The sequence below is a fragment of the Tachysurus vachellii genome, chromosome 14 (assembly GCF_030014155.1).
Source record: "Tachysurus vachellii isolate PV-2020 chromosome 14, HZAU_Pvac_v1, whole genome shotgun sequence".
Taxonomy (NCBI): domain Eukaryota; kingdom Metazoa; phylum Chordata; class Actinopteri; order Siluriformes; family Bagridae; genus Tachysurus; species Tachysurus vachellii.
In genome coordinates this window covers 14,260,140-14,329,607 of record NC_083473.1, presented here as the reverse complement: position 1 = coordinate 14,329,607, position 69,468 = coordinate 14,260,140, and the positions used below count along the sequence as shown (strand labels likewise).

The following is a 69,468-nucleotide window of genomic DNA, read 5'->3' as shown; positions in this document are numbered from 1 at the left end:
AATAATGTAGACCTTGTAGGAGAAAATCCACCACACAATCGTATGTCCCTATCGTGTCTCCTGCTTCAAGGTGAAGGACTGCTGTCTCTGTTGCTTAAAGCTTTCACTGTTTTGGGAAAGTGAAGGCATGTTAAGATAAAGTAGAATATAAAACTCTATTACTAAGGTATATAATTGCAAAGCATGTCTGCCTCATGCCTCCACAGCTATAAAGCTTTTAACATGTTTCACATAAGGTCATAAGTTGTACTGAAATCAACAAACAGACAGTTTGGAATGTCACTGTCACTCTGACTGTCAGTGTTTAATTTCCTTCTAGTCCTACCTGACTAACTAATACAACTTGCAAAAACAACTGGAAGGTTGATTATGTAACTCCTAGAAGAGAGCTGGCACCTACAACAAATGAAATGCCTGACTGATGACTGTGAATTCAGGAAATTTAGTGTATATTAACCTCTGTGTTCTACTGGTTCTTTGAAATTCTTAGTAAAAGAAGACATCCAAGAAAGTGTTTAAACTTGTAAAAGAACACTGAATACAAAATGCCTGAATATCACAACAGCTTGCTTGAAGAATTTATTGACAACAGTTATATAACCAAATCACAGTCCAACTATTGCTCAATAAAAACCTGCAGTAATACTGTACATCAGCACTCACTGATGTCTCCCTCCACCGAGATCACATGCACAACGTTTATTTACCTTTTCTCTAAGAGAATTTAAAAATGCTAATCCCTTTGTTATTTCAGTCTCATATATCTTCTCCATAGCTGATATATTCCCTACAGAAAAGATCTGACTCCACTGAAAAAACATCTTGAGGATATTGGCTACAGAAGAAAGAACTTGTAAGGCTCTTGTCAAAACTGTTTAAGTAAAAAAGAACACAAACACTTTGAAAATGGGGTAAATGGTATTAAGTTTGTGGAATTTACATTCTTGTGAGCATAAGTTCATTTAAACGTATCTTTAATTTGACTTTGTCCTGTCCTAGGAGCTAAAATAACTCTGCAGGCATGGGTTTTACAGAGTGATGTTTTTATTACATTCAGTGTTGAGCCAAGGTCAGGTTTCCCATAATGCGTTTTTGATAGTGATGATGGTTCCAGTTCTGAATACATGAGTCTCATCAAAAGAGATGCTGTAGAAATGTCAGATCTGCTCACATCTCTGAAAGGTTTATTACCCCCATGCAATCTGCACAGACAAAACGACTCAAATCTAGCTCGTATAATTTATTGGATTCCAGAGTTATGAGTTTTAAAAGAAGCAGTATGTTTATACTAGGATATTTAACCAGCTGTATAAAGTGACAAATGTAGAACACTTTTTGCACTCATGGTTCACATCTTGCTCAGTGGATAACAAGAAAAGAGTTTCCATTTGGTTTGAAATTTTCTAAATAGACAAAGTTTTCCCCAGCCAACACAAATAATCAGAAAATTGTTTATGATGAACATAAACAATTATGAAACTGCTGGTGGTTCCTGGGGGCTGCCCTTATGAGTTACAAGAAGGTTAGATATCATGATCATTTGGTTTATGTGTGACATATTTCTCATTAAACAATATTTCAATAGTATGTCCATGATTGTGGTGGCATTTGGCCCTTTAAAAATAATTGGTATAGTGAATATAGTAAAACAGATGACCCATTCCAATGTGTTAACTCAACAGTGCTGTTACATTGCTGTTGAAAGAGAAACATTTTACAAAGTAAAAGGCTTGAGCTTTCAGCATAGAATGTGTAGAAGTAGATGCATGTTTTTTTTTTGACAGTATTATATTTTCTTCGGTCCTCAACACCTCATCAGTCTATATCAGAATATCAATGGAAATAAAGAACAAACATTAAAGAATACACTTCTCATTTTCCTACGATCTTCAGGAAATTCGGATGCTGCAACTTCCAGTTGAACATGTGACCTGTGGAATATTACAAAATATTTCACAGGGATGAATATTTTCACCTAAACGTGTTGAATGACAGGAATACAGTGTAACTTTAATGGATGACACTGAAAATGATATTAGTAAAAGATTTTATGTATCCGTGCAAAATAAATGTTTGCTAAAATTGTGGGATGGGAGAGGAAAATTCTGTTTTCAAAGTGTTGTATCGTACACACTTGTTTTTTGCCAAGGATTAATTTGGCTTTTACTTTTGTTTTACACACATAATTGTAGATGTAATATCAGACGGTGAGATTATGCATCTCATTCATAGAATAACCACATTATACAGCATTATTCTTGAAATAATAGTATATAAAACAACGGTCTATAGGTGAAACACAGAGAGCGCCCCTCTAATGAAACCGGTTTCGTCTAGTACAACACTTTAAAAATGAAGTGGCGTCACGTGGCATCTTCACAAACCAGGCTACAGCGGTTCCGCCTCCAACTCTTTTACATAACATTCCTAATCAGCCCTATGGCAGAAAGCCAGCCCAGCACACCCTCAGTTAACCTTTGTGTGCTGAGACATGAGCTCAGTGCTCTCTGTGTCTGAAGCGACAGCTCCACTTCTCTGTCCTATCCCTGCATTAAAAGCGAAATGAGACTCTCGCTGTCCTCTCTCCACTCCACCGGTTTTGTTTGGGCAAGCAGCCTGGCAGCGGAACTCGGATCTTGTCCAATATCTACAGTCTCTATGGCTGAATGAATCATGTAGACCCGTGATCATGTAAGCAAAAACATGTCGGTCTATAAACAACCATTCACTTATTTTTGTAGGGTGAAACAACACACCCACTACTCAGAACAGCACTATGGTTGCTAGATACTATTTCGAATGGAGCTGGTAATGCGATCACAGTATCCTTGAACAAGAATCAGGTTCATATCTGAGCATTACTGTGCATTGTAGTGTGGAGTGTTTCGGGGAAGAATAATGAGACTGATACAAACAGTGAATGCACCATGGCAGAGCAAATCCAAGTAAGGACATTCAGTTACATAAACAGGCCCACGTTATGAACAAAGTGAGCTAAGGCAGGCAGTCCTCTTAAATCACTGAAGTAATCTATGTGTATTAGCTTGAAAATTTAATCGTGATACCATTTAGTGTGTTCTGAGTAGAAGAAATGTAGTGTTTGGAACATTCTCTACATTTTGGATTAAATTAAAGAAGCTGATTCTGAACTGCATGCTAGAAGTGATGAAAAAAATGACATTTTTGTTTTAATAAAGTTTGAAATTAATGGTATTAAATACAGGTATTTAAAGAAGGAAAAAAGGGAAAAAATCACATCATTTTGAATAATGTTAATACCTGAGTAACAAAAATTTTAATAAAAACAAAAATTAAAAATAACAAGACATCTGAATATAATGAATCCCATTATTGAATCCCAAATTATAGAAGAAAAAAAAAATCAGATCATTGTGCCTTGATTCCTCAGAAAAAAACATCTAATTTTCTCATTATTCTTAGCTCTCAGGAAAAGATGAGGATTTTCTGCAGTGCCCTACTGATGTGCAGTTTTCCCCCAGGCTCAGTGTCAGGTATCATCCCTGCACTCCGATCAGCAACTAGCCGAACTGCAGGCCTCTTCTCTCTGCAAGTCTGCAGCCCTGTGTGTGTTACATTCCTGCAGAAATCCATCCTCACTTCCTCCAGACTGCCTCCATGGGTTACCACTGCTTGCAGCACAGCGTCCGTCACGCGGCAGCAGTTCTCTAGACACAGGTGCCGCAGTCGCCTGCAAGAGCGTAGCACGTTGATCACGTCTCCATCTGTGATATGTCCACAACCAGACAGGTTTAGAGACAGCAAGTTTGGACACCTTAAGAGTGAGACATAGAACAATCGTGTTAGAAATAAAGTGTGATTTTCAATCGTGTTAGAAAATGTGGATTGCTATAAAAAATGCTCTTGTGAGCATCACAATTCAATGCTGCCACCAACTGCTGCTATTATATAAGTGTATATGTTTAGAAGAACCCAGTTATTGTTTACAATCCTCCTTTTTGCAGAAATGCTTAATTACAGAATGTATACTGGTCAACACTATTTTACCTGTCGTGTTGTATTTTGTATTGTCTGTCTGCACTGTCATTTGTCTTGCACTCTTTGCACTAGGTTGCACACAATGCACTTTATGTGGCTAGAACAACTTACTTTAAGTCCTTAGCTCTATGTTTTTCTATGTAGTTCTGTGTTTTATGTAGCACCATTGTCCTGGAGAAATGTTGTTTCATGTCACAAAGTTCTGAATTATCTATATATGGTTGAAATGACGAACACTTCTTGACTTGGCTTTACTTGACTTGAGTGAGTGTATCACTTGTATAAGAACTGGTATATTGTGGTTGTAACACGTTTTGTACACTTATTGAATATTTTATTAGACACCCTGACATTATAAATTCAGCTTGCATGTGTACTGTGGTGCATTTATTCCATGTACAGTTTTAGGCATTTGTCTTTATGATTCATAAATAAGTCTACCCAGTCTACCTCTGGATGACTTTGCTTATGCACACTGTGCACATTATACATGCACATAGCATTGTTTCTTGCATTTGCACTAATTTTAATTTAGTGAATTTGCAATTTACATCTTATGCCTTTCTTTTCCTTTACTTATGTCCTTATAATTTATGTAATAGACTGCAGAGAGTAAGAAATTCTTTGTATAGTGTACACAGTGGTGTAACAAGATAATATTGGCATGTCACACCTTCAGGTTCTCTGGTTTAATCTGATCCTGGATTACTGTCTGTGCAACGTTTTGCATGTTTCCCATGTCCAATGGGTTTCTTCCAGGTTCTCTGATTCCTTCTCAGCTCACAACATACCTGTAGGTGGACTGGTTATGCTAAATAGACCCTAGGTGTGAATGTGTGTGCAAGGTGCCCTGCAAAGATCTGGGCCAGTGTTCCTGGGATAGCTTCCAGATTCATTGCAACCCTGTCCGGGATAGAACTATTATTGAAGATGAATGTACAAATGCATTTATTAATATTATGTAACAGAATATATAATGCACCTTATGGACCTGATGCATGTATAAAAAAGAACAGCATTTAGAGGAGCTTTGCCATAAACTCAGACTATTTGATAGTAGGTTTTATTTTCCTTTTGAATACCTTTTTGGTGTGAGACAGCATGTTTTTGATTGAATGCACACTGAAGCACTTAGTTTGTCAATGAAAGCATCAAAGTGCTGGATCTAAGCCTCACAACTTCAATAGGATGGTGGAGCACACTGTTAGCATCATATGAAATCCAATCCAATTTTTTCTGACGATAGACACTAACCTAAACGTAACCTCTATGATAACCTCAAATCCGACTGCAACAAAATGTCCAGTCGGTTTTCTGTGTATAAAATGATGGTTTTAATTATCTAAAGCAGGGGTGTCCAATCTTATCCAGAAAGGGCCGATGGAATCAGGTGTGGCTCCTGTTGATTGGGCAGAAAACATGCACCCACACCGGCGTTTTGGGATAAGACTGGACACCCCTGATCTAAGGCTTTGTAGCATACCACTTATAAGAACTGAGAACTGGGCTAAAAGTCTTAGAGTCCTCCTTCCATATGACTCCTCCTAGTGCATTCTCTTACTCCAGTGGGTATGGAAGTGCTGCAGCCTGCTGATGGAATTGCACAGCGTTTGTGAACACACACGCATGCACACACACACACACACACACACACACACACACACACACACACACACACACACACACACACACACACACAGCTGATGTCTGGCTACACTCACAGAGCTGGGATGTCATTCACGTGTACTGTTGTGGATTACATAAGGGCTTACATAATCTTACCACTTATCCACATGTGAGGCTGACACATTTCAGTAGCATCAGAGCATTATGGCCTCGTCCCAATAACCCTGGACATGGGGTGGAGCATTTGAATCATGTGCCATGTCCTTTTCTTTTTTACTATACTAAAGCAAGCTGAAAGTATATCCATAAGAGAGGAAGGAGGAATACAACTAAGGCAATCATTCGAGTTGGTTTCAGTCATTATTCTTCACCAGGGGATTAATGAGATTGCTGATTTCATATGCATGAGAAACAAAGAAACTATTTGTGTCTTGTTATTTCCCAGGTACATGCCCTCCTCCAGTGGCACTGCCTTCCTTTTGTTCAGAAAAAAGGCGCAGGCATTTTTATCATGAAGCAGCCTGAAAATCAGTTTCACACCTCCTTCTTTCCCTCAATCTCATTTGCTTGCTCCCTATGTATCTCTCTTTCTCCCTCTCTCGTTCTCACTCTCTCTCACTCACACACACACACACACACACAAACACACATCTGATTTTTTGCTGAATTGTGAAAGCGACTTCATTTGGGGGAACAGGCATGACTAATATTTTCCGAAGCGTAGATTCCTCTGTCCAAATGGGATTTTAAGCAAAAACATACAGTTGTTTTGACTGCATATATACTGTACACTGTTCCAGTTCTTCTGTAAACACAATGTTACAGTAATCAGGTAATGCTATAGTAATAGCATTATGGCATTTACTAGAGAACTGCCATATGTTGATCTCATATCATATCATCAGGGGTTTCACAGTCATTTCCGTGCACTCATTGGTAATGCATGGCTAATGTGCCACTAAACATGTTGCTTTGGGCTTTGGGATAGGAACATACACAAGACACTCACACGCTGTGTAGATCTAGGCCACCAGAATGAGCAGGTCAGACCAAGAGTATCACAACACAGAAATATGCAGCAGATGAATGCATTCAAGCACAAAACACTTTTTTGTGTGACAATAACATTCATATAATTCACTTCTTTAAATAATATCTGTGAATCAATAGGTCAAGCCACACTGATAAATATAGAGGACTCTCTGAGTGTAAATTGAGTTCTTACACTACAGTAAAGTTATACTGAGTTTCTCTGTTGTAAAAATTTGTTTAAGGGTTCATGGATAGTTCTTAGATATGGGTTGTCTGAGACATGTGACAAGTGATGCAGCAGTAAAAAAGAAGTGATCCTTATGAGGAATGAAAACAGATTAATGTCTGAACTTAAACGTGGTAAAGATAAAGAAATATATTCAATAATATAGAACCCTATTTTTGTTAGAATGTTGTGACACTGTCGGTTTGTGTGTCAGAGAGAGACAGAGTGAAACATGTGCATTAAACAACAGCAACAAAGAGGTCATTGTAAGCTCCACTTGTCAGTTTACATCTTGTGAGGAGAGCAGATGAGGCAAAACTAGACACTTCAGGTCTTCATTCTAATTATACTTGTCACCTCTTCCCTCAAAAGGGAATTTTGATTTTTGATTGGCCAGCTGTCAGATCTAGAAAGACCTCCTCATTTCTCTGAGAAAATGTGGTTTTGCCAGAATCTCAAATCAAAACTGCACAGTGGGAGGTTTTACAATTCTCTACTGCATCAACACAGATATAAAGCCTTATAGAATGGCAAACAGAGCTTTAGTATGTCTACATTCATTACAGTCTCACTAAAACTTCAGACAATAATTCATCTTAAAACGCTTGCTGCTTCTCAGACCTTGTCATTTGTAACAGTAAGAAACTTTGCATCCAGGCTCAAGTCAAAGCATTTCTACATTCCTTTCAGTCCATTCGAGATAAGGATGTTTCTGATTAGATTGTGGGAGTGGATCTTTTCTAAAGCATTTCTATGGTTTTATCCATTTTCTTTTTGAAGAAAATACTTCAAAAGGAACACTTTAGGAATGCAAACAGACAATTAAATGGCTTACACATGCTGTTCACATTCAGATGTTCACAGAAATGATTGTTCTCTGCAATTATTAAATATTTTTATCCATGCCTACAGCTACAGTTGGTTGTTTGCCTTTGAGCTTGTTCAAGCCAGTGGTGGTCATTTTCATCTGTAGCTCCAAACCCCTCCTGGGAAATAATAATTGCATTTCCAAGTAAGAACGTAATGGATATTTATTTTTTAGCTAGGGGTGCAATCCTCAATCCAATGCATTCTTACAAATTGAGGTATTATATATTCAAAAGGACAATTACTAGACAATGCACTTATATATTCTTTGTTGAAACTGAAAATGAAAAGATAAAAGCATAGGAAGCAACACTGATTATCAATGCATTTTTTGCCTCCTCCTCCTCATCTGCAAGATCAAAAACGTGACAGACAATACCAGGATGGTATTACGTTTTAACAACAAAAAAAGCACTCACATTTGGCAGACACGCTCCAGGAAATGGCTCACCAGGCTCGCATGCTTACTGCAAAGGTCCCTCTGGAATGTTGTCTTCTTATAGTCTTCAATGTTACACACTTTGACCCTGCTGGAATGCCAGCATATATTCAGGTGCCTCAAAAATGGTCCAAGGATGAAGTTATTCCTTGTAAGTTCGCTAGGGGAGAAAAAGTTGAGCAGAGACCAGAGCTGAGGGTCCAGAAAGGCTTCTCTGAGGCGCTTGCAGGCCAGAGACAGGTTCTGCCGACTGCCTTTATCCAAAAATGAAAAAAGATGAAGCAGGCACTCTTGATTAAGATCTGTGAGATGCATTGCTAGGAGAGCAAAGCATCAAGCAGGCCTTTGTATACTGAGCTGAGATCTAGTCTGTTGATACACACAGAGGATCAGCAGTTGCTGGGGAAGCAGTCTGTTCTGCAAGGCCTGAATTCATGATACCTTTGCAGCCAAGCTCTTCCTCACACACAGTAGCCATGAACATATAAGGTCAAAAGGAATGGGAGTTATTTTAAGACGACAACAGCAGGCTAAGACAAAAATGGAAATGTGTGAAGCATTCACACACACACACACACACACACAAAGAGGGTACTAGGCCATCTGTTGGGGCAGATGTTTTGACAGTGATTGTGAATGTTCCTCAGAAACCAAGGCAGGACTTTCACATTTACTCATTCAGGCTGTGATTGAAAGTGAGAAGTTGGTTTGAAAGATTTCCAGAGCTTGATACAAACCTTGGTTTCACTTCCTGATATATGCCTGTATGTATCTTTCATACATCTTCAACAACAGTCCAAATAGAACATGTGCTTGCAGCCAAACCTGAAGCCGAGGAACACTGTGTACCAATTTCGTATTTATTTCATGAGCACAGCATATGAAATACATCAGACAGTAAAGCATTTTTAAGAAAAATAAATAAATAAAACACAAGCAACTCGGTGACCTTTCAGGCGGGTATCTGATATTAACTATGCTGGTATGTGCCACTGATGACGAAGTGATGCAGAAGTGAAATTACAGCTTGTACCCTGTGAATCATTTGCAATGACTCATAACATGCAAGCAACAGAGCAGCAGTACAGGTCAATGTGAGCTTATCAGCAGCTGCGACCTGAGGCAAGGGTGGTGGTTTAAGAGGGAGATAGAGAGAGGTGGGTGTGTGTGTGTGTGTGTGAGAGAGAGAGAGAGAGAGAGAGAGAGAGAGAGAGAGAGAGAGAGAGAGAGAGAGAGAAAGAAAGCCTGTTATCACAGAAGGGTTGTTGAATGAGGCAGCTGCTCAATTTGTGTATTTAATGAGGATATTATTCCAGCCTTAGACTGGCACCTGCATGTGTGACAGAGGGTCAAACAAAACTCATTGAGCAGCTGTTCGTCCTCGGAACACAGGAGGCCCTGTTCCTTTGGCTTAGTAGAACCACTGCGTTGCCTGCCAGTAGTTAGAGACAGATCTGTATGTGCTCTACCTTCACACGTGCCCTCATACGTGGGTGAAACGCATTTGATATAGGGAGGCAAAAGGAAGAAGCACTTGCTAGCACAGTGGCTTTGAGTGGTTTACATCATCAAAGCTGGTCACCATTTACATTGATATTGAAATTAGTCTGATAAACAGGCAAGGTTCTGTGTGAAACACTTATGCAGGCACACTAAACAAGTGCTGCTGCCTCAGCCACATTTCAACCATGAAGGCTGTAATTACACATCTCTTTTGGTTGCACTTAAAGTGTGCAATTTATCTTCTCTCAGAACAGATCTTTCAAAGTTTACCTACAAAATCATAAGACCAACAGGACTGCTGTAAAGTGGAAATTGTTGGAAAGTATTTACTGATGCAGACATAATTTGAGGCAGTGTTACAGAAGAAACTACAGTGTAAAATTTTATAAATCACTTCCATGAATTCTTGAAGGAAAAAAAAATTAAATGGGGGCTTTTCATGAGTGAGAACATTACGTGGAGAAAACAAAGTAGTCCATTCTGTTACCTATTACAAGATTCATGACACTGAAGTTTCATAATTTCATTAAAGTTTAAAGTCCTCACTTTTTGATTTAAAGCCAAGACAATAGGTGTTCAATTTAAACTGATGATAGGAGGGACTTCAATTTCACTTCAAGATTATTGTTGTACTTCAGTGCACCATGTTAAAAACACAGACTACATTTTTTGTAAACTGATGTCTATTTACTGCTTCTATAAACAATCACATAAAATCAGCAGTGCTCATGTGCCATCGTAGAATCAATGGTTAAAGCAAAAAGTATGGCTGCACTTGTTATAAATCAGTATAAATAATTAAAATGTAACGGCCTCAACATTTTCCCTTTAATCAAAACTCTCACATATATGAGGTGAAGTCGACTGTAAAAGTAAACTGTCTGTGCAATACAAAGGTGAAAAGGGAACATCTTTACACAAATTTTGATTATTCAAGTTTTAAGAAGTATCAAGTTAGAAATGCCTTTATCCTGACAAACAACAGTAAATAAAAATACTCAAATTTAGTTCATTTACATAAAAACCTTTATGACGCCAAAGTGATCTAATGTTAAAAGAAGTGGCCAATATCTGAAAAACACATTAAACAATTTAATTTTTCTGATCCAGTTTCTACACCACTATCCACCAGTACACATGGACAAAAACAATGAAAGGCAACATTAGGAATGTTTTTTTTTTTTTTTGTTTGTTTTTTTTAAATGATAAACACAGCAGCGTTTAGTTTTTACTGAGGTGTGATGGAGGTGCTACAGGTGATATAACTGAAGCTCAGCGTGTAACTGCGTGCAGGAAATGTGGACAATCAGTCCGAAGGCTTCATGGTAAAGTAAGGCTGATTAAAGCTTCGGCTTGGTCACAGAGCCCGGGTTGTTCTGCTCTCTCCGCTCTGTGTAGAACAGAATATAAGCCTTGGCTTTGGCTACAGTCTCCTCGCTGACTACAGTCACAGTGCTGTCATTAAAGTGATACCAGCAGCCCTCATGTAGACCATATGCTGTGTAATGACCTGATCCCACCCTGGCAGAAACAAATCAACAGAAAAAGTCAGATTACCAACACATTGGGGAAGTATTTCTTATTTTGCATTTTAAAAAACAAAATAAACAGTAATGAAGACAGAGAAGCTTGTAGATCACTAATGGTTTGTGTGGTTTGTGGTTTTACCTTCAATGAGAAAGATCACAAAATTGCAACATCAATTTAAATATTAAATATATACAGAGTGAGTTTTTAATCCCATATGTTTGGATTTATTGCGAACTCATTTATGGTCCACAGGTTTGCTAAACAATTAGCAAACTGTGTTCATAGTTTTGATAGAAAGTGATGTCTATCACAGTGACAACCAAACTACTTTAAATGCTGTTCCATTTAATAGTGATTCTAAATTTCCCATTTAGGAAATGGTGAGAGTTTGAACCTGGAGTAATTTATATTTAGATTTCTGCCTAAAAGGGAAGGCATATCAAGCAGCAACAGATAATCTCACAAAGATAAATGTTTGGCTGCCAGGATTGTTAAGTTATCGGAATCACTTTAAGGGCAAATTTATTCATATAACAATGTAATAGCACATTCTCAAATATAATCCTATTTAAATATAGTTATTGTATAATTAGTCAGCATATGATAGTGTGGAAAGCCTTAAGGTGCAGTATCACCACCTACAGGTGAGATTAGGGATAATACTATGAAAAGTTTGTCTAATACAATAACTTGTGACACAGATGCAGTAACTAAAGGAAAACACAAGACAGACTGATTTGTATTTTGTTAAGGGATGAAAACGCAAACTTGGTCAGCAACATAGACATTCACTTACCCAGACCCATGATGCACCACTACTGCAGCAAGGTCATACAGGCAATTCTCATGGAGACTGTTTTCAGACTGAAAACACAAACACATTGAATCCAACATCAATAGTTATATACTTTATAATAGCTTATACTTTAATACTTAATGGCTAACTCCAGTGCTCACCTCCAGTAAGTAGCAAGTCAGGTCAAGGCCTCGCAGTGGAAACTCCACATAGGTATCAACTTTATTTCTTAGAAAAGCTGTCCAGTGAAACCTCTTTAGATGCAAACACAGGACCTACAACACAGACAGAATAGACCAGACCATCAAAGCAAAAGCACTGAAATACTTGTTGCACTAAAAATTGTTGGGGAAATACACCAAACCTTAGGCATTTTCTGAATCCAGAATTTCTTTGTGGATTTTTGTCGTTTTTTACATTTATGGCACATGTAGAGCTCCGTTTCATCAAGTTCCTCCAGGTCAGTGAAACTAAAAAGGCAGTCTAAAGAGAGAGGGGAAAAAAAAATACAAAGTGCACTTCACTTGCTTCACAGCATTCTTCTGATGTGTATTATACTTCAACTCTTAAAGGGAAGTACAGTGGTACAGTGCTGGAAGAAACATAGAAGGATGAACAGTGTGTGAAGGGAATACAATGTCAGACATTATGCAACAGTTAGTTCTAGCCTAAACATGATTGAGCTGCACTGTTGCATCTGATCATCAAGGTAATTTTATGGACCATGGGTTACTAAATAATACCATAGGTTCTGTTATATCAAGGTGTTTAACATATATTATTTTCAAAAATGTTAAACATTACAGTCATGATCATTTATTATAGTCACAGTGTTATTTTAAATTACATTAATACATTTTCTTTTGTAGAACATGTCTACAAAACATTAAAGGTATGAAATTAAAAGATAATATTTGACTTCACTTGATTTCTGAAATCAGGAAGTGAGACAATATCTCTGTAAAGGCTTGATGTTTTAGTATGTTGTTTGAGAGTAAGTACAGAGAGTCCCAATGGCTTTTGGTCTTCCTTCATCACTGATTGGTGGGGAAAATGTGTGCTTGGCCCCCTTAATTGCTGCTGGCTGGTATTTATTAATATTAATATTACTCTGTTGCCTAGCAACAGGCCACCTGTGGTGGAACTACTTTTCTGTTGCAGACAAAATGGTCAATATTAAACAGACATTTAAAACAAGGTTCATCACATCTAAACTATACTGTTTCTGTTTTCTAAAACAGGACAAAATTGTGTTATTGTAAATAGTATCACAGCAGTAATATTTCTTAATAGTTTCTTAATAAAAAATGGACATTTAATACCTGTCTATAATATAAAGTAAACTATGCTAAATAATTACCAACACTGTCCCAAAGTCTATAGTCAATTTATATTATTAGCTTTAATATTTCATAAGTCTGCTTAATGCCCCAATAATATTACATATGTATTGAATACCAAGTACCCCCCCATAAAAATAAATACAAAACAATAATAATAAATAAATAATAATAATGATTAAAAAAAACAATACACACAATGAGCAGAATATTTACTTACCTCTCAAAGTGCACATGGGCCCTGGTTCCTGGTCCTTTGTCCTTTTTACTCTAAACTGGCTGGGAATGTCCAAGGAGAGGTCTAAAGGAAAGAAATATTACTCAACAAGAGCACTTAAAACCTTCTGATGGGAAATGCTGGAGAAAAATCTTACCTAAAAATGGGTCAAATTTCTTCGACTCTGTGCCACAGATCAAGCAGTTTACTTCACTGTGCAGGACACCACCAAATACATCAGTGACCATAGTTGGAACACCGTTACTGAAATATAATGAAATTATACAAGAGATACAATCTTTGTAAGGCATGTCTATACCAAATTCATCTTCTTCTTGTGTGAAACTGGATTACACTGCCATATCGCTTTACACAAATCAATGACCACGCCATAACAAACTGCCCATTGGTGCTGCTGCTGAGCATGCTTCATTTGTTCAGTCTATCTAACACAGGACTGATAATGGCATCACAAAAGGGTGGCTCCACTTCCAGTCTTGGGATTTGTCAAAACAACTGTGTGTGTGTGTGTGTGTGTGTGTGTGTGTGTGTGTGTGATGGGGTGCCATCTGTACAGTATTAGCATTACTATTATTATGCAAGAACAAACTGATATGATCACAATTACTGCTAGAACATCAGCCTGTATTTTTTTAATATTTGATATATTTGCAAATATGAATAGCAAAATGGACACGAAATATATGGGTGCCTAGATGTGCTGGAAAGTCTGGGAGCAGGTCTTCAGCAGTGAAAACTAACTGCAAGTCAGCTAATCATCTGAGAGGCTATTTTTCCAAACACCATTTTATTTTTACAAACGCTTTAATAAAAACATGTCTAAGACAATAAATAATATAACTACTCGTCAGCCCATGACGGGTATCTGGCTCACGGACAACATATCAATATGCAGAATTTGCAGTAAATCATTTGTTTTTGTGACTACCCATGCCTATACATGTGATAAAGCACTTTGTCCAAGTATGTAACTACTTCCAAGTATGTAAAGATGAGTTTAAATGTTTAATATGAGCTCATTGTAGCTCAGCTAAAGTGTTTAATGTTTCAGGGCATACAGGTGGTTCTGTTACAAATAGTTATATTCATAGGAGTGAGTGTAGTCAGGGATAAAATATAACCAGAAACAGCACAGCTGGCTGGTTTACATTAAGTAAAATTCACCAAGTTAGTGGTGGTGCAGCTGGTGGTGGTGTGCAGCGTGTGTGTGTAGGTCTTACATGCTGCATTTGCTTCCTGAGTTAAGGTCTGGGAGCACGCTAGACCCAGGCAACCCGTTCTTACTGCCCTGTAGCTCTCTGTGGAGGTGATCCAGTAGGTACCGCAAGAACTCATGGGCATCCTGCTGCTGATAGCCCCTGCAGAATTAATGAAGCACAGCACACAGAGTATAGTCAAGACTGGTACTAGGCCTAGGAAACTGACATCCCTCCTATCTCAGTGAATCAAACTGCTAGCAATATAGACTTACTGAACACACAATTAGGAGCATGTGTACACCTGCTAATTCAGGCAATCATCTAATCCACCCATTAAGTGGCAGCAGTGCATTTCATGAAATCATGCAGCTATAGCAAGCATCTTCGGGTAATATATATTCTGAATTCTCTCAAAGGTAGTTAGAAAGTTTTGTTCTAGAATAACACTAACAACTAGCTATATTGCTCTAGGCTTCTTCACTCAGCTTTTCAAATATAAATCTGAGCTTCAGTTTGCTAGCAATTTCCTATTACGTTCCTCATGCAAATAACTGTCTACCAATGTTAAATTATTAAAGTAATGGAGTGAATGAACTGAAATGAGCCAGAAGCGAGCAATGGTTCCTCTTTTGTGCAAACATAAAAGCACATTTTTGTCAGATCTAACAGTTGGAAATATCTGAATACATTTACAACTAGGTAAGAAAAGGCATCTTTTATTTTTCAGTCCTCAGAAGTCAGAAGCAGCAGAGCTAAAAAGGAGTCTGAGAAATGCTATTGCACTATAGTGTAACTCCTACAGTCACAGAAAAAGACAAAGGAGCCTACAGTGGTACAGATCATGTACTTGAACAAGAGTCACATTACCTGAAACTTGGCATAATTTTCCAGATGACATAGAACAGAGCATCTGGGCTAAATGCAGTCTGACTTCCCTGCCAAAGGGAACAAAGGGTTTTCCTGAGCTCCTCTACCAGGGACCTAAAACACACACAAAAAAGTAAAAAAGAAAAAAGATTATTCAACAATTTATTTAAAAATTAAATATAAAAAGATAAACTCATGCAAAAGAACCTACAGTATAATTGCAGGTTGTCTCCTTAATGAAAAACTTACTAATATGTCCAAAACTAACAGTTAGCGTTCTAAAGTTTAATAAATACACAAAAGAGTATAAGGTCAGTGTGCCCTTTTAGAAGCATGACTTGCAAAAGAATTAAAATAATATTCACTGGCAAATTAATAATAGCAAATACTATCATAATTTCAAGACAAACACCAATTTAAAACAAAATCATTACTCTTCATAGTTTCTACAGATAATAGAAAACCCAAAACCAACCACCCCAACTGCCCATCTACTCAAGATGACCTTACACACTGCTGTCCCCTTGGCTTCGGGTGTGGTACATTCTCCTTCCTGCAGTCTTTCCGCTCCGCAGTGCTACTGCTGGCATGTCTTTAAAGTAGCAGCTAAACTCGGGAATGTTACTGTAAAGAAAAAAACTAATTTTACTTAAAGTTTAAAAGACAAAAAACATTCAGTGTTAAAGACTTTCACTTGTACAGCAAAATAAGGCACACACCATTATATAAAGATTTATATTGTTCATATTGCTGAATTACGTATTATTGTTAAATCTATTGTTTGGCTGAGTTGGGCTTATTCTCTTTGTTAGCAGATACCTAGTACATTTATCAGTTGTGTTGAAACAGTAGGGACTGGGTTGACAAATTAATGGTGGTTGTACTCCAAGGCCACTGGTCAGTGAGAACAAAATAAATCTTTGTAAGTTTACTCAAGAACTGAGTGTGTGTGGCTCTCTATCTACAACACTGTACCACTAGTAAGTGCAGAATATTTTGAAAAAGCTAAGCAGTCTTTATAAATCTGGGCAGATTTTAAATGCTGCTTATATAAAGCATATTACACGACATAAGTTTTAAACATTATATAGGTTTTGCAACAGTAGCCATCAACCCAGTCAACCAAAATGGATGAACAAAAAACAGCAGCAGTGATCAAGTCACAAATGTCTGTTATGGTGCTGTGACATTGACACCAGACACCTTGTACTAGTTGGGCCAATCACAGCCCAGAGGAGGGCTCAGAACTATAGATAAAGTGGTCAGGATTTCAGTTTGGTAACTAAAAAAACACCAGAGCATTTCAATTTAAACCACAGTCTCTACTTACTCAAAAAAATGTCTTTTTGTGCCAAACACTTACATTTGAAGTTAAAGCCTTTTCCATTAACTAGAAATAAAAATGACTACAATACGTTCTTACAGCACACTATACAAAAACACATTTTAAAACTCATGGTGACATCTTTCAGGTTGTGGCTGTTACTAAGTTTACTTGATCTTTATATCAGCTTAATGACTCATGCAGCTTATAGCACTGGTTGTGGTTTAACAGACAAGTCAGCTGGTGAGAGCAGTCAGCCGAGTGTTCTTGGCATCCATTAGCACCAGCTGACTGGACAGAGTCCCTGCTTTCTGCTTTCCTTCTACACAGCACCACAAAGGGTTGGGCTGCATTCCAGCTTCAGTGACAAACCATGCTAGCCCTGCATCCCCACAGATTCCAAAGAAATCCATACCCAAGAGACTGGAGGATGGCATTCATGAAGCAAGTGTTGCCCAGGTTGCGGAGGCCAGTGGCACTCCGAGCAGGGGGCCCTTCCTGAAATGAAATGGGTATAAAACATTTTATGGCTAGGTCTGTTTGCATAGTGTTTACACATCAGAGCAAAGCTACTAATGATTAACAAATCTGTTACAGACACACTAAAAAATCACATAAAACAAGTCCACATGTTGCTCAACATTAGAATTAGGCAACAATGCATTGTTTCTTGCAAAAAGGACACACACACACTTATTATCCACAACATGGATTCAGGGAAAATAATTAACCTGTACCTCAGCCAGTAAAGTTAGTTTAATTTCTACAGTGGGGGATTTTTTTTGTTGTTGCAGTTTACACTTACACCATCTGCAGGCATCCTGAGGTCAGGAGAGGAACTCCCCGACAGTTTTCTTTTCCTCTGTCTGTCAGAAGTCATCACAGAGCTGACAAAGAGGAAATACATGTGTGTACTGTACATTTACAAACAGCTCAATTTTTTCAGAAACAACTTCAATATACACTCCATTAATATCAATACACCACCTACAAGGTATACAGCTATCAGCTCTCATAGAAACTGTAATTACAAGTCACTACTGAATCATTCAGTGCTTTTTTTTTTCCTGTAAATTAACTCATAACTACTCATCCTTTGCTACTGATCTGCACAGTGAGTACACCCAATACTTACATTTCCAAACTCTGAAGATGCTCCCTCACCCTCTGCACCTGGCCCAGCTTGGTGTCATTCACCACAAAGTCATCACATCTGTAACTACATAAAGAGGACAAATATTATGTTTAAATCACAATCTGTTTTATATTTGCACATTGTTCAATTTGGTAACAAGACTTGATTATACATACCAGAATGTACTATAACTGCTGCAGTCCATGCACACAGAATGCTGTTGAAGCTTCTCTGTTTTCTTCTGCCCAGTTGGTGAACACTGAACCTCCTCAAAATGCTTCTTAGCATGGCCATTGACGTACCTTACGGTATATAACACACATAAATCAACATGCCATACCATGCCATCAACATGAATTGAACCATGATTATTTGCTAATTAGTGAATGAAAGAAAACGGTTACCTTCCACAATGTACATTCAAACAGGTGAGGCAAACCCAAGGACTTTTATTTGACCGGCAAACTAGCCAAGAAAAAGAGAAACACAATACACGTTTTTAAAAAAAAAAATTAAATCCGAATTTAAATCTGTGAAAATAATCGTGATTTGAACATAGTATAATCCAGATTATTATTTAAGCATTGTCATGCAGAGCAACACAGTATTTCTGCACACACAATATTGATTTGAACATACAGTATTTACACTGGTCAGAGCTGTTTTTGTTTATTGTCTTTTGTGAAATGTCTTGTATTTTTTGTTTGAACCGTCTTTTGACCTGCACTGTCTTTATGTCTTGTCCTGGACCAGGTTGCACAGATGCACTTTATGTATCTAGGACTACTTACTAAGTCCTTATAGCTCTGTCTATGTTTTATGTAACACCATGATCCTGGAGAAACGTTCTCTCATTTCACTGTGTACTGCAACAGCTATACTGTATATGGTTGAAATGACAATACAAGCTTCCTGACTTGACACGTTTTCCTTTTAGAAAGTCGTGTTTAAACGTTTCCCTGCTTGTTTTTTTTTTAAAGCTGTTGTATAACTTGGACGTCAACACGAAACCGCTATGTGTTCATATTGAGTGCAATTACAAAAAAACACGTCAAATGACTGGAGGCAGCCGAGAAACAGCATCACGGGTGGAAACTTCGAGAAAAGATCAACCAGTGTAAGCACGTGGAGCTTCTGTGAAGGACAGCACACTGTGATTTAAAACAAAAATCCACCATTGGGGAAACAACTAACTTTATATACTCATTTAAAAAATAAATAACAAGTATTATACTCGCTGTGTGAAAGTAAACACCCTGGTGAGATTATTAGCTAGCTTTAATACCTTAATAAAGAGTGAGACTTTAGTTGTTATTCAGCACTCACCACTGCAACACCATGAAGAAGGTGAGCCGTGAGGGAAGCGGTTGGGATCCACCGCCACACACACCGTGGCGCTGAGATGCGGACACTCCATCACAACAAGGGCGAAGATACAGAGCAGGAAAACCAGATCCGAGCTTTTCCGCTAGATATTTTCACCCTCAAACGTAGACAACACTGTATTGTTTAACCAAAAACAGACAATGAATCGACACAGCAGAAGAAATACCGTTAGCTGACTAGACGAGTTAGCGCGTTAGCTCACAGGCTAAAGATACAAACACTAGCTGAGCTCGAGCGCTGATAAATACATCAAATTACATTAAAACACTAGTGTGTTTTTATTTTTTATTTTTTTTAAGATAAACAGATTTAAATAAAGTAAAATCTAAGGACTGTCACTACCAGCCCATAATAAAAGATAAACTGACCCATAGAAAGCGGTATCGAGCCAACGGGGAAGAGGCGCCCTCTAATGACGTCACAGGTTCAGCAGGGTCGCAGAGTCCACAAGCGGGACAAATATGGTAGTGTAACGATACCGTTTAAAACCGACAAATGCTTTCCTATCGTTAATCTACACATAAACGGACTGTTGGCTAGTAAATGTATATTGAGTCTCACCAAACCAGTGCTGCTGAAAAAAAAGGTGGTAGTGCTTTTATTTGGTCAAACCAGTCACTTAATAAGCCTCTGAAGTGTTTGAAACTCCTCACTTTTGCGACACCTGCTGGTGATGTACTGTAAACGCTTTAGAGGGAAATCTACTGTAATGTTACTCGTACAGTACATTTTAATCCGAATCAGAATCAGGTTTATTGGCCAAGTAAGTGTGTTGACGCACACAAGGAATCTGGTTCAAGGTGTTTGTGACTCTCAAAAGTACAGACATAAATAACACAATACTCTACATTTAGCTTGGACTATACAAGGCAGGACAAAAACAGACTATCCAAGACAATGCAGATGATGTTATACAATATAGGCAGTACGAGTATTAAATAGGAATACAGAATATATGACTGATCAGTTATGTACATAAAGTGTGAGTTGTGCATGGTAGTGCAATTAACAGTATTGTGCAATATTATGCTTTTGTACACTATACAGCAGCAGTAATGTGTGAAACATACTGATGATGTGATGACTGACAGTTCTGATAATGTAGTACTTATAGATATGAAGCATTGAATATAATTATGGTGAGTTGTTAATCAGTTTGATTGCCTGATTGTTACTGTGTCTGGCAGTTTTGGAAAACAAATCTCTGTAGTGCCTGCTGAAAGGAGGAGCTGAAAGAGGATGTGTCCAGTGTGTGAAGGGTCAGTAGTGATTTTTCTGCCCGGTTTCTGGTTCTTGTATCGTAAAAGTCCTTGAGAATGGGCAGGGGGGCACCAATTATTTTTTCTGCTGTTTTTACTGTGCATTGCAGTCAGTTCCTGTCCTGTTTTGATGCTGCTCCAAACCAGATGGTGATGGATGTGCACAGGACAGATTCAATGACTGCAGTGTAGAACAGCATCAACAGTTACTGTGGCAGACCGTACTTCCTTAATCGATGTAGACAGTACATCCTCTGCTGGGCCTTTTTGATAATGGAGTTTATGTTGCACTCCCATTTCAGGTCTTGGGAAAAGGTAGCGCCCAGAAACTTGAAGGACTCCACAGATGACAAAGTGCTGTTGGATATTGTGAGGGGAGTAGTGAGTCCACTATCATCGCCACAGTTTTGACAGTGTTTAGCACTACACTGGACTAATTAATGTGGAGTTAAATAGTTAATAAAAACAGATCCATTTTTGCTATAAAAAGTGTACGTGAACCAGTCCAAACAAGTCCCCCTGGTTTCTTAAACATGCTTTTTCTCTTTTTCTAACACACTAATATTATATATATACACATACACACACATGTTAGTAAACGTAAATGTTAGTAATTCATAAAATGTAAGAGATTCCAATCAGCCTATGTCACATGTCATTGGCATTGATATTGGTGAAAATCAGAGAAGTCTCATAAAAAAACTAAAAAAAACATGGGATCAAAATATGGAATTGATTTTTTTTTTTATTAAAACATTTACCATCAGCACCCTTTACAAAACAAAGTTCAAGTCATTATGAACAGAGAAAATTTTTTCCATGTTTACTTTTGTAGTGTTAGTGCCAAAAATGAACAACTTAAAATCTACACACCATCAAAATGACAACATTAACAATTGTACTGTCTTAATTGTTCAGCATGTGTATATGCGAATATCCTAAAACTCACTTACATTATAAACACATTTCCAATCTGGCCAAATATTCAGCAGTGACTGCTTACACTCTTAAAAAAAGGCTACCTCAGAACCTGGTTCTAGGACCTGTCCATCTGGGGGAAAGTTTCTAAGTAGTCGTAATTCCACAATAGTTTGGAAACTACTTTAGTAAGTTAAGAAACTAACCAAAGACCCCTTGATGAAACCTTCTTGTAAAAAACCATTGTTCTGATGTCCAAGATTTAATATGAAGTTTTGAGAAGTATTAATGCTGACAATGGGTGTTCCTTTGTGGTCTATGCATTTTCAGTAATTTGAAGGGGTATCTCAGGTCCAGGAGAGTTTGGGTCTTCTTTCACTTTTGTTTCCTTTGCTTTGATTTTTTTGCTCTTGCTAGGCCTATAAAGAACAAATCCAAAATTACACATTTGAAAATTATATACATATGAAAAGAGAATATAATTAGGAATGAAAAGTATATAATATATATATTTATATACTAACTTCTTCTGCAATGTCAGAACAAGAACAACTATGAGAATGATGGCTCCAATAACACCTAAAACAGCTCCCAAAATAATGCCTGTGCACAGAAAAACATTTTAATGACACTGGAAATGAACAGCTCAATCAGAGGTTGTATATTTCATTATTTAAAAAAAAGGTGGGGTGGGGTGGGGTGTTCACCAATTGGTGTGTCTGATTCCATGTCACTGTTACCATCATTTTTGTTCTCATCATCTGTTCAAAGCAGACAAACAAATGCATTTAGGCATGACTTTCCCTGATTAAAAAACATACAAAAATAGAATAACTAATAAATAATCACCTAATATTCCAAAACATGTGGCATTGCAATGATTTAAATCCAAGAAACGGTTTCCATTGCCCACACAGCCAGTCCAGGCAAATGTTGTGCATTTTCCCTGAGCATCATCGTAGTAATATCGTAGATAATGACCATAACAGTCACCCGGAGCCTTTGGCAAATGGCAAGCTAGAGTTCCTGATGTGAAAAAGAAGTGCAATACATTTGACATTATATATTCTAATTAATGTCAGATCCTGACAAATTAATTTCTACCATGTTGCAGAAAGCCAAAAGAATAGCTGAGTAATTAAACGGCAGCTGCAGTATATAACAATGGATAATGCAAAAAGGAACTCACTGTCTGTTGGATACAGTTTGTCGGCATTGATGGAGCAGTTTCTCATGCAGTAAAACTCATAATTGAAGCGGTTTTGATTTCCACCCTCTCCCTTGTAACGGAATGGATAGCACTTATCTGCAGTCTTGTTGTAGTACAAGTAGACTTGGATGTCTTTGTCAGAGTCAATGCCTTCATCTTTTGGCAGGTCACAGAAATCTATATTTTGAAAAAGTTGAACTTTGATGAATTGTGTCATTATATTGTGTCAGCAAGTCACACTGAAAAAAAAGCATGTGCAGTCAGCCAACGCCTAGTTTTTATAGTGGCTATAAACTAACTAGGCTACAAGGAACATGAAACTCTGGTTTTGGTTATGGCAGCAGTAACAAAGATTGTGTTATAGTAGTGACTCACAAGAAACCAACACATATTGAGTCCATATTTATGTAAACCTTACTTATAGCTTTGGATAACATTTTCATTCTAATTGAGGATAGACAATTTCCTGAACATATATACATGTGAGAAATTTTAGCTGACTGTATTTTGTATCTTCTGGTAGGGAAAAAATGTTGAGTTTAGTATGAAAACCTTTTTTTAAGCCTATCTCCACACTAAAGATAACTTTTATTTGTGATTTCCTACACTGTCTATAAATTTTCTGTATAGACAAATTTAGTACATTGATATTTGTTTAAACCCATGTGAAAACCACTGTTCAATTGCTTGATATTAAACTTAATATTATAGTTGATCTTAAACCCTAATTTATACTTATGGCTTTAAATAATCTGGCCAACACACTGTAATGGATAGTCTATGTAGCAGAATCTTGTATCAGAATGAACAGCCACACTTTAGGTGGGAATGTGACATTGTAAATTGTTCATAATCTTCTAAGCTTCATTTTCCAAAATGGAATAGAAAAGTAAAAAAAAAAAAAATGTAACACACTAAACACACTCCAAAAATAAACACACTCACAGCAGAAAATGCAGTTTACGACTGGGTATTTTCTGGATAATGGGTAACAAATTTACCTGGTATTTGTTGCTGTCCCTTGATACAATAAAATACAGCACAAATTAGAAAAAATTTGCTGAAGTTCCTCATGGTGTTAAGTTCTCTGGTGATGAAGCTGAAGTAAATGAGGGCTCATAAACTGCATTTGAGTGGAGAACACACTGAACTTTGTACTTTTTCATGCTAATAAAGCAGTCACACAGTTGACAAAGAGAAAAATGGTTTATTCAGTTACGACATATTCATAAAAAATATAACTCTGAAACAGTGATGTCTAACTGTAATTTTTAATTCTTGTTTTAAAAATGGTTATAAAGTCTTATTCCTCTAGCATATGCTTTTAATTTTTTTATCATGATAGATTTCTATCTTGTAATGTATGCTATTGCTTGACATAGTGGGCTTGTTAATGATTATGGGACTCCTCCCTGTCCCTACACCTGTCCATCTGGATGTGGAGGTAGACAATGAAGTCTATCTCTTCAAAAACATGTTAATTTTCCATTTATTATTTCGCAAGCTATGAATTCCAGTTTCTTTAAGATATTTTATATCTCAGCGGTTCTCAAAGTGTGGTACATTGACCTCTAATTGTTCATGAAGTATAACCACGAGTCTTCAAAAGTTCAACTTCATATGTGGAAAGTTCTTCCAACAATATACTCTTAGAGACCAATAAATAGCCAGAATAGTATGAATATTATGAGAATGTTATGAGTTGCATTATGTTCATAAAATAAAGCCTTACTGATGGGGTCCACTGATTTGATAATACAGGGGTCTTTGGCTGTGATAGTGTTCATTAATATAGTCAATAATGGGAATAAAAATTGTTACTATGTTTTTAAAGAAAAACAAAGGAATAAAAAAACATCTTTAAAAGTGTAGCCTATATTTCCTGAATTCATTCATTCATTCATTCATTTTCTACTGCTTATCCGAACTACCTCGGGTCACGGGGAGCCTGTGCCTATCTCAGGCGTCATAGGGCATCAAGGCAGGATTCACCCTGGACGGAGTGCCAACCCATCGCAGGGCACACACACACTCATTCACTCACGCAATCACACACTAGGGACAATTTTCCAGAGATGCCAATCAACCTACCATGCATGTCTTTGGACCGGGGGAGGAAACTGGAGTACCCGGAGGAAACCCCCGAGGCACGGGGAGAACATGCAAACTCCACACACACAAGGCGGAGGCAGGAATCGAACCCCCAACCCTGGAGGTGTGAGGCGAACGTGCTAACCACTAAGCCACCGTGCCCCCCTTTCCTGAATTTGCAGTTATAATTATGTTGGATTTGTAGAAGCCAACATAATTCGGATATGTTGTAGACCCTGGTCTGAAGTTTGTTGCTATGACTTTTCTAAGCGATCCGAGTTCCGGTACTTCCAGTACCGGGTCTCAAATTGGCCTTTTTTCCCATAGACTCCCATTATAAACTTTGGAGGTTTATAACTCGGCAAGCTTTCGAACTATCTACACCAAACTTGGCCAGCTCCTTTAGGGTGATACTCTGAACAAAGTTTTAAATTGGTGTACCGACTGGCCTTTTGGTTGTGCTGCAGCCCCGCCCCCAAAATATGCAAAATCAAAAAACGTCATGTGATGTCAGGTGAAAATAAAAAATTAGCACAACATGGGCATGTGATATATCAAAACACTCAGCACAATGAAGGGAACTGCCTCACGAGTATTCTGATGACGTCACATGCTCGACTCCACTTGCCTCCAAATGTTTTCACACCCAAGCGCTCCACTAGATTTCACAAGTTTTATGTCCACTTGCCTCCAAAAAGCACCGGCCTTTGCGAATACTTGCCTCGTCAAAGCCAACATCAAATTTTGTCGCAACGAACTTTACAAATATAGTTTTAATTCTGTGGTTGCATCCTTACTGCTTCAGTGTCCCCAGTTTCATTCTATTTCTTTCCTTTCGTTAGGGCCCGAGCACCGAATGGTGCGAAGCCCTATTGTTTTTGCTCGGGTTTATTAGGGCCCGAGCACCGAATGGTGCGAAGCCCTATTGTTTTTGCTCGGGAGTATTATTTATTTATTTATTTATTTATTTTTCCCCCCACACATTGGCTAATTGGGGTCCCTTAACATGCTCGAAAGCTCTTGAAATTTGGCACACACGTCAGATTCTTTTTTTTGATATCTCGAACGGTGCTGCCATGGCGAGGCGACTAAGTTATGGCGAATTCAGAGAAACATGAAGTGTCTTCTATCTAAGGCAAAAAATGTCTTATTGTGATGACACGCGGTGTGTATGTTCAGCCAAAGATTCCGATCACATCGATGTGCTTATTGTGAGTCCCAGGTATAGCGCCACCAACAGGCCCCAGGAAGTGTGTCAGTCACAAAGGTGGATTTCTTGACAGCTGCATGCGGTAAACTTTTAAATACTCCTCCTAGGGGATTTATGCAATTGAGACCAGACTTGGCCACCGTGACGCAGAGATATTGGAGATGCGAAATTGTGAACGGATTTTTGATATCTCAAACACTGTTGCCATGGCATCGTGTCAAAGTTTACTTTTATTTCAGGCATATTTAAGGCTTTTGGCGTGCTTAGATTAACTTGAAATTTGACACATACATCACATTTGTCGGCTGTTAAGTGTGGACAAAAAGGTCAGACAAAGGTGTGTCTCTTAAGTGGCTCACTAGTGCCCCCATTTGTCTAAAATGTGGGGTTTCATTTACCTACAGTCCCCAAATGGGTCAGTAACAACATAAAATAGTCCACTGATATTTACCCACTTGATGCACTTGCCCACCGTGCATTGTTTTCTGGGAGGCACCGTATAGCGATAAAAAAACGTGCGAGGGCCCGCCATCGCTGCTTGCAGCTATATTTAATCATTAAATCTATAATAATTTTCAGTAACTGCTTTATCCTGGTTAGGGTTGGATCCAGAGCCTGTATCTTGGATAGGATGCCAGTCCATAGCAGAAAACCATATACACACATTTACACCTAGGAGTAATTAATCTTATCCTGCTCTCTGTCTCCCCCTGCTGATTACAGTGGTCATGCGCTCCACTTTTACACTTGTCCTTCCCTATAACACTAGTAATTTTCTCCTAAGAGGACTCGACACGACGTAACTGGATCAACTCTGGTAAACTCACCGTCTAATTCACTTGTCTGACATAATGCTCGGTGTTGTTTGTCTGTCTGAACCTAATTAGTTTTGTATGAAGTCACACTCCTAAAAGCCGGCAGAAGAAACGCAGTCATTTACAACACCGCGGTGACGCAACAGTGAGAAAGAACGCAGCACCATGTGGAGTATAAAAGGCGCATGTGGACACCTTTAATAACACTCCTCTCATGAGAAAACATAGGAAAGAAAGGGGCATCATGCCAATTTCTCTGCTAATAACGGTCCTAATTGCCTTTCCACTGTCTTCCAGTGGTAAGATTTTAACAAACATTTATGGGAGTTTTCAGATATACTCTTGAATGCTTTTCTACTGTTTGAGTGTTTTGATGTGATGTGATTCTGCTTTAAACCTAGGCTTTTGTGTACTTGTGCATGCATTTGTTTCAGATGACATTCTGTGTATAAACTAGTGTTGTTATGGATCTCAGAATGTGCTGGTTTAGGAGCAGTAACCAAAAACAATGATTTGATACTGCATTAAGTTGAGACTTTTGTATCAGCTGACTTAAGTTTACATGGGCCAAAAAACAAAACCATTGAAATTAGCATCCATTAAACAATACAGTAGTAGTAGTGCAGAATCTATATGGTATTCCCACTAAAAGGACATTTGCTGATCTTCCTGAGAGTGAAAGCAATAGAGAAAAATCTGCGTGGGTTAAAGTGTGAAGTGTTTTTAGCTCACTATATTGTTAGCATTGCTGGATGGGAAATTTGTGTTAGATATAATTAGTTAGAATAATAGAATAGAATAATTTCTACCATTTATGGACATCACTCCCATGCTCCTGGATCATTGTGGCTTAGTGGAAGCTATGACTAGTGTCTTTCAACCTTTTTTCTCTGACAGGTGTTTCAGACACTCAGCTGGAGAGGACAATAGACTGAAAACCTTGCTATTAATCAGGCATTCATGCTGCAACCATAGACACTGATGTGGCACTGGAATGCATTATTTCTCTGATTTAGGAGTTTCTGTATGCATCACCCAAGTAGATCAAGAACATGGGCTCAGAATTAATGACCCTTGTACATAGTGTAATAGATCTTTCCCAGACTTCATTTAAAATTGGTTTTTGTTTGAAAAAGACAGAAAGTTTTATTGACTGTGTTTCTCTAACTCTGTTTTAGGTGGAAAATGGACTTATGAAGGTAAGTGAATCTCCTAATTTGTTAGAATCTAAAAAATTTAAGAATTTTAAAAAATAGCAATGCACATTTAGAATTTCTTACTTAAAAAGTATCTTCTTTATTGCATTTAAGATTTATTGAAACTTGTTTCAATTTAACCATAATACACTAAATATCAGGTAAAATGAGCATATGAAGACAAGTGTCTTTTACTGACGCTATTCTGGTCATCACTGTACAGTTTACAAATGTTAAACTGTAAAGCAAATGTTCATTGCCCGTCAAGCTATTTTCACTGTAACCTTCATCACTGCTTGTTATTCCACTGTTGTTGTTATTTCATTTCTGATCCTGACACAAGTCTTGCACAGGCTGCCGTGTAAGCAGCCTGCCATCTCACCATTCTAGAAAGTGGCTTTTTTCATTACTTATCATGTTTTGATTTTAATACTCTTACTTTAATGTGCTTAAGCATATTAAAAGTCTATTTAAGTTAGCTTTGTTGGACACAATTTGTAATAACTCCCTATAATTAGCTGCGACAATAAGATTGTAATTGTTTTATTTTGAGAAATGCGGTTTCTCTAATGGCATAACTGGTCTTCATTTAAATCTATAAAAAACTGTACTGCCTTTTTGTAATAAGGTGTGTCTGAGCAGTGAAGGTGTGTCTTTGAGTCCATATGCGGTTATACGGGTGTGGTGTTGTAGTACATGTATGAAATTGACAGTGTCTTTTAGTGGTGTAAGTGCCTTAACACCATTAATTGGAATGTAGGAATGCGAAGTGCGTATGTGGAAGACTTGGCATGTTACATACATTCACATATGCAGATGTTTTTCCAGTGTTGCTAAACCAAGTAAACCTAACAGGATAAAAAAAATAAGAAAGACTTCTGGTTCTTTTTTTAAGCCATGTCCATAATGAATGTGGTCTTTACTTCTAAGGCCAGTAGGTAAGATAACACATCACAAATTGTGGGAGGATATTAGCTGATATAGCTAACATGACACAACTAACATTGTCATCTAACAGAATATTAAATAATATTCATAAATGTGAAATAATATTTCACAGCTAGCCAGACAGCTAATATGAGCTAAACTGAAGAATTTCTGAGATAATCTTTATTAATAAATATAATTCTTTAATTGTTCTGCTAACACTAGCCACATAGTTAAGCTTAAGTTTATATTTCTGAGCTCACTGATGAACTGCTTGTGTACTGTAAGACTATATTTTATGTTGTTTGACTTTTAGCTACAGCTTAAAAGGCTAAGACTTGTCAGACTGTTTTTGTGATTGCTACAGTATATTGTCATAATTGTGTGTGCTTTGAAATATCCTTTATTTAGTGTGTGGAATTACTTATAGGGATCTCAGAATTCATGCATTCATGGTACCAAGGCATCTGTGGCAAAGGTTATTACTGGTATTAGTACACCAAAAGCACTATGTATGATTACACATGAAATGGGCATGAAATGGGCAGTGAGCAATTATGACCAAAAGAGAATGTCTAAAGGCTAATGATGTCAGCAGTTGGCTGTTTGGAGCTAATTATTTGTCTTTTCTTCTTATTTCTCCATAAGCTTTAATTTACGTTTTTACTATTTGCAGATTTTGGTAGGAAATTACCAACCAAAGCATTTATGTATGTAGTTGGATTTAATGCTTCCTAGTTTTCAAGTCTGTACTCCAGAGCTAGGGAGGATTTTAGAGTCCATTGACATGCACAGTAAATCTGGAATATGTCTGTTTGATACAAATGACAATCATCTAGACCTGTGCAACCCATCAGACAAGACAATATATCCCGTTATGTAAAATTTTTTCAGATGTCATTTTATTCAAGTGCACAAAAACAAAAGAAAAAAGACTGATTATGTGTGTATGCACCTGTCTGTGTGTCTATTATTACATTTTAGTGATTATTACAAAATTTTATAACTATATCTGTTGGTTGCAATGGAAAAAGAAAACAAGTCGTAAAATGAATTTTAAATGTCAAGCTACTGTTTGTCCTGCTACTGTTGTGTCCAAAGTTATTAAAACCTTTTATTAATGATGATTGATAAGAAAGAGATGGCAGTGACACCACCATTGGTCCACTGTGTGACAGCTATTCTATGAAAAGAGTAACAGAGGCCATTTTATGACTGGGAAAGACAAAAGATATCAGACTATGGTTCTAGACTATAGTACTATCAGTACTATGGTTCATTGTATCTCTTCAGGCATTTGTTCTTTCAGTTATGTTCTATCACTGCCCAAAACAAAACCATTACAAGCATTGCAGTATAGTTGGCAGCTTATGGGCTTGTGGTTAGGCAGCTGCATGGGACTAAAGAGATGACCTCTTTTGGCAGAGAAAACAGTTTGTCACATATGACCATGTTACAGTATTTTGTCATACCTCATTTTAGTAAACATTTTGGAACAAATCAACAAATTCTTTTCCCACTATACCACAGTTAACCAAAGACTGTTTATTTATTTTGGTGACTTTATAACAAAAGCCTCGATTTATATATTCTTTCTTTTATTTATAATTCTTAACAAAGGCATAGTGTCCTCCCGCCTCTGGGGTTGTGAGTACGATTCTTGCTTTCAGCCAAGCATGCACAGAGCTGCTCTCCACGTGCTTTGAAGTCTTTGGTTTTCCTCAGGGTATTCCAGGTTCCTACCCTATTTTCACTGCCCTGCAGTGGGTTGGCATATCTTTTTGGGGCATTTGGAGCACCATACACAAGCAACACATGCTGGTATTTAAAAGCACTTTTTCTGCAGGGTGTCTTTTTTTTTTTTTACATTTATGACAGTGGCACCTTGAGCATTATGAAGGAAGAAGTTATGGGTAAAACACAATTTCTAGAAGTCCAACTGAGCTAAAAAGACAGCTTAATCATCCCAAATAACTTCATCTAAAATTTACCTTAGCAGGGTGTAATGCATTATGATGAAAGATGTGCATAATTCCGCCTTACTGCTGTTGGTTTTAGGACCTGATGGAGAGCACCACTGGACCAGGAATTACCCATTCTGTGGAGGGGCATTCCAGTCTCCCATAAACTTCCAGCCTGAACTGCTGAGATTTGATCCAAACCTGCTTCCCATTCAGCTACAGGACTACAACCTCTCTAGCAAAGAGCAGCTCACCCTTAGCAACAATGGACACTCTGGTATGAGAAGCTTCTGTTAAGCACATTTATGTTTTTAAGTGAATATTTTTGTGCTAACTTAAAAAAATGTGTTTAAATAATGTGGGATTACAAAATAGTAAGAAATTATTATAATGGGTAAAAATACATAGATCTAAGTTGTAGCACATAGCACTTGAGTACTATAATGCATACAGTCATCAACAACAACATGCAGTAAATTTGATTTCAAGTTGATTTTAACATTCAACTGTTAGCCCAATATAGGCTTAAAATATTTTGGTGTTATAGTAACTGCTTCACCAAACAATTGCACTTGACTCCATAAAATGAGTCCCACTACAGTCTGTATGCGGGCAAATCCATAAATACAAAGATTTGATGGATCACTTGCTAATTATATATTCACATGTATTTGTAAACAGTGGATAAACTGTAAGGCATTGTATGCTCAATTCATTACTTTCAACCTTCAACGCTAACACTCTCTCACTTTCATAATAAATGCTTACACAGACAAGTGAAATGATGCTGGTAAACTAGTGGAGACGTGTCCATCAGCCACAATGCAGAATATAATTTTTCTTCTCAAGCCACGTTTCTAGTCCAACATGTAGAAACTGACAACATGGTTCTTTTTGTATGTCAGGCACAGCAATTTTCTGTAATCACCCTCTTATTATGACAACTGTCCGTGTGCTCAAAAGCAACAATGAGCTCATATTTTAGGTAAGTAAAATATGGAGTGTTCTTAGTCATGACTCAGATTGGAGCTAATCTGTTTAACAACAAATTATGTATCGTCTCTTAAATATGTCTCATTTTCAGTTGTTAATTAAGTTTAGATCATAATAACAGCCCTGGTAATCCTGGTTAGGAAAATAAATAGCATAAGCAACAGGATCCTATTTTTATTCTCATTTCATGCTTTGTGTGAGCATTTACTTTGCAAATTGTTACATTTCTGTATTCTTTTCAAACATTTTGCACATTTTCTAATCAGGCAACAGATAAAATTTTAGAACATTATAACTATATAATTATATAACTATAACATTATAGCCACTATAACTGTGGCTGTTAAAACGTTCCTCAACCGCCTAAAATAAACAGGGGTTTATGGTGTGACTGAAAAATGCTGGTTTCATCACATCCTTGTAGTTTTAGTGGCAGTTATGTTCTGGTGGAACAGAGACACACTGTTAATGAGAGACTGGATTTAACTTTTTTTTACTTTTACCCATTGATTTCAAGCTCAATATTCATGGCAACATCCCTATAATATCAACTGCATATTACACATGACAGCAGCACAGGTGTGTTTGTGTTTATTACTACAGTGCAGCTCTCTCTACCATCCCGGATGCATCTTGCTGGTCTTCCTTATCAATACTCAGCAGCTCAGCTTCACTTCCACTGGGGCTCCTCCAACATGCCAGCTGGCTCTGAACACACCGTCAATGGCAAGCAGTTTGCTGCTGAGGTGAGACACTAAACTCTTTTCAAATTTCTTGCCTACACCATGCACCCATTAGAAGAAGCAGAAAGAGCTTATTGGCCAACTCTTTTATTTATATATATTTGATGGTGCATTTAGTGTCTGGTCTTGCAGCTTGGATTCCTTTCCTACGCATGATCATCCAACTGAACATGCAATATTCTGGTTTTAGCCTTGCAGACAATTGCAATTTAGGGCTGAGAAAACAGGTAAATGCATGTCTAGAGTATAATGATATGAGGCACTACTGCTGTTTTATAAAATAGGTTTACAATACAGCATTTATCATATTTTACAATGGAAAGCTGGATTATGATAGAGAAGCTAATGTTAGTATTTGAAATGCCACCTGCAGATTTAGTTGTTTTTGGGTATAAACCAAAGTGTCCATGTCATCTTCAAGTATATCTTGAAGCAGAGCCAGTGATGTCCAAGTTCTCAGGGAAAAGCATAGTCATCCAGTAATTTATAGTGTCTTTTTACTGGATACTAGTTTACCAAAAAAAGGTTCTCAGTGTGGTTCATGGAAAAACTAAAACTGCTTTGAGCAAAGAGAATAATTTTTTAAATTAGCACCTTACTAAATTGGTGGAATTCCCCTTTCCCAAGACCCACATCATGTCTATAAATATGTTTTTCCAGAATAAGGTTTAAAGTTTGCATTTAAGAAAGCTGCCTTTCACAACACAATGCATGGTTAAAACATTAGAAGTCTTCTATTGCATCAGAATTCATCAGGATTCATTTGTCTGTCCTCAGCTCTCTGTGGTACACTTTTAAAAAATGTTTTTTCTTTAACAGTTCACTAGACAATTAAAGCTTCTTTGCAATTAAATAGGGTTCTGAGGAGAAATCATTCTGACAGAAAAACACTCAAAGCATAGTAGAGACAATTATAATCCCTAAGAGTGTACACAAATAAAAATTCAATGCTCTGTTAGTGAAAACATGGCAAAGAACTTCAGCTCAGCATGCTGCAAATGATACTCACATTAAAATCAAGAACTCTTTCACAAGGTATGTACATTTGTTAAGCATTTTCTCTTTGTTTTCTCAGATGCATTTGGTTCATTTCAATTCTGACAAATATCCCAACATCTCCATAGCACTGGACAAGTCTGATGGTCTTGCAGTGATGGGTGTTTTTATTGAGGTGAGCTGGTATTAAAGAAGAAAAAAAACAATTTATTCTAAAGTTATAAAAGAGCTGCATTTAATTTAATTTATTGTTATTTTTTAAATAAAGGTTGGAGAGCACAATCCTGCTTTCAACCAGTTCCTCAAATATATCAAGGGCATTAAATATAAAGGTCTGTTGTTGTTTTTTTTAATTTATAAGGACTTGCAATAGTAAGAGTTAATTCACAATATTATACACTGTACCCAACTTCAGGCTAACTTCAGCTCATTTGCATTTGTTCTTATTATATGTGACAGGGCAGAAAGTGCAGGTAGCAGGCTTTAACATCCGGGAGCTGCTTCCTGCTCGTCTGGATGAGTACTACCGTTACGATGGCTCTCTTACTACTCCTCCCTGTTACCCCAGTGTGCTCTGGACAGTATTCAGGAATCCAGTCAGCATCTCTCTCAGACAGGTACAACTGAATAAACCAAACACACCCACATTAAACTATGCCTAAATGCAGAGGTTTTTAAGCTTTTCCTACTGGCTTTTCAGTTAATTCCATCTGCTGTGCTAAGTTTTCCAGAAACAAAAAAACAGTGAGTTATTCTTGAAATGATTGTGAGCAGAACAAAGAATATTCTGCTATTTCTTCCAATTAAAATGATTTAATCACTAAATCAGGCTTTGAAAAGAAAGCTATTTGTAGAAAGTTAATAATGAGAGATTCATTTTCATCTATAAAACCATTACGGTCACCTCTATTAATGCTGTGTTTCTGTTCTTGCTATGTATTTTTTATAGTACCTGGATTTAGCCACTGTTCTGTGCTCTTCTCATGCACAAGAATCAGCCCCAAAGCCTTTGCTTGGGAACTACCGTAAAACCCAGTTAATGGACAACAGAGTGGTTCTGGTCTCCTTCCAGCAGAGTGAGTACTGAATGGGAAACCTTTTTGCAGAAACTTATGGTACGTTTACCTGCTCAATGGCTGTATGAAGAAATGCTTGGCTTGAAATGGGAATGTGGATGTGTGATTATAGGCTATTGACATGGCCGGGGTTAATTGAAAGACCTTTCTTCTTACACACGCTGCTTATGTGATACTATAAATCCTGCTGGCTGCATTCGTTCTTCTACTCTTTGTCAACAAGCTTTTTTTTCACCAGTGGATAGAACTACTGTGCTTTGGTGCTTCAAATTAGATGCTTCCATGGACATAAAACTGCCATTCAAACTCTGGTTTAACCTTGTGAACGCTGTAAATACGCTGTAAGAACACTGTGCTGGGATGTGTGTGTGTGTGTGTGTGTGTGTAAGTGTGTTACTGGCATGATGAAATAAAATCACTTCATATGTTTTGCATCTTTGGTGCATTACCTTGCCACTGAAATGTGATTTATAGTCATATCAAATTTTCAGCTGATGCTTATGGTTTTTTCTGCATGGGCTCTCACTTTTTCTGAAGCAAAATCTTGTGATTATGTGAAAAGCTGACCAGGCTGCAGCACTGCTGCTTTCCCAACCTGACCTATAGTTTAAAGAAAGCCTTAACAGCTAATTATGTATTTGATCTTCTTTAAACCTGTGTGTTGCGCAGGCTGGGGGCTGCCTGGTACCACATCAGTAGCATCTCCCATGCAGAGGAGGCAGGTCATCCAGCAGCTACTAAATGGAGACCTTGCAGATCTTGCAGATGGAGAACTACATCATCTTTTGCCAAAGCTCCAAAGAAAGCCTTGGGCTGTTAAAAAGTTGAGAAACAAACCAGTGCAACAGCACTTTGGTGAAGTCACTGAGCAACATCAAAAGAACAAGGGGATTGACACCACTGGAAACAATCAACAATCAGTCTGGAAGAACAGCCATGCAAGCTCCAGTGGGGGGATGTCTGGTATAAATGATGATGCATTGTGTTTTATTTCCCTGGAAAAAAATGTATCTGTTTGGATCAGGAGACATCATGAGAATACTCAGATGATCCAAGCTCTGAGAAAAGCCGTGTTTCCAGAGTTGAACCTGAAGAGCTACTTAAACTGCAGGTCTGATTTGGATCTGCAAACAATCAGATACCTTCTTCGTTCCAGACCCACTGATGAGGCAAATGAGCTGGATCAGGCCCTGACCAAGGCCAGTCAGAAGCATAAGCAAAAGCCCATGACACAGTATCAGGGCTCAGCACTGACCAAGCTAACAGGGCAGACTCAAGCTGCTGTCCTGAAGAATAGCCACAACATGGTGCCCACTAATCACAGACTGCAGCCTATGGAGTGGGAGGATTAAAACCCAACTGAGGCCATAAACACAGGCTGTGGAGAACATTATAATAGTCATCAAAGACCTTCTATCATGCAGGCTCTGAACATTTAGTTCTTAAAAACCTCTGTTAACTTAACCAGACATTTAGTAGTACTTTATGTTGCAATGGGTTTATGGGCTTAGAAGGTAAATTTTACTTTCACAGGTAAAGGCGTTGAAAACTACAAATGGCAGAATTAGTAATGTTTATGTGACACGTGATGCATAGTAGTTTATACTTATATTGTAGAGACATGGTTGTGGCATTTCACAACACAAATACTACCAAAAGGTTCTTTACTTTTGGACAAATTTGTGTGATGTTGGTATGAGCAATATGTTCGGATATTTCTGTTGCCTGCCTCATGTAGCAGACAAAATTCATTTTAACTAGGAAGTAAGTGCAGATCACAAAATTAAGTCCAAACGTCATCAGTGTATTTTTAAAATTCATAGTATATGACCGTTTCCTGACAAAAAGATATTTTTGTATTTGAATGGTTTAGGTTTTGTGTCACAGTAATTACACAGTAAAACAATTACAGACACACAAAGTGGACAGTGGTAGCAAATGATAAAAAAATTATGGTGCTTAACAACATAAACATTCCTGTGTTTATTGTAAGTGTGTCAGACAGCTTTAGCTGTGTGTTTACGTCAAAGTGGGAGCATAAAGGAAAGAACAGTTCGTGGCTTGAAAAATGGAGATTGTTCATGATGTGTAAAATGCAATAAAGCACTTAAACTGCACTTGGTGTGGCTTTTCATTACTTTTTATCTTCCCAGGCTTTTTGTCCTTTATGAGAGTTTTATTTTTTTTTCCTGTATGTCTAAAAAATATATAAAAAGTACACACAGCCCTGTTAAAATAGCAGGGTTTTGTGATTTAAACAAATTAAACCTAGGTAAATCATGTTGGGTCTTTTTACCCTCAATATGAAATTATAACATATTAAAATTATTTGAAAAGCAGTCAATATTCATAATAAACTTCTTTCTAAAAAAGGGCTGCATAAGTATTTATACCTCTAAACTTATACTTTGTTGGAGCAAATTAAAAATTTATTTATTTATTATTTATTTATTTATCTACATATTTTTGGGAAATAGTCTATCAGCATAGCACATCTTGACTTGGCAATATTAAGGAATTATTTTTTTTTTTTTGTGACACCAGGCTTTCAGCTAGTCACCCTACCGTCTAGCCCAGAAGTGTGAAGAATGTCCGAAATTGTTGTCACATGCAAAAAGTGACCAGTCCTTACTACAGTTCCATTAATGTTTATGTAGGTCTCTTGGCAGATTCCATGGAAAATTTTGTCTTGTCTTTTTTGGAGCAATATTCTGTTCTTGGTGAGGCCACTGGTGCTCCAGTTTTTCTATTTGTTGATGATGGACTTTACAGTGATCCATGTTCTGGAATTTCTGTTATATTTTCCTAATTGACGCCTTTCACTTAGTGGGATGCCGTCATGGTTTGTAAACTCTTTGTGGTGCATGGCTTCAGCAATCAGATGAAACCAAGAGGATGTGAAGAAAATCCCACAGAAATAGCTGATCTGAATTTGGGGTTAATTATATTTAATAATTTCATTGACAGCTGTATAATAATGACTTTTATTGAACATGAAACTGAATGTGATTTGGTTCATTCTGAAAACAACCACATGTCTAATTATAAAATAGTTTCAGACTTGTTCGAGCAAGTTATAGTTTATAATTGTTTAAATTTTTCCATAAAATGTTTGTGTGATTTTCTCATAATTCATATACATTGTAATTTCACATTGAGGGTGGAAAATGATTTACAGTATATTGGTTTAATTTTTTTCCATGACAAAAACTTGCCATTTTAAAAGGGTTGTGTATAAATTTTTTAGCCATTGTGCATGAGCTGCTGTGAGTTATATGTTAATTTAATTATGTTAAGTTAATTTGTTCCATAATTAAAATGATCACGCTGTAGACTCTTTTTGCAACAAAACAATGCAACTTCAGCATGCCACTCTTTTATACTTAAGGTGTTTTTTCTCTTTTTTGTCTCACTAAGGTGACTTTGCTTGGAGCTTGGGTATGTGATGTTTTAATGTCAGCAATGTTATACGTCTTTTCTTTCACCTCAGTGACATCCTTGTTTCTAATGACATGCAAGACCTATTGCACTGTGTGTATAAATGAGATAAGTGGCACCAAGCGATCCATAGCTACTGACTGTCCCTCTGATAATTTAACATTCATCATAACTTCAAGTCATTATACATATAACCATAACACACTTCAGGGTTTTCCATGGTTTACTCACATTTCATTGTTTGCATGTCATAATTACATTTGCTTGTTAGAAGTGGTGGTTATCTGGAAAAGTCTCTGCCTCAGACAGCACTACCATGACATCAGTCTTCACTAAATCATGTTTTAGTTTATTCAAAGATTTAATTGTGGATGGTAATTGTGAAAATCTACATGGACAGTAGCAGCTCATGGCCACGTAAATTCACCCTTTGACTTTGTGTGTCTTTTTACACAAAGACATTTTTAGTAAATGTTTGTTCCATAATTTTAAGGGCTGAAAGCACTAATTTTCTGGTCTCTGATCCATGCAGACTACATTTGAGAAACCTTTTTCTGCAGGATGAGTCATCCATGTTTGCATTGGCCTTTAAAATACCTGTTGGTATTTTACTTCTTTTGGCTTTATTTGATCTAGCATGCTATTACTCCAGTGTTTACTTAAGAGCTAACTCTTCTGCCTGTTCCATCTCTGAGCTTATATCATAAAAGCCTTTAAAATAGATGCATGTTTAATAAGCTACATTCATACGTAGAACTTTACAGACAATGCAATCATTTATGGCGTTTGGCAGACACCATCTCATTTTATAGAACTGAGCAATTGAGGGTTAAGGACCTTGCTCAGGGATGCAGGGGTTTCGAACTCACAATCTTCCAATTAGTAGTTGTGCTAACCGCTAAGCTCTCACTCACTCACTCATTTTCTACCGCTTATCCGAACTACCTCGGGTCACGGGGAGCCTGTGCCTATCTCAGGCGTCATCGGGCATCAAGACAGGAAACACCATGGACGGAGTGCCAACCCATCACAGGGCACACACACACTCTCATTCACTCACGCAATCACACACTATGGACAATTTTCCAGAGATGCCAATCAACCTACCATGCATGTCTTTGGACCGGGGGAGGAAACCGGAGTACCCGGAGGAAACCCCCGAGGCACGGGGAGAACATGCAAACTCCACACACACAAGGCGGAGGCGGGAATCGAACCCCCAACCCTGGAGGTGTGAGGCGAACATGCTAACCACTACGCCACCATGCCCCCCTAACCACTAAGCTACCATATCAAAAGTAATAATAATAAACACACTCTTATGGTAGAGAAAATGATTTATTTTTATGAAAAGTGTACAATATTTGTCAAAGAAGTATTCGTTAAACTACTGAAAGCATAACAATGTCAGTGTCAAACACCACTGGTTCATTGACTATTAAATTGTCTAAAATGTATTTAGTTATATTTTTATATACACTATATGGTGTTTGAAAACCACATAAGGATTTTAAACATAGACCGGGTAATAACAGTCCATGCAAAATATCTGTATATATTAAGCTATGTGGCAGGTGAGCAAGATGCTCTGTTCTAAATTACAATTAAGATAATTCAATTCAAATTCAATTACAAGTGAGGCAGAATATAATCTGTGACTAACAACCTGTCTGTATCTTCCATAAACTAACTTTAATGAATTAATCTTTATTCATTAGTAACATTACTCCTGATTCATTAATAACTGATACACATTTATACACATCTTACTCACATGTAACGTTCTGTTTCACACTGTTTTACACTCCACACTCTTACAGGTGCTCTGACGTCTTTAGTGGTGGCCTCTGGGTTTGGCGTCCTGCTCATCATCACAGTCACATGCTTTTTTAAGAAAAGGTAAAGTAAAAACATTTTTATTAAAATGCTTTTGATATGAATTTAAACAGATACCGGAAAAAGACTTGATTAAAATTAATTGCAATATTGCGCAAAATCCATACATTTCACTATTATATATCCAGACATTAATGAGACAGAAATATCAGTGATTCATGCAAAATGAAGTAAAGTTGTTCACTTTTATGCTGACAAAACTGTAAACGCTGTTGTTATTGAAATATTAACATCTTAATAGTTCGTTCTTAATACAAAAGTGTTGAGGTAATACATTAAATGTCCTACCATAATAAAAGCTACAACAATAAAAACACCCTGCCCAAAATATGAATATGGACTTCATATGAAGGATATTTTATCATAGGAAAAACATAATGTATTTATTGTGTCTTGACCAAAATGCTGTATAAAGCAATATATAAATAAAATCAAAACCAAGCTTGCATCTTTACTAACATTTCTTTCTAATAAACTTGTACTAAAATATCTTTTGTAATAAATGTAATTTTTAATTTCATAAATATTTTAATACTTTTACGTTCAAGCATGATTTTAATTATATGTATACATATCTTTTACAATAAAAACTGACATTACAGGGAAAACATTTAAATGTAATAATTAATTGCTATAAAACATTTGTGCATTTCATACTGTGCTGTTATTCAACATATTTGCAAAGCTTTTTAGCAAGCAAAAGTAAAAATCAAGCAGCACCTTGAAAGGTAGTGAATTCACAGTAGCAGATACACAGTGGTCAACATCACTGTGACTCACAGCACCCCTTTAATGAAATCATACAGACCATTAACCTTAGACCGACGTCAGCAACGATCTGTTTAAACAGACAACCACAGGCCTGCTTTGCTGAATCATTGCTTACAAAAACTACCATCATTTCAGTTGTTTTTTTTTTTATTTAAAAAAAATCTGGCTAGAAGGTATAAATGAGAGATCACTTACAAATTATGGCTTTAACAAGTGGAGTGCACGACAATGTTAAATTTATGCATGTAAATGTTTCTTCAGGTCAAAGGCTGACATGGGGAACATAAAAGCCAGTGGATGCAATCCATCTGAAGAAAAAGAGAAGAGCACAGGCATGTAATTCAATATTTCCTACACCACATCTGAAGACCTGAGCAGTGAAGTATCTTCCAAGTTAAACCTTTGAAAAGTATACACAAAACCAAATCTCTGGAAAGAACATAAATCCTTTATATTTGTTTCTCTGATCTTGATTTAATGGGCTACATTTGTATATGTATACTGTATATAGATGACATGCCTAAGTGTGCATGGTTTGCTCTCGCCTTGGTCAAGTTTTCTTCTATCCACATTCCAACATGGAATTCTCCCTTTGATTTATTTTTGAACAATGCTTCCGAAACCCAAAAGGCGACCATAATTCTGAGTAAGGAGACAATAGCAAATGTTTCACACAATATAGCATAAGTATAATTATCGGGTTAAAGGAGTTTTCCTTCTCATTTCCTGCATTTGTTATCCAATCACATACATAAAAAAAGAGTTCTTGTCCAGCAGACGATGGAGGTCAAATGCTGACATAAATGACCTCAGACTGCTTTGTCCTTCATCTGTGTGTAGTTCCCCCAAACCATAACACTTGTCTCCCCGTCCATCCAAGTAGTGGAAAAGCCCAGCCACTGACCGAGTACATTGTGGTTCACTGTTAATCTGAGGTGGCGTGAGACGGGTAGTTAGGTCAGTTCCACCCTGTGTTTAGCATTGTGCAGCTCTGTCGATTAGAGTAATGAAAGGGCACTATGCTTCATGCAAATAGAGCACAATTCATTCCCACTGAACGTGGCACAGAAATGCCTCATTGTTTCTTAGGCTGCACGTGGGTTCACCTTTGACCTCAATCTCCCCAACTAATCACAAGACAACTCCCATGCACTCCCATTGATCTGCACCTCCAGTGCAATAAGTGAGAGTTGGTCATGTCTTTCATGGGAAAGAAACAATACAGACTACAAATCTGAAAAGATATTACTGCAGTTATTTCTACAGTTGATCCCGTGGTTTATATGTTTACTCGTATTTTGTGTTGTTAAAAGTTATTTAAATACTAAATTCATGACACTTTACATAGTTTATATTACCATACCGTGTCAAGTCAAAATGAATTATATAAACTACTGTAAATACATATTGTGTTGCACTGACAGGCTTGCCATATGATTTTGATGCAGATTTGATGCAAATTTGATGCAGAGATCATCTGTGTTAACCCACTTTTCAAAATTCAGCACTCCTTCCCATCATTTAAATCCTTCAAATCCAAAGATTAAGTTATATGTGAATTCTTGAACATTTGTGCAATATGAAAGTTACGGATTTGACTGACGGTATGTTTATTTTGTGTGTGAAAATAACTTTACCAGCATTATAAATTCATTGCTCTGAGTGTACTAAAATGTATGTTTATTTCCATAATGGTTGAATTTGCCTTGCACTATATGATATTAGGTTTAAATATATGGTGGTTATTAAACTGTTTCAGTGAATATGCTTATAATTTCACTACACCTTTTAAAAAAAAAAACTATCATACTGAAGGACTGAGGAACTAATTTTCTATTCCACACATTTTCAGCCACTCCATTAGCATGAAGCAGTGAATGAGATGATGTTTTTCTAAGCAGTGAATGAGATGATGATGATTTTCTAATCTGGAAAAACAAGCCACATGAAAACAGTCCTTACATGCTGCAGACATTACCTGTAATCCTGTGGCAACTTGTAAAGGAGAGAAACAAGTACATAAATATCAGTCATGCATGTCACAGGACATATATAATATCAATTTAGAGCAAGACATCATGTCATATTCTTAGACCTCAACAAGAGCATCATAACACACTGGTGTCAAGTTGGTATGAATCACTGAACATGGGTTAGGCTAATGAAATGCTGTCCTGCTCTCATGTACATCACTCTGGCAGACTGCCAACTTAAAATCGGCTCTTCGCGTGTTTTATATCATGTACTTCTGAGTCAAAATTCCTGACTCTACTTTACTTGTCTCTGCTCCACAATTACTCTCGTCCTACAAATCTGGACCAAACCATTACCCTCAAAATGAGGCTTGCAAATACAAAATTAACAATTAAATTGATTTAAGTTGTTGAGTTGGTAATAGGGCAACCACCATTTCATCGCCAGTTCTATCTAGACATTGAGAGGGTGAGAAATATACACCAAGTAGAGAAAATGCAAAAGTTTTGAAACATGAGAAAAATTTGTCATAATTTATGCTAAAATTATAGTGACCAAAATGAGGTACTGCAATATCCAAGAGTTCTGTGCCAGCTGTGTGCAATAATAATAATAATAATAATAATAATAATAATAATAATAATAATAATAATAATAATAATAAATAACATACTCAACACTGCCACCTTAAAACATGGCCAGATATGTGATAATTAGCTCGCTTTCGAGTCTAAAAAACACTAAAAATGTGTGACTTTTCTTGAAGAAGATTTGAAAAAGCATATAATAAGTTTATGTGGAATTCATCATTTGTATGCCCACGTGTCTAAGAAGTTAAATTTCACGACAGCATGTTACTTGGCTCATCTGCTGCTCCGTGCTTTTATTTTGAAATGTCCAGTCGCGATATGATGACGTTGGCTCCTCGGTTCTTTATTTTAATTCTTCGTTTTTAATATTAAACAAACAAACAAACAAACCTTGGAATTCATCACCTCATAATAAAGTGTCAGAGTCTCATTAGTCACATTAGTAACCTAAACCGCACATGTCATACTGCAAAAAAAGGAAAAAAAAAAAAAAATCGAAACAGAAAATTGGCTCCTCCAGGATTCCGTACATGTCTAATCTGTTAATCATTGACTGCCAAGGTTCTGAGTCTCAGGTCTCTGATTTTGATTTGTAGATCTGTCACAGGTTTATTTATCTTGGATTTGTTAAGCGTCGCATTGGACCTGTTCAGTGATTTGTATTTTAATCATGTTTCACCTGCCTGTACTTAAGAACAGACGGACTCTTCTGGAGCGCGCAGAAAAGTTTATTTCTGATGTGTATTTTACCGACTGCAATCTCAGGGGAAAGTACGGATCATTGTTATGTCTAGTTTTGTTTTGTCTGCTGTGTTTGTGGTCCCAGGATGCTGAATAACAGCAGTATAATAACAGCTGAATAAGAGCAAAGTCACAAATTAAAACTTATAAAATAAATAACATAAAAAAAACGTTATCTGGATATATTTGTAAACATTTGCGCCAATAGTATTAAGTGTCGTCTGTGAGACTTTGCCCTTTACACCCATAAAAGTTTATTACGTTCCTTTCAGACTTTATGGAGAAATCTGTGCACTTGAGTCTCTCTCAGTGTTTCAGACTCCAAAACGCATCTCATACTCAGAGGCAGTTCTGCAAAACTTTCAGCCTTGCAATATTGGTGATGCATTTGGTCCCACGTAAGTTTAAACCCCCACAAATTGTTTTATTATAGCACGAAAATGAGAGAAACTATAAAACAGTACTCATTATGATGGCAGGTGGTGGACTTGCTGGTTCAAAGTTGTCTTAAAAATTCCAAAGGAGTGGAAAGGGAAGGAGGTCCATCTGAGATGGGAGAGTGATGGAGAAGGAATGGTTTGGCGAGACCAAGGGCCGGTCCAGGTAAATGAATGTGCAATAAACTATGACTAGCAACATGCGCAGTCGTTACTCTGATTATTCGTACATTCAACTTTTGTTAGGGTTTGACCAAAGAAGGTGAAAAGACGAGCTACATCCTGACTGAGTGCTTGAACCAGAATGAACCCCACAGGTGAGTTATAATCATGTTAGTAGATCCTTAAATAGTTGTTTGGAAAGAGCAAACTGATAAAGAAATATCAAGAAGTGATAGGAGTTTAGGAAATGAAAGTTTTGGAAGCATGAATTGGAAACTGCCTGCTTGCATTACCACTCTTTCTATCCTACATTTTTGGCTTGCTCTTGTCACTTTCAATCTATCAGCCTAGATAGCAGACACACTAATAACGGTTTCTTCCCCCTACTCTTGCCCTCATGAGTCTGATTTTTGATGAATGTGTTACAGCATGACCCTGTATGTAGAATTAGCGTGTAATGGATTATTCGGTGCTGGAAACGGTTCCATGATAGCTGCCCCAGACCTGAACAGGAAGTACACTCTTCATAAGGCTGAGCTTGTAGTTTTTAATAAAGATGTGCAGGAGCTTCTCACTGACTTTGAGATGCTTGTGGACATTGTTAAGGTAAGAAAAAGTCTACAAATGCCATGTCAAGATTTTTAAATTTACTTTTCATATATATATATCTCCATAAGTATATATAAACATAAGTCCAATGTTTGGCTTATATTCTTCCTTCTGTTTTTACTTTAAATCAGGTGCTAGGTGAAGGAGACCAACGTGGATATCAAGCTTTGTTTACAGCGAATGAGATGGTAAATCTGTGTGACCCAAACAATCCTAGCACCTTCTCTTCAGCCCGCAACCTGGCACAAAAATTCTTCAGTCAGAAGAATGGACAAAGCCAACACATTGTACATGCCATGGGCCACTGTCACATTGACACAGGTTTTAAACTTTACTTCATTGATCCTTAAGTGTTGATGCTAGTTAGAGAAGAGGACTAAGGTTTTCTTTTGATGCTGATGGTGTTTTTTTTTCCCCTCAGCCTGGCTGTGGCCATATGAAGAGACCATCAGGAAATGTGCACGCAGCTGGGTCACAACAGTTCGCTTGATGGAGAAGAACCCAGAGTTTATCTTTACTTGCTCCCAGGTAAATAAATATCTCCTCTGCTTTACAACTTACATAACTTCAAAAGTTACAGTTCCATAATATACATGTATACAGTTCAGCTAAATATGCAGTATACACACTCAGTAATTAAATTCCTAAATTATTCTTTATTCTTTATTGAAGCACCTAAGTCAGGAGATGCACAAATTTAATTTGAATAAAATGCGATTTTAAGACACCCAGCCGCAGTCAGTCAGTCGAAATTTATGCCAAATTACTTTCATCCACATTCATACACCCTACTGATACTGTATTATCAGGCAACTGCTGTTGGCAGATGAGATAAATTTTTGTCAGTGAATCTAAAGTAAATACTTTGTAAAAGCTTATTTATTTTACTATTCCTTAAATAGAGGTCAGTGATGTTCTCTCAAAGGCACAGACTAAAGCTGGAGAACCCGTTAATCCATACTTTTCTTTCAGGCACAGCAGTTTCATTGGGTGAAGAACTGGTACCCAGGCCTTTTCTCCCAGATCCAGAACTTTGTGCAGAAAGGACAGTTTATTCCAGTTGGAGGCACCTGGGTGGAGATGGTGATGATTTAACTTTATTCATTTAAATTTCTTCAGTTATGCAACACAGAAGCGTTAATAAAATGAAAAATAAAAATCCTAAACATGCATAATTATTCATTGTTCTCCATCAAATCTGGTACAAGACTTCAAAAGAGCTGTGGTATGCTTTTTATTACAATTACAGACTGATGTTGCTTAAAATGGAATCTTATGCAGTGTGTTTTTATTAAACAGGATGGCAACTTGCCTTCTGGTGAGTCTATGGTCAGGCAATTTCTAGAAGGACAGAACTTTTTCAAAGCAGAATTTGGACAATACTGCAAAGAGGTAAGTTTAGAACAACAAACCGTTTATTAATTATCATTATTATTAATTGCCATTTTATATCATTCCTTTGTCTTAAAGACACTTTCATGATGAATCCTTACTGCTCTCTCTTGGAAAAATCAGAGGGTGCTATCTTCAAGTCTCTGTACTGTTATTTCCCCACAGTTCTGGTTACCTGATACATTTGGCTACTCTGCACAAATCCCTCAGATAATGCAAAGCTGTGGTATCTCTCACTTTCTCACTCAGAAGTTAAGCTGGAATCTCGTCAACACATTTCCAGTAAGTATCGAAAGTTACGGATGTTCATATACTATCTGGCCAAACATTTTTTTGGACAACTGACCATTGCACACTTATGTGTATTTTTAACAGCCCATTCCAGATTTTCTCCATTCTTTGTTGTTACCTCCACTTGTGTGGAAAGGCTTCTCACTAGATTATGGAACACGACCATTGCTTATTGCAGTAGTTAGGCAAGGAGCAGAGAGCACTACAGTTTATCCCTCAGGTGTCCAGTCTTCCACACCACCCTAGGCTCACCATGTTTTTGGGCATTTGTGCACAGGAGCATTGTTATACTGGAACAGGTTCATGTCTCTTAGTTCCAGTGAAGGGAAATTGTAAAGCTACAGCATACAAAGTCAACAAATACAAGCATGCTTTAAACTTTGTGACAATAAATAGATAATAGACAATAGAAGGATGACCTGCAGGTGTGATGGTCAGGTGTCCACAAACCTTTCAATCCTTGATCAAGTGTATTTGAGTCCACAATGGCACAATTATCGCTTTCAATCTTGATCATAACATTGATGCATCATTAAACTCACTTTCTATCAGCACAACACTTTCTTTTGGGAGGGCATTGATGGATCACAAGTGTTAACTCACTTTCCACCTGGGAACTCCTATGGGATGGAGGGAAAAGTTGTAGATGTGAGTGAACGTTTACCATAAATCTATTGATAATGGCTCTCACTAGAATGAGAATGAGTTTGATTCACTCATCTCACTATGTTTCACAGCTATTCAACACTGTCAAGAACAACAAAGACAAAGGGCGAGCAAATCACAGTGCAGTGCTGTTTGGGTTTGGTGATGGAGGCGGCGGACCTACACAGGTCATGCTGGACCGCTTACACCGTGTACAGGATTCAGATGGTCTTCCCAGGTAATTTCCTGCTCCATGAGTTCCAGTGAAAAACAAGACATCCTGCTTCCTATAGCCTAATTATGGCAAAATGACATAACTGACGAGTGTTTTCTGTATATTAATATAAGAATGAGCACTGTAAAAATGAGCACTGATAAACAATATCTGAATGTTTGGTTCATCAGGGTTCAAATGTCGAGTCCAGATCGTCTCTTCTCTGAGCTTCAGGCTGACTCTGGCCTCTTGTGTACCTGGTCTGGTGAGCTCTTTCTAGAGCTGCACAATGGCACGTACACTACTCAGGCAAAGGTACAGTATGTGGCCATCTGTCAGAAGAACACTAAATTTTACCTCCTAGGTAGACAGATGTTCTCTTCCTTGTGACCTACAGTAAGGTGAATACAGTGCATGTTTGTGGCACAGCTAAAGCTAGGGAATCGCCGGTGTGAGGCCTTACTGCATGACACTGAGGTGGCCAGCTGCTTGGCAATGTGTACAAGCCCAAGTTTCATATACCCAGCAAAAGAGCTCCAAAACTTATGGAGGTAAGTCCTTGACAGATGAAATTGTGTGAACTGGATTCATTAAGTTACTGAATTTATTGTCTTCTGATTTCCATGTAGACTTCTTCTGCTCAACCAGTTTCACGATGTCATTCCTGGCAGCTGCATTGAGATGGTGGTAGAAGATGCACTAAAATATTATGATGGTAATAAAATCTGTAAAACCTGTAAATCTACCCACATAAGTACTTTATACTTTACTTTATTGTAACGTATTTGCCCTTTTAACATTGCTTAGTAATTTGATGTGACTATTGGTTAATTTGTTATTACAACCAAAATTTTTTTACATTTTTTTTTTATTTCAAGAAATTCAAAAGACTGGCTCCAGACTCCTGCTTTCTGCCTGTGATGAGCTAAGATCTAGTCCGCAGATAGGAGCAGGCTCCAGGACAGCTGTTCTCAACACACTCTCTTGGGAGCGCACTGAAGTCATAGAACTGCCAGGAGAGGGCACTCAGGGAAAGCTCGGTACTCAAACCTGTAGTGTTTTCACCTTCGGAAACATTGTCAGCAAATTCTGCTTCCAGCCAGACAGTCTTTGTCATGTTCTTCTGCTTGATTGACTTTTACCTTCCTTCCTGCTGTTCTAATAGTTTAAACCAGTGACCATAAAATGTGCCTGGCTTCTGGCCTTTAGATAAAAGGCATCTTTCCACATTATGATAATCACTATAGACTCAAATTTTCCATTCACTTAAAATGATAGAAGGCAGGAATAATAAAGCTTGTCTGTTCTGCACCTGTTTTCCTCAGTCCTAGTGAAAGCACCTAGCGTGGGAGTAGCTCCGCTCACAGAGTCTTCTGAGCCTGCGACTGTAGTTTCTGTAACAGTGCAGGTATTGTGTTCTGGAGGACATTTTTCATTACAGAAAATTGTTTAAACCCCCACACAACATTGCTTTGATTCATGACTCTATCTTAATTACAGCCTGATGGTAATGTCAGAATGGAGAACGGAATTTTGAAGGCCGTCTTGGATAAAACGGGCCGTTTGATATCCCTGCTTCACGTGCAGACAAACAGGTGAGATCATACTAAGTATAAGCTCTGTGATTAAAGCAACTGCACAATAATTATTTTTAATTTTGTTTTAAAAAATTCTAAAAATGTTTTTAAATCATTTACGTATTCTGTCCTTTGATTATAGAGAGTCCATTTCTGAGGGCTGTTTTGGAAATCAGTTTGTGTTGTTTGATGACATTCCTTTATACTGGGATGCATGGGATGTGATGGACTACCATCTTCAGACCAGGTCATTTTAAGCACATATCATCAGCTCTAATTATCAGTGTAAGGTCTAACAGTCTTGTTAAAAAATTTGTACAGTCAGCCCTGTAACGTGATGTTTGTAGGAAGCCAGTAGTGGATTTGAAACGTTCTGCTGAAGTGCTGAGCTCTGGAGGTTTGCGAGGAAGCGTGACCTTCTCCCTGTGCATTAGTGGGCAGAGTACCATTACTCAGGAAGTCATACTGGATGCCAACTCTCCCTACATCAAGTTTAACACAAAGGTGATTTAGGAGAAGAAGTCTCATTATTATTGATTGCAAATATTTTGATTCCAACATGCACATGCTTAGTGTTGAGAAATGTTTTTCAGGTGGATTGGGCAGAGGCACATAAATTCCTCAAGGTGGAGTTTCCTGTGCAGGTTCGCAGTTCTAATGCCACCTACGAGATTCAGTTTGGTCACCTGCAGAGACCTACACACAGAAACACTTCCTGGGACTGGGCTCGCTTTGAGGTGTGGAGTACAGTTATTGTTAGAATGTGCAACTGCCATTAAGCATGTGGAGCATATTTTCAAACCTATTAAATTCCGTACATGATTTTTCTTTCATTCGTACTTCTAGGTGTGGGGCCATAAATGGACTGATCTCTCAGAACATGGCTTTGGAGTGGCTCTTCTAAATGACTGCAAATATGGGCACTCTGTTCACCAGAATGTCATGACGTTATCATTGTAAGTTCGCTTACTTAAAAAGGTTTGTGTTGTTTTAAAAGACTCGTTTAAACCTCTTCTCTCCCTTCAGACTGCGAGCATCAAAAGCTCCTGATGCCAATGCAGATATGGGGCATCATCAGTTTACATACGCAATCATGCCACACAAAGGTAGGTTCATACAGATTCTCTAATCATTAAAAATTATAAATAATTCTACAGGGTTCCCGCGGGGTCTTAAAAAGTCTTAAAAGCATTGAATTTATTAATTTGGAAATAATACCTTAAAAAGTCTTTAAAAAGTCTTGAATTTTGATGTTTGGGTCTGTATGTAACTTCTCCATATTGTAATTTTCCTCAAAAGTTTCATTTGTCGATTATTTTGATTAAATGACGTAGTATAAAAGAGTGGCGGAACCAATAATTGAGAACGCAACGAAGCCCCGGGTCACCGTACAAAATACTGCGAACACGCGATGCCTTCAGTAAAGGAAGGTCACGCGCTACGACACCACAGCCATAGACACAACACAACAAGCAAAGGAGAAGCGTGAGAAATCAATGAAAATCTCAGCATTCCACAGGAAAGGTTGACTGACGTAGTGTTCATTTCGTCAGACGAGACGAGACGAAATATGTTCGTTAACTACCTTTTTTTTTCATGACTAAGACGAGACGATGACAAGACTGCACCACTGTCCAAAAACACTAAGACTAAATTAACATGCATTATTGTTGACGAAAAAAGACGAGACGAAAATGTTTTGTGTAAAATAAAAATTAAGATCAGAAATAAAATCTCTCTTCATTTTCGTCTACAATCGTTTCTGCTTTTTCATCAGCTGTTACGCCTTTAAAATATTCAGCACGAGTTCGCGGCTTCGCTGTTGCTCAAGTTACAGGTCCGTGAAGCAGATCCCGCTTATTATATTGTTACCTACCAAATAAATCAATAATTTGACACAGAATGATGATTTTAAAAAGGAGTTTATTGATTTAAAAACAATTGTATTGTTTCCGCTAAAGAAAATAGTGCGCTCCGTCTCTACGGTTAGAATCCTGTGTGTCCATGGCAACGCTCTGTTTTTCATGGCAACTGTGTTATAGTTCGCAGCGGTCTGTTATCAAGAAATAAAATAGTGTGTGTGTAGAAAGAATTCGTCCACACGCCGCTCAAATAAATAAATAAATAAATAAATAAATAAATAAAAACTCCTGAGCGCAAGTCCACCGTCTAGTCAGGCTTTTTGTGTTAAATTATATTTCCTGTCACTGCGCAGCTCTTTTATTGTACATGACAGCTTATGTCCCGATGACCGGTATTTGCATTACAATTAAAAGCAGTATCATTAAAGTAAAAAATGTGATGTGCAGTCAAGTTCGAGTGTATGCACTGTTTAAACGAGTGTTCTCAACTTCTCACTGATACTTTTGTGATTCGCGGAGTTTTGACATGTTTTATAGCCTTGATATTGTTTCTTATTCAAAAGTGACAGAAAAAACAGCACCCCCAACCTGAAACCTCTTCCCACGCCCCTGTCACAATCACATCATAATCATAATGAATAATTAGGCTTAAAAGCAAATGTATATGTAAGGGAATCAAGTTTAACAATTACATGTAATATTGCTCCAAATATCATCAATAATGGTGTGTGCAATACCATGTATAACTTGCATTAAGTTGGTAATTTTTATATATATATATATATATATACACACACTGAACTACAGTTTTAATCTTAGGCTTTTCATTAAGTTATTTATTTCCACTATAACACTTGTGTTCCTGATATTATTGCATTTAATGAGGCCTCGTTGTATTTATTCTTACAGTAGATTCCAGATGTGGTCAAGCTACAATTTTTTGACTAAAACTAGACTAAAATTAAAAGACTTTTAGTCGACTAAAACTTGACTAAGATACCTTGAGTTTTCTTTTGACTAAAACTAGACTAAAATGACGGGACTTTTAGTCGACTAAAACTTGACTAACAAAAAAAGATATGTGAATGACTAAATATGACTAAAACTAACAAGGACATTTGGCACAAGACTAAGACTAAATTAAAAATAGGTGACGAAATTAACACTAGATTGACGCACGCAGTTATATTTTTAAAGTTTGTTTTTTACGTTAGCTAGCTACCAATTTCATTCTGAGGTTATGGGGAAATGTAAATTTAATGAAGCGTGGCTGGATAAAAACTCTTTTCGTCATTGGTTAAAACCAGTGGACAACAACGTTTTTGAGGCGTTTTGCCCCATATGCAAATAAAGGATTCAGCTAGGTACAATGGGAATGAAGGCATTAGAGTCTTATGCCAAGTCGTTCAAGCATATTAACGCTCTCAATGGACAAAAACAAACTCCTTCCATCGCCTGCATGTTTCAACCATCTGTTAGCCAGCTATCTGCTAATGTGCCTGAAGTGGCAACAGGAGCTAATGTTAGCCAGCTTGCTGCTAGCGCTGCAGACCCTCCAGCTATGGCCGCAACTAGAGTGGATCTGCGCACAGCTTTTGGGTCCACACCAACGCTGACCTGATCGCCAGGTCCAACCTCTTGCGGAGAGGCCTTAAGGAGAAGTTGACGGAACTGGCTGTCCTTGATAAAGACATTGCTGCCCTGAGTGAAGAGCTATGGAGTTGACTGTGTTTCTTAATTTAATTTAATTTATTGTTGAGTTTTGATTTTCGATGTTTATTGTTCAGTGGTCTCTCAGTTCCCCATATTCCCAGTATGGAATAAGTAGCTAGCTCATGTTAAAAAACAACTTAACATTGTTCGGCAAACTTTCTTGTGGCCTACTGAAATGTTTTTATTTTTCACACTGCTTGGCTTATCTTTTACCCATTCCACATTTGAAAAATAAATGAACACAAGTTCAAGGATTTTGTTTTTCTTTGCTGGTAGGGACGTGAAATAGGTATTAATTTTTTATATAAATGGTCTTAAAAAGGTCTTAAAAAGACTTGAATTTAACTTGAAGAAACCTGTAGGAACCCTGATTCTACCAAAATCATAACTCATGATATTACACCTTTTCAGGCTCTTTTCAGGATGCGTCAGTCACACAACACGCCTACAACCTTAACTTTCCGCTTCGTCTGATTCCTGACGTCAATACTAGCAATCCCTGGAGTGCATTCAGCATAAGTTCAGCAGCGGTCATCCTGGAAACTATCAAACAGGTAGATAGTCATGCTTGTCTGAATTATTTCCCCCCATTCTGTCAGTGCTGAGTCCACTACTATCATCCGCAGGCTGAGGGAAGGAAGAACGTCCTTGTTGTCCGTCTGTATGAGTCTTTCGGAAGCAGTGTCACTGCAGTTCTGTCTACTTCCCTTCCAGTGCAAGAGGCTTGGCAGTAAGTTTGTGTATAAGGGAATCATATTACCGTACAGTACAGAATCATATTAAAAATAGAACATCTTGAAAACATCTTTTACTGTAGCTATTGACTAGGGCCTTTTAAATAAAAAAAAAAACATTTTCATTACAAATTTTCTATTAAATTTGATAATGGTAAGTAATAAAAATCTCCCCGATATAATGTGTAATGACAATATATAATGACCTATGCTTTATGATGTTACTACAACTAAAATGTTTCTGCTCTTTTTTGACCAGTTGTGACTTGTTGGAGCGCCCTGGTCGTCCTGCTTCACTCACAGACTCTGAGATCTCCCTCACTTTTAAACCGTTTCAGATTGTCTCACTGCTGTTACAGCTACACTGAGCAAAACCTGTCAGGTTTACAAGTCTTTTTATTCCATGATTTATTTGTAATTTCTTGAAAGATTAAATAATACTTAGTAATAAAAAAAAGATATTCAAAATGGTTAATATTTTGTTGTTTTTGTGTTGTAGTAAAACATAAATTGTCGTGTTCACAAAATGCATTGACTTATTAGATTTCGAACATGAGGATTTATATAATAAGAAAACAATATAAAATATGCCTACTAAACATGTATTGTCACAAAGAAAGTGGTAGCTCAGTGGTTAACTGTTTTATTTTTATTTTCATAAAAAAAAACAAAAACATAAATGTGTTAATATAAAATGGTAATTACCATCTCAAGAAATAGCTGATGTGAACCAAATGGCTAAATTTGTTTCATTTTCTTTCTACAGTGTAGTATTTCCATACATACAGACAGCTGCCTGTTGATCCAGCAGTTGTGCTTTTTTTTCTTATTATTGCTTTAAATTTATTACATGTTTATTTTTAGGAAGCCATTCCTAAGCAGTTCTACTGCTCTTCTTATGAGGTTTTCTGGTGGCCTTAGCTTTAGTGTTAGCTTTTTGTCTTCTTGTAGTCTCAGCTTTGGTTTGTTGTAGCCCTGCAAAGAACCAGTGATTTAATTACAAATGGTGGTACAGATATGACCAAACTGAAACATATGACCATAAAATGGTGGCAGTCACCTGTTGAACTGCGTGTGTTTGGTCTTTTTCTGTTATCATCTCCTTCTGGTCCAGACTTGCTAGCATTCTGCTGTCTGGCACTGCCCCTTTTGTTAGCCACATCCTTCACCCTTTTTCCAGCCCCTGCTTCCTTCTTTTCAAGCTTTTCCTGTGAAATGCCCCTAGGATTTCTTTTAGGACTCTTTTCTGTTTCACCCTCATTAGTTACACTATTATTACTGCAGTTAATAAACAGGGCAGCAGCTCACCTTCTTTGTATCTGTATTGTCACCTTTCTTTATTTTTCTTTTTGCTTTCTGAGATTTGGATGCTAAAAGCCAACAGCATTAATTATATAATAATTATATAATTTATATTATATAATAATATTAATTATAGAATTGACTTGTCAAGAACTACATCAAGTGATGAATAAGCGAAATTATACATTCAATTACAGTTCACACATCTTAGATTACCTTTAGGGGCCATTGGACCAGGAACACCCTGAAAAGTGTGAAAACAAAAAATATGTAGTAGAGATTTAGCTGTTCTGTAGCTGAGTAGTTACTACCATTCATTCCTCACCTTAAACCATATAGTTCTTCCATTATGGTCTCTTGCTGAATTCATCCCTTCAACACTGTAACACTGCATCCAGGAAACCAATTCTGTGTAATCTCTCTTTTGTGGGTCATAACCTTTTCCACCTAAAAAAAAATAAAAAATAAAAAAACTTGTAATATTTCCCAGACATCAATATTTCTTTGAGTTGAATTTTAAGAATGCGTCATTTATGTAAAGTAGTCTGAAAAAAAAACCTGTCATGTCGTTGAGGCATCCACTTAAAAAAATAAATAAATAAATACATTTTTATTATTAAGGGAAAACAAAATCCAAACCTAAATGGCCCTGTGTGAAAAAGTGCTTGCTCCCTAAACCTAACAACTGGTTGATCAGGCAAGAACTGCAATCAGGCATTTGCGATAACTTGCAATGAGTCTATTACAGCGCTGTGGAATTTTGGTCCACTCATCTTTGCAGAATTGTTGTACTTCAGCCACATTGGAGGGTTTTCAAGCATGAACCACCTTTTTAAGGTCATGCCACAGCATCTCAATAGGATTCAGGTCAGGACTTTGACTAGGCCACTCCAAAGTCTTCATTTTGTTTTTCTTCAGCCATTCAGAAGAGGACTTGCTGATGTGTTTTGGATCATTGTCCTGCTGCAGATCCCAAGTTCGCTTCAGCTTGCGGTCACGAACAGATGGCCGCACATTGTCCTTCAGGATTTTATGGTAGACAGCAGAATTCATGGTTCCATTTATCACAGCAAGTCTTCCAGGCCCTGAAGAAGCAAAACAGCCCCAGACCATCACACTACCACCATATTTTAATGTTGGTATGATGCTCTCTTTCTGAAATGCATTGTTACTTTTATGCCAGATGTATTGGGACACACACCTTCCAAAAACTTTTGTCCAGAGAGTATTTTCCCCAAAAGTCTTGAGGATCATCAAGATGTTTTCTGGCAAATCTGAAATGAGCCTGTGTGTTCTTTTTGCTCAGCAGCGGTTTTCGTCTTGGAACTGCCATGCAGGCCATTTTTGCCCAGTCTCTTTCTTAAGGTGGAGTCATGAACACTGACCTTAACTGAGGCAAGTGAGGCCTGCGATCATTGGATGTTGTTGTGGGGTCTTTTGTGGCATCTTGGATGAGTTGTCGCTGCACTCTTGGGGTAATTTTGGTCAGCTGGCCACTCCTGGAAAGATTCACTACTGTTCCATATTTTTGCCATCTGTGGATAATAAATCTCACTCTGGTTTGCTGGAGTCCCAAAGCTTTAGAAATGGCTTTATAACCTTTTCCAGACTGATAGCTCTCAAATACTTTCTCTCATTTGTTCCTTAATAATAAAAACCTTCATTTAAAAACTGCATGTTGTGTTTACTTGTGTTATCTTTGACTAATATTTAAATTTGTTTGATGATGTGAAACATTAAAGTGTGACAAACGTGCAAAAAAATAAAAAATCAGGAAGGGGCAAACACTCTTTCACACCACTGTATCTATTACCAAAACAACCTAGGAATGTTTATATTTAGGTTAGTGTGCCTATGTCTAATGCCCTGCTAGTTAAATATGAACCCATATTTACAATTTGATCAAGATTTGGATAATTACATTCCCTAGTGATGTATATGCCTGGGTATATATCAATTGAGTTTGTGAAAAGATACCAAATGTACTATTTGTTGTAATGCACCTGCACTGTCACATCATCAAAACAGAGAAGACCTCATGCACTCAAGACAGTAATAATCAGGAATTTAGTCAAACGTACCCAACAGAGCAGACTAATGTTAGTCTTATCAGTTGAGGAGAGGTTAAGAGAGGACAATGAGGCGAGTTTACATTTTTTTTGGACGATGGTGATCAGCAGTGATCCCTTATTTCCAATTCTAAACTTATTTTTCTTTAAAATAAGAAAGTAATGTTTCTTCATAAGTCGGCTGCAAAATAATTGGGATGCCATTCAGGGGAATGAAGCCTTAAACTGCTGTTTAGTATATGTTGGGCAACTACTGTTGTTTTAAACGAGGCTTATAAACAAAACGCTTGCTAAAATGAGATACATGTGAAGGTTTTTCCCAGACTGCCACACATATCCTTAATAATATAACACTCATTGGTGGATATTTTTACCCAGATTAACCACTTCGAGTGGTACAGTGTGACAGAGAGAGAGAAGATCTTGACTCTCAGATTTCTTCTCATCCACAGCAGCTTTCTGAACATGAAAAAGAACAAAGCCATGATTGTAATTTAATGTACAGTATGACTGATTCATAACCAAGACCTTTATCATCATCACCTCTTCTGACTCTGTTCTGGGCTCCTCTTTAACGTTCATTGTGTTTTCATTGTGTGGTTTCAGTCCCTCCAATGCGGTCCTTGCTTTCACAAAGGGAGGAATCCTTAATCTGAAATAAAGGTCAAAATGCCACTGTGTTCTCACAGACAAATTGCATGTTTCATGGTTTGGGCAATGAGGGGTGTGGAAGTGGGAACAGTTAGGGGCAGTCAGTGGTGGAGGGGTGGAGGTGGGGAGCAGAAAGGGGTGGAGTTAAGTATGGGCAGTCAGGGGTGGAGGTGGGGGGGAAGTATGGGCAGTCAGGGGTGGAGGTGGGGGGGAAGTATGGGCAGTCAGGGGTGGAGGCGGGGGGAAGTATGGGCAGTCAGGGGTGGAGTTGGGGGGGAGTATGGGCAGTCAGGGGTGGAGGTGGGGGGAAATCTGAGCTATATGATATTGCTGATGCATCTGAGATATGATATTTATATTTAGAATTAACTGGAAATTCAATATTCATGGCACAGATCTCATTGCATTTGTGGATCAAAACTAATTAGCAATATGTCAATATAAATATAACCTGTACATAATCTCTGCTCGAAGGTAGTTGCCAATTCCATTGAAGTACTTCTGATTTAAGAGAGCCTCACACACTGGCCTGTCAAATGCTTTGTCTGCCAAATTGGACAAAACATTCTCCCTGAAAAAAAGAGAAGATACCAGATGCAAAGATAGTGTTAAACTTTTTCACTTGTTTTTAAAGACCCCTCTAATGACTTGAGAGCCATGATAGCCATTTAACTGGATGTAAATAAGATTAGTGCAGAATAGGTCACCAAAATGTTAACCGTATGTGAAGCCACCTGAAGCTCTTGTACTCCAACATGACACATGGGCCTCGGTCTTTCTGCCAGTGTCCATCAGGCTGCCAGCTGCCAAACCTGCGGACATCGACGAAGCTCAGGACTCTCTGAGGATCCTCCTTGGTGTAAAATCGCAGATGGGAATGTTTTGGGAGTTCTGATTTCGCCGTGAAGCTGAAATAACCAGACATACCAAACCGGAAGACCACATCCATAGGCGACTGATTCGGTCCTGATCTGCTTTCCCTTCGTGTGTCAGTTTTGATCGGAGTCAGTGTGAGTCGCACTTCTTTCCCTCTAGACGTGGCGCTGATTTGGTAAGAATCGCTACTGAACTGCACCTCGACTCCTTTATTCACCTCTGACTTCTCCACAGCGCCGGTGAACAACACACCTGCACATGCTGTGTTCACAAACACACTGGCCAAGTACAGCTCAGGACCCTCGGGCATTGCGACGTGCACGTTATTTCAGATCACCTGTACACTAATGACGAACTTAAACGATAACAAGAAACTCCAAGTAAACGGCTTGAAGCGTTTGGCTTTACAAAAGATTCAATCGATTACAACTGTGCGATTTTTGTAACAGTCGTAGTTGGCATAAAGCAGCAAAAATATTTGTCTATTACACACTGCAAAACTGAACTTACGCTATTTTCCAAAACACCGCCATGTTTTCGAAGCAGGAACTGAGGGTTGATGGGAGATGTAGTTGAACAGGGTCATGGATCAGAAGTCAGACCCTGCAAACTTTATTTATCTATCCTTCTATAACAGCACACCAATAAGTCATTCATTCATTCATTTTCTACCCCGCTTATCCGAACTCTCGGGTCTCAGGGGTCATCGGGCATCAAGGCAGAATACACCCTGGACGGAGTGCCAACCCATCGCAGGGCACACACACACACACTCATTCACTCACTACAGACAATTTTTCCAGAGATGCCAATCAACCTACCATGCATGTCTTTGGACCGGGGGAGGAAACCGGAGTACCCGGAGGAAACTCCCGAGGCACGGGGAGAACATGAAAACTCCACAAACACAAGGCGGGGGCGGGAATCGAACCCCCAACCCTGGAGGTGTGAGGCGAACGTGCTAACCACTAAGACGCACGCACGCACGCACACACGCACACATGCGCATCTCAATAAATTAGAATGTCGTGGAAAAGATCATTTATTTCAGTAATTTATATAAATTTTAAATTTTATATAAATTCAAGTAGACTTTAATTGTGATGATTTTAGCTCAGATTTAACAAAATCCCAACAATTAAAAGTCTACTTCCGTCCGTGTGTACTGAATTTATATAATACACGAGTTTCACTATTTGAGTTGAATTACTGAAATAAATTAACTTTTCCATGACATTCTGATTTATTGAGATGCACCTGTGTGTGTGTGTGTGTGTGTGTGTGTGTGTGTGTGTCTGTGTGTATATATATAGTTTATATTATAATATAATATTATATATATATATATATATATATATATATATATATATATATATATATATATATATATATATATATTACAATTTATAGTTACATTAAATAATATTTATCCAGATGTATAAGCATATAAACATGTATAACCTGTAATCAACCTGTTTTTGGTATGTAATTCAAGGCTAAAAAACATCAAATCAGCAAGGTTTAAAAACAATCCTCCTAAAATCCAAGGTATTTGATCAGCAAGGTTTAAAAACAATCCTCCTAAAATCCAAGGTATTTGATAAGCAAGGTTTAAAAACAATCCTCCTAAAATCCAAGGTATTTGATCAGCAAGGTTTAAAAACAATCCTCCTAAAATGATTGTGCAAGTGTTTGAATGAACAAGGTTTAAAAATAATCCTCCTAAAAATGATTGTGCAAGTGTCTGTATGAGTAGGATTGAGAGATGTCCATATAAGTGCCAGAAAGTGCTCATATGCCACTTGCATGCATCTAACACGTGAAGTAATGGTTGGCCACATTGTTGTTTAAACCTGCAGTGAAGTATTAAAGATGTAATAAACATGTCATTTAGTATGATTAATGCAAGTAACAATCAGTATTTAAAAATAAACTTGTGTCTAGATTCTGAAGTATATACTGAGTGTGTGTGTGTATATATATATATATATATAAAAATAACACACACCCCCCACTATGCACTTCTGGTTAAACAGTAATATTCTCTCTCTCTCTCTAGTGTCATGTTAACCATTTCAATCCTTCAGACCTCATGGGGTAAAAATTAAATGAAAATTCAAGGTGCTGCATAATATAATACAGTACTCTCTTATATATCAGATGCATGTTAGGTCATTGTCCTTGCCTTATGAAATGACATTCTGACATTCACTTAGTGAATACTCAGGGATTGAATGAAGCAATACACTGTGAAACTACACAAGTCAGCATAAAAAGAACTCACGGACAATACACTATTGTCAAATGATTTATTTCAGAAACATTCATCTAAAAATACAAACATTAAGTTAAAAAAAACAACAAACAACAACAACAAAAAAAACAATTGAAAATAATGGCCCAAGTAATACTTGTAATTCAGTTCTAAGTTGAAGAATCACTGTGTTATTAATTTGCTTTACATCTATTTAAAAAAAAAGATCTTAAACTGCTTGTTGTTCATAAATCTATATAACTGATGCACCTTATAATAGAGAATTACTCCACCATGTTTTACAAAATAGTCCTATAAATTCCACTGGAGCTGAAAACCCAAATGTGTGACATCCAACAGGCCAATATGTGAGTGAGTAAGTTATTTACAGTTCATGGAGATTCTGTAAGTGTAATGGAATTATACAAGATGGGTTCACTGCAGTGCATTCATCATAGCTTGTGCTTGTTTAAGTTCTAGAAAGAGAAGAAAAAAAAACATTAATTTACACTTTACTTATAAATAATTTCTTGTAAATTTGAAAAGATCAGATGGTTTTATACTCAATCATACCGGTTAAGAGCACTCTGAACTTGTCTGCAGTGACAGAAACTACAGTGGTCTCAGTGGAACCAGACTCTGGGTCCTGAGCCTGGAGCTTTAGCTGTACTGTGGGCTCATTCACCTCCTTCAGTTCGCTGGAGCTCAGTGTGTAGTCCACCCTCCAGTTCACTGCTTCAAGACACCCCACTGAAGACACAGTGATGCACTCTGCTCATTTGTGGTATATATGGTACTGAATGCACCAAATCCATTGTGTGTTCAGCATAATCAGAGGCTCAAATAGAGTCTGTTCCATGCCCTTTTGTACTCACAGCGTAGACTGCTCCCCTTTAACTTCTCCTGCAGGGCAGTGTGTTTGTCTTCATATGATTTACACAGTCCTGTTGTGTGCTCTGTAAAGACAAGTGTGCCATGACTGCTTAGGTAACTAGCTAGGTGTGCAATAAATATAATTCCCAATGACTAAGTACACTGCTAACGTAGCTGTATTAGATAAGCGCATGGTAGTTCAGCAGTTTTTATGTAGGTAATATTCTAGATCATTCTCACCTTTAGGCAAGCCAAGTTGCTGAAGTTCACTGGACAGAGATTCACCATCAACATCATGCTTTGCTGCATTGGAGAGGATAAAACTCAGCACAGCGACACTGGCTTTAATATCTCCACTTTCTGGAATAGATACACTTATCATTAAAATTGTATCTTACAGCTTGCAACATACAAAAAAGTTGCTGAGATTGGAGATACACAGAAAATGTGTATGTCTTCCTGTAATAAGCCAGTGTCTTTAGTAGTTAGTATTTTTCAATACTGTTTGTGTGTTGCTTACACGGTTATTTCTGAATTTTGTGGAGAACAATGGGAAACTTCAATTCAGTTTTATGAACACTTCACAGCAGATGTCACACAGCAGCTTTACAGAAATCCAAATGCAGAATTGGAGTGACCAGAAAAAGCTCCATGAGATGACAAGAGAAAGAGGAACAAGACTCAAAGGGAACCAGATGTTCTATCAAACTATTTTTGTTTAAAGAATGTTTGGTATCAGCATAATTTACACAAGCGCATGTAGCCAGTCACTTTGACTATAAATAAAAGTGGATTCTGAGACGAAATGTTCAGTAGCACACCAGGACGAAGAAATATTACAATTCTTATTTACAATTTATCTTTACATCTGTTTGTGAGTGAAGAGGTCTGACCTTTTTGTGTGATTTTGGTTGATAAAAGCTGCTTGTATTTTCTTATATGGCTTATTTGTGTACAGTGTGTCAAAGAGGTGCAGGACCCACTTTTAATGCTGAAATAAACAAGGCTTTAACTCACCAAATTTTGCATCAGATGTTAGTTTTGCTACCTTGTCATACTGAAAAGAAAAGCTAATATTAATGATATCTCCACATTTACTCAAGCATACATTAGGGCAGAACTATAAATCTGCTGAAACTTACATCAATGCCTTCTTCGAGGATGTCTTTTATCACTTGCACACACAGAAGTTTCATCTTGACGCTTGACTGTGGTGTAAATAATAAGAAAATGCACATCAATGTTTGTTTGATTTACTAATACAGTGTAGTTACTGAGATCATGTGACACAGTACGTGCGTGTGTAGAGACGGAAACTGTCACTTAACTATTCGTGCTAAAGTGCTGATTTCAGCTAAGACCCAGTCAGGGCAGTCCAAATCACCACAAAATCGGAACCGCTGAAAAAAACAGAATGAACAGATTTTTTTCATGAGCATCATAACAGGTTAGCAATGCTAATTCAGCCGGCTAGCTAACGCGATGTTTACAAGAAAGGTTTGCTTTTATTTGTTATTCATTTTCAAATACAACGCTAACTGGTCGCTGTGAGCGAGAATAGATCTTCAACAAAAAGAAATAACATTATAGCACCATTTTATCCTGCAAGTGAGCTGCATAGACGTTTTTCTTCGTCTCTTAGCTTCTGCTTGTAACCACCATGTTAACTACATAAGTCTGGCTCAGGAAGTGCACGCATGTGAGAACCGGATATGACGTGATAACTGGCTATAAAAATACAAATAGAAATTTAAAAAATGCAGACTTATTGGATTCTTTGACTTATTGGAAATCGTCGCTTAAACTGAGTAATATAATATAACATAATATAATATAATATAATATAATATAATATAATATAATATAATATAATATAATATAATATAATATAATATAAGTTAATCCAAGAGTTGAGTGTGTATATTTAAGAAATTATATATTTGTTGATCTAATGATCTAGTTACACTTCCCATTGTGGGTTTTAACACTAAGTTAGATTTTAATTCTGCGTTATTTTAGTTCAGCATTTAAATGCTAAAAGCTGATTAGTCAGAGTCTTTGATGGGAATTTATCTCATTCCCCATTCATTATCGGGGCTGTTTATAAATACTGTTGACACAGAGACTTGAATCAGTAAGAACGAGGACTCGTCCTTGGCTCATACTCAGTAGAGACACTCCCTATAATGGGAGTCGTGAGCAATGAACCTAAGCTGATAAAACGGCTCTACAGCGGGGTTTACATTACAGGAGATGGTGACTGTTACAGAAATGAAACTGGTCTACCAGGCGCTTCTTTGTAGTTCATGTTTTCTGTCTGTTTTTTGTTGGATGTCGATCCCCAGATTAACTTTGCGAGAAGGTATGTTTATTAATCAAGCATCACGTTTTTGTCTTGCTTTATTAATCATTATAATGACAGAAGGGTTTGTAGCAGCACTCTGTCTAACACGTTATTTACTTTATTTTGTTCAAATCAAATTTCTTTAACAGATAATCAAAGTAATCATCTACACTATAGCAAACATGTTAACCATACAGTTTTCTGCCTTCGAAATGGATCTGAGAGCCTGCTTTTGGGAAAACTAAACGATGTTTTAGAGGTGAACGATGTTGGTGTAGTAAAGGTAAATATTTATAAAGATTATAATGATTTATAGTCGTTATAAAGATTGCAAATTATATATTACATAATATGCATTCATAATATATAATATATTACATAATAATTATATATTACATTGTATATATATTACTATAACATTTATAAAGCTGGCAAATTGTATCATTAATATTCCTGTTTTAACACAATTAGCTCACATTAATTAAAAACAAAACCAAATCTAATTGTAAATCAGCAGCACATCAATAAATAGTTGTTTCTTTATTAAACATTGTGGAAAAAAAAGGGTAAAGGGTTGTCTGTGGTGTGTCGGTGGTGTGTCGAGTGAGCAGTCAAGTTATTCTTTAGTATTTAGATAAGAGGAGAAAAAGAGGAGAAAGTTTAATTATAAAAGTAATAGAAATAATGTAATAAAATAAATTTGTGTTTTTGTTGTAGAATCTGAATCTGAACCTGACAGATAACTTTGGTGGTTCTTGTCATGGGGTATGTATACCTTATGTGCAAGTATCATATAGGAACCGTCATGTACTTTTCTGTGATTAATAAAAAGGCTTCGAATTTTTTGTTTTGTTAAGTCTTTTTGCTTTACTTTAGTATTATGTGTGACATCTTTGATTAATGCTATGAGTAAAATTCTATTCAAATTTCCAGACACCATAATTGCACATTTACAGGTTCGCATGGGTTCATTTAACAGCTAAACCAGAAGTTTTTTTTACAGAGTCTAATGAGCCAGTGTTGGGTACCAATTAAATGCATATTTTTCCAATATTTTAGAGCTCTTGTGAAAACGTCATAACTGTAATTGAAGAATTCCAGGACTGGCTTTTTGTTTGTGCAACAAATGGGAAACAGCCAAAGTGCTGGAAGCTGGTAGGTTAGTTTAATAACATCAATCAACATATTCTTTGTGCTTTTGTGCAGCTGAACTGAACTGATTCTTCTTATTCCTTTGAATTGTTCTTTTTCATAGGATTCAAGAATAATCAATGGCTCTAGTGTGGTTGTGGAAAGTATTGATGGCATTGGCATCTCACCTTATACTTACTCCCAAAACTCTCTATCGCTTGTAGTAGGTATGCGAAGTTCATTTACATTTACCAGACACCCTTACACTTTTATTTCATTTTATACAACTGAGCATTAAGGGCCTTGCCCAGGAGCCCAGCAGTGGTAGCTTGGTGGACTTGGGAATCAAACTCACAACCTTCCAATTGGTAGTCCAGCACTTTAACCACTAGGCTACCACATCCCATTCATTGATGCTTAAAGATGCAGATACTCTACATGCTTTAGATGCAACATGAAAACAATGACATGTAGAAAGGCTATAATATATATAAAGCTAAATACCTGGCATGCACGATTACCAGCAATCATTTAAATGCCTATGGCATGCTTAAGAAGCCTGTACACACTGCCGGGTTTTCAATTGCATTTATGGAAATATGACCTGAACATAAAAATATACAGTATGTATTGTGCTGTTTTGTCCTCAGAAAGCTTACAGTGCAATTTCTTAAGGGCACTTCAGGCTAGTTGGGCTTTACAAAAATCTACAGCATTCAAGTATCATTTCCTCGCAAACTAAGAATGGGTCATATGACGAAAGAAAGTAATAGTCACAAGATATTTGTACAAACACAATATGTTTTATGATGTTTTTATGAACTTTTATGAACAGTTAGTAGTTAAGAAAAGTTACATAAATTGTGTTACATAAAAGTTATGTGAAAAGGATACACTTTTATTTATTTATTTGTTTGTTTATTTATTTATTTTCTTTCACCGAGATGGAGACATTTATGCTGCAGCTCCACTTTATTCGGATGGAACGTCACTACAGTTCCGCAGGCATTCACGCATCCAAAACAATTTATGGATGTATGATCCATGGATTACAGGTTGATAAAAGAAATCACACAAATACCCCTGAACAAACATGAATATTATATATTACATGTGAAAACTGACATTGACTCTATTGGTGTTGAACCAAATTATACTACATTTTACCACTGAATGGATGTATTTATGAGCTTTGTAGAATTAAATGTACTAAATATTTGTGATAGCAATGTTTATATTCAAAATTGCTCTAAATGGGTTTGCTGTAATATTCATTTCTCTCTTGGCCTATTCCCTTCCAGAACCAACATTTATCTCAGCTTTTATGGCCAGAAGACCTGGGGACCCACAGAATGAGAAAATCTATGTTCTCTTTCGAGAGAAAAACTCAGACATCAGTCCTGAAGCTGACCCCTGGATCTCTAGAGTGGCCAGAGTATGCAAGGTGCAGTATTATAAATTTGTACAGTATACTATATATTACTATTTATTGTAAAGCACACTTAAGTAGGAGGGACTCTGCACAGATAACATGCAAATTGACAAATTAACATGCCCTAAAATATTGGGTGTTTTTCAACTATGTCATGCATCTACAGTCTGAGTCTTCATTTTACAAGCATTTTTGCTTTGTTCTTTGAAACTGTATGAAGGGGAAAGGTTCTGTTATTTGATAATACTGTTAGATATTGCTTTCAATGGTTCAGCTATAGCTTGGTTTGTAATATAAGAACACTTTGCAGTTGCGGCATCAGATTCTTTTTCATTTCTAGCATCTCATTGTAGGTTGACCAAGGTGGGCCGAAGAGAATTTTCCAAAACATTTGGACAACATTTTTGAAGGCACGCCTTGTGTGTGCGATTCCTGGAGAGTCACTGTACTTTAATCGTTTGCAAGACATCTTTGTGCTACACTCTGATAACTGGAAGGAATCTCGGGTTTATGCTCTTTTCTCAAGCAGCTGGTAAACATCCTCTTCTACCTCTGTGTAGCTTAGCCAGCAGATGCTGTGTACAGCTTAGTTAGTGAACAACCTCCTCTATTAGTGTAGGTGAACAACATCCTTTATTTATGCACAGCATGACATCAGTTCAACTATTTAAATATACACACAACAGCCATGACATTGAAGCCCCCCGCCTATTATTGTGTCAGTCCCTCTTAAAGGCGTGGACTCAACAAAACCTCAGATGCTATGCTGTGGTATCTGGCACCAAGATGTTAGCAGCAGCAGTTTCATTAAATCCTGTAACTTGCATCGTGGGGCCTCTGTGGTTTAGGCTTTTTGTTCAGCTCATTTCTCAGTTGCTAAATCGGACATTGAAGGCCAACTCAACACAGTGAACTCTTTGTCAGGTTCATTAAACCATTCCTGGAAAATCTTTGCATTATACATGTACCCACCAATAAACTTATTGATTCTTATGATCAAGTACAGTACATAGGCGTATTGTAGGTTTAGGTTGTGGACTAGGAGTCGGGTTGGGCACTTTGACCGCTCTGCAGCTATACAACCCTGTAAGCAGCAAGCTGTGATGCACTGTACAGTATGATCTAAAACTTTTCTGTCTGCAGCATTAAGTTGTCCTGCTGTTTGTGCTACTGTATAGTAGCTGTTCTGTGAGATCAAACCAGACAGGCTAGACTTCACTCCCTGTGCCCATCCTTGAGCCTTCGGTGCCCATGACTCTGTTGCTGCTTCACTTGTTGTCCTTCTTGGACCCCTTTTATTAGGCACTAACCACTGCATACCATCTGAATCGTCTAGCCATCTCAGTCATCTAGCCATCACAATTTGTTCTTTGTCAAGGTTGCTCATATCCTTCCACATACTTCCTGCTTTCAGCACATAAGCGTCAAGATCTGATTGCTCATTTGCTGCCTAATATATCCCACCCCATGACAGGTGCCATTTTAATCAATATTATGCAGTCTGCCTTTCAGTGGTTTTCAATTTATGGCTGAGGAGTGTATATACTCCTTGTGTAAAACATAAAGATGCTGTTCAGTGAATTAATTTTTTTAAGGATCTGTTTGTATTAACATGTCTGTTTGTTAACACATGGCACAGGAATGCCACGGCTGTTTGCATATACTCCTTAGATGAGCTTGATGGTGTTTTTGAGCATTCCAGTTTTAAAGGATACAATGAGGAAATTCCCAACCCAAGACCAGGAACTGTAAGAACTTGCTTATTTTTCTTAACTCTTTTTTTATTTAAGACTATATTCAGTTACATTTACACTGTTACCTGTCCATCACAACTGGAGGTACTCAAGTGAACAAAATCAGGCAAGCTCATAGAAATTTTAAGGATAATTTTGTTTGAATTGTACTTTTATCATGTTCTTTTAAATCATTTGATTTTGCATGTTTCATTACAGTATATCCTAGCAATCATCATCATCATGCCCATAACACATTATTTCTATGTGTACAAACCCAAGTGTGTGTCATTTAAGCTTTCCAGTTGTGTAATTTTGTTGCCACCTTGTCCTAACCTCTAAATGGATATGTTGGGTTAAGTAATTTTTAATATTAATAATGGCAGTTATGACTGGTGTAATTATTAGTACTTATACTAGTTCTAGATGTCTCAGTTATATTATTTTACCAAGGTTATCCTTATCCTTATCCTCTGTAAGCATATTTTTAGATTTCACAACAATGCCTATTGTATCAGCTCCACAGTGGTCAGGATGTACTGAAGAATCCCCCACCCGACTCAAATATGAACACAACTCTGTTTGGAATTTATTACAAACCTACCATAGCTTAACTAATATTTAACTTACAAAGACAGTATATCACTAAAACCGCACAGTATAAATATTTTAATGAATGATTTATGACATTTTTGTTCCCTTTTATGGCAATTTTTATGTTTGCAGAGACAGTTCTACTTAGTATTTTTAAACTCTTTGATTGCTGTCTATTTCCATATTTTGCTTTCCAGGGTATCCAATACTGCTTAGGACAAATCCAGGGAATGCATTGGATTT

The 69,468-nt window shown here is 37.3% G+C and overlaps 8 protein-coding genes across 10 annotated transcripts in view; 3 read left to right on the top strand and 5 right to left on the bottom strand.

Annotated features, from left to right (window-relative positions):
• Positions 1 to 2,137: 2,137 nt before the first annotated feature.
• fbxl22 (F-box and leucine-rich repeat protein 22) lies at positions 2,138 to 8,654 on the bottom strand. Its single transcript, XM_060887539.1, has 2 exons — positions 8,188 to 8,654; positions 2,138 to 3,793 (listed from the first exon to the last, which is right to left on the bottom strand). Exons 1-2 carry the CDS (start codon positions 8,520 to 8,522, stop codon positions 3,445 to 3,447), a joined length of 684 nt encoding a protein of 227 aa, XP_060743522.1. The 5' UTR covers positions 8,523 to 8,654; the 3' UTR covers positions 2,138 to 3,444.
• A 1,721-nt stretch (positions 8,655 to 10,375) lies between these two features.
• Positions 10,376 to 20,083, bottom strand: usp3 (ubiquitin specific peptidase 3). Its single transcript, XM_060887005.1, has 16 exons — positions 19,894 to 20,083; positions 19,466 to 19,639; positions 18,544 to 18,604; positions 18,316 to 18,441; positions 18,140 to 18,223; positions 17,810 to 17,891; positions 17,420 to 17,502; positions 16,191 to 16,304; positions 15,681 to 15,794; positions 14,835 to 14,972; positions 13,751 to 13,857; positions 13,597 to 13,677; positions 12,401 to 12,519; positions 12,198 to 12,311; positions 12,037 to 12,104; positions 10,376 to 11,231 (listed from the first exon to the last, which is right to left on the bottom strand). Exons 2-16 carry the CDS (start codon positions 19,554 to 19,556, stop codon positions 11,051 to 11,053), a joined length of 1,563 nt encoding a protein of 520 aa, XP_060742988.1. The 5' UTR covers positions 19,557 to 19,639; positions 19,894 to 20,083; the 3' UTR covers positions 10,376 to 11,050.
• A 1,428-nt stretch (positions 20,084 to 21,511) lies between these two features.
• si:dkeyp-73b11.8 (BPTI/Kunitz domain-containing protein) lies at positions 21,512 to 24,058 on the bottom strand. The gene is made up of 6 exons (XM_060886714.1): positions 23,914 to 24,058; positions 22,892 to 23,089; positions 22,552 to 22,728; positions 22,410 to 22,463; positions 22,227 to 22,305; positions 21,512 to 22,121 (listed from the first exon to the last, which is right to left on the bottom strand). Exons 1-6 carry the CDS (start codon positions 23,984 to 23,986, stop codon positions 22,019 to 22,021), a joined length of 684 nt encoding a protein of 227 aa, XP_060742697.1. The 5' UTR covers positions 23,987 to 24,058; the 3' UTR covers positions 21,512 to 22,018.
• Positions 24,059 to 26,931: 2,873 nt separating this feature from the next.
• Positions 26,932 to 37,037, top strand: ca12 (carbonic anhydrase XII). Of its 3 annotated transcripts, none has more exons than XM_060887482.1 (9): positions 26,932 to 27,030; positions 28,207 to 28,227; positions 31,210 to 31,389; positions 32,709 to 32,851; positions 33,924 to 34,019; positions 34,113 to 34,176; positions 34,304 to 34,461; positions 34,794 to 34,920; positions 35,590 to 37,037. In XM_060887482.1, exons 4-9 carry the CDS (start codon positions 32,732 to 32,734, stop codon positions 36,270 to 36,272), a joined length of 1,248 nt encoding a protein of 415 aa, XP_060743465.1. In that variant the 5' UTR covers positions 26,932 to 27,030; positions 28,207 to 28,227; positions 31,210 to 31,389; positions 32,709 to 32,731; the 3' UTR covers positions 36,273 to 37,037. The 3 variants fall into 3 exon arrangements, with proteins under 3 accessions (XP_060743465.1, XP_060743463.1, XP_060743464.1); XM_060887480.1 differs by lacking the exon at positions 26,932 to 27,030 and adding an exon at positions 27,037 to 27,327; XM_060887481.1 differs by lacking the exons at positions 26,932 to 27,030; positions 28,207 to 28,227 and adding an exon at positions 27,037 to 27,327.
• A 7,104-nt stretch (positions 37,038 to 44,141) lies between these two features.
• On the top strand, positions 44,142 to 54,441 carry man2c1 (mannosidase, alpha, class 2C, member 1). Its single transcript, XM_060886514.1, has 26 exons — positions 44,142 to 44,360; positions 44,603 to 44,728; positions 44,810 to 44,933; positions 45,014 to 45,084; positions 45,358 to 45,535; positions 45,670 to 45,859; positions 45,960 to 46,066; positions 46,511 to 46,621; positions 46,838 to 46,930; positions 47,096 to 47,212; positions 47,774 to 47,869; positions 47,959 to 48,104; positions 48,272 to 48,395; positions 48,510 to 48,631; positions 48,710 to 48,795; positions 48,959 to 49,120; positions 49,406 to 49,488; positions 49,581 to 49,675; positions 49,800 to 49,904; positions 50,005 to 50,161; positions 50,251 to 50,394; positions 50,504 to 50,613; positions 50,684 to 50,763; positions 53,644 to 53,786; positions 53,859 to 53,962; positions 54,226 to 54,441. The coding sequence occupies exons 1-26, from the start codon at positions 44,260 to 44,262 to the stop codon at positions 54,332 to 54,334; spliced, it is 3,084 nt and encodes a 1,027-aa protein (XP_060742497.1). The 5' UTR covers positions 44,142 to 44,259; the 3' UTR covers positions 54,335 to 54,441.
• Positions 54,442 to 54,593: 152 nt separating this feature from the next.
• Positions 54,594 to 59,415, bottom strand: neil1 (nei-like DNA glycosylase 1). Its single transcript, XM_060886515.1, has 9 exons — positions 58,723 to 59,415; positions 58,440 to 58,559; positions 57,881 to 57,989; positions 57,712 to 57,796; positions 55,594 to 55,715; positions 55,485 to 55,512; positions 55,275 to 55,336; positions 55,027 to 55,174; positions 54,594 to 54,941 (listed from the first exon to the last, which is right to left on the bottom strand). Exons 1-9 carry the CDS (start codon positions 59,172 to 59,174, stop codon positions 54,841 to 54,843), a joined length of 1,227 nt encoding a protein of 408 aa, XP_060742498.1. The 5' UTR covers positions 59,175 to 59,415; the 3' UTR covers positions 54,594 to 54,840.
• Positions 59,416 to 61,159: 1,744 nt separating this feature from the next.
• commd4 (COMM domain containing 4) lies at positions 61,160 to 63,689 on the bottom strand. The gene is made up of 8 exons (XM_060886550.1): positions 63,585 to 63,689; positions 63,320 to 63,391; positions 63,134 to 63,199; positions 63,009 to 63,048; positions 62,232 to 62,351; positions 61,994 to 62,074; positions 61,692 to 61,868; positions 61,160 to 61,594 (listed from the first exon to the last, which is right to left on the bottom strand). The coding sequence occupies exons 1-8, from the start codon at positions 63,585 to 63,587 to the stop codon at positions 61,554 to 61,556; spliced, it is 600 nt and encodes a 199-aa protein (XP_060742533.1). The 5' UTR covers positions 63,588 to 63,689; the 3' UTR covers positions 61,160 to 61,553.
• Positions 63,690 to 64,035: 346 nt separating this feature from the next.
• The window catches only part of sema7a (semaphorin 7A), a 9,538-nt gene continuing 4,105 nt past the window's right edge, over positions 64,036 to 69,468 (top strand). The window contains exons 1-9 of the mRNA XM_060887185.1: positions 64,036 to 64,353; positions 64,485 to 64,618; positions 65,053 to 65,100; positions 65,395 to 65,490; positions 65,591 to 65,693; positions 66,411 to 66,521; positions 66,768 to 66,910; positions 67,252 to 67,430; positions 68,538 to 68,646. Coding sequence (XP_060743168.1) covers positions 64,245 to 64,353; positions 64,485 to 64,618; positions 65,053 to 65,100; positions 65,395 to 65,490; positions 65,591 to 65,693; positions 66,411 to 66,521; positions 66,768 to 66,910; positions 67,252 to 67,430; positions 68,538 to 68,646 — 1,032 coding nt within the window. The 5' untranslated portion in view covers positions 64,036 to 64,244. The remainder of the gene's footprint in view (positions 64,354 to 64,484; positions 64,619 to 65,052; positions 65,101 to 65,394; positions 65,491 to 65,590; positions 65,694 to 66,410; positions 66,522 to 66,767; positions 66,911 to 67,251; positions 67,431 to 68,537; positions 68,647 to 69,468) is intronic.

Bases quoted from the DNA above. Each gene is read 5' to 3' on its own strand.
- man2c1 (XM_060886514.1), top strand. From the start codon at position 44,260: ATGTTTCACCTGCCTGTACTTAAGAACAGACGGACTCTTCTGGAGCGC. The intron at 44,934-45,013 runs GTAAATGAATGT...AACTTTTGTTAG, and splicing joins GAGACCAAGGGCCGGTCCAG to GGTTTGACCAAAGAAGGTGA. The intron at 50,162-50,250 runs GTGATTTAGGAG...AATGTTTTTCAG, and splicing joins ACATCAAGTTTAACACAAAG to GTGGATTGGGCAGAGGCACA.
- fbxl22 (XM_060887539.1), bottom strand. From the start codon at position 8,522: ATGCATCTCACAGATCTTAATCAAGAGTGCCTGCTTCATCTTTTTTCA. The intron at 3,794-8,187 runs GTGAGTGCTTTT...CTCACTCTTAAG, and splicing joins CTGGAGCGTGTCTGCCAAAT to GTGTCCAAACTTGCTGTCTC.
- commd4 (XM_060886550.1), bottom strand. The intron at 62,352-63,008 runs GTGAGTTAAAGC...TATCTATTCCAG, and splicing joins AACATCTGATGCAAAATTTG to AAAGTGGAGATATTAAAGCC. The intron at 61,595-61,691 runs GTATGATTGAGT...TTCTCTTTCTAG, and splicing joins GTTCAGAGTGCTCTTAACCG to AACTTAAACAAGCACAAGCT.
- usp3 (XM_060887005.1), bottom strand. From the start codon at position 19,556: ATGGAGTGTCCGCATCTCAGCGCCACGGTGTGTGTGGCGGTGGATCCC. The intron at 18,442-18,543 runs GTAACCGTTTTC...ATATACCGTAAG, and splicing joins TTGAATGTACATTGTGGAAG to GTACGTCAATGGCCATGCTA. The intron at 11,232-12,036 runs GTAAGTGAATGT...TGTTTCTGCCAG, and splicing joins GTGGTGCATCATGGGTCTGG to GGTGGGATCAGGTCATTACA.
- neil1 (XM_060886515.1), bottom strand. From the start codon at position 59,174: ATGCCCGAGGGTCCTGAGCTGTACTTGGCCAGTGTGTTTGTGAACACA. The intron at 58,560-58,722 runs GTGGCTTCACAT...TCTTTTTTTCAG, and splicing joins TTGGAGTACAAGAGCTTCAG to GGAGAATGTTTTGTCCAATT. The intron at 57,797-57,880 runs GTGATGATGATA...TTTCATGTTCAG, and splicing joins CCAGAACAGAGTCAGAAGAG to AAAGCTGCTGTGGATGAGAA.
- si:dkeyp-73b11.8 (XM_060886714.1), bottom strand. From the start codon at position 23,986: ATGAGGAACTTCAGCAAATTTTTTCTAATTTGTGCTGTATTTTATTGT. The intron at 23,090-23,913 runs GTAAATTTGTTA...TTCAAAATATAG, and splicing joins GGGACAGCAACAAATACCAG to ATTTCTGTGACCTGCCAAAA. The intron at 22,122-22,226 runs GTTAGTATATAA...TGTTCTTTATAG, and splicing joins GTTCTGACATTGCAGAAGAA to GCCTAGCAAGAGCAAAAAAA.
- ca12 (XM_060887480.1), top strand. From the start codon at position 27,243: ATGAGAAAACATAGGAAAGAAAGGGGCATCATGCCAATTTCTCTGCTA. The intron at 32,852-33,923 runs GTGAGACACTAA...TTGTTTTCTCAG, and splicing joins GCAAGCAGTTTGCTGCTGAG to ATGCATTTGGTTCATTTCAA. The intron at 34,177-34,303 runs GTCTGTTGTTGT...TATATGTGACAG, and splicing joins CAAGGGCATTAAATATAAAG to GGCAGAAAGTGCAGGTAGCA.